We start from the raw sequence: 72,089 nt of genomic DNA on the forward strand, positions 1-72,089 counted from the left end.
CTCTATTTAAGTGGATAATTTATTTTTTCATGATTTTCTGGGTTACACGTAGCACATCTACTTGATATTATGAGTTGCATAATACTGTAAACACCTATACCAGCACATAGTGCCACATAATATAATGCTACAGTTATACAGATCAAGCCGACTCTAGACCGATCAAATCTATTACGTTATTACCAATGACATACCATCGGTCGGTTTGGAGTCGGTTTCTGTTAGAGTCACACCAACGAAACCGACTCCAGACCGATCAAATCTATTACGTTTTATTCCAATGACATACCATTGGTCGGTTTGGAGTCGGTTTCGTTGGTGTTACTGCAGCATTACTACGATTATATCCTGCTTTCCAAGAACAATGAATACAATTACAATGGCGGACAATAGGCAGTCAACCTGTTAAAAACGTCAAGTCTTCTCTCCTGCTACTGCTCCCTGCCGACTACTCAAGCTTTCCACTCATTCAAAGCCCCATCTTACAAAGAGCTGCGATTGATCTGATCAGTCGTAACTATGGAAAGCCAGCAATGTCAACATCTAAAATGCATGTTCAAAAAAATTTCTAGATATGTATATTACATAAATTCATTGTTTTCTTGACAATTTGGTATGTTTGCCTTTGTTTACGAAGGACATTTTGCAAATTTCCTGTCGAAAAAAATATGATACTGATGGATTTCCATAGAGTTTCGATGATTGGATCAATCGTAATTCTTTGTAAGACCGGGCCCAGTTTTACAGTTCTTTTAAGGACCGAAAAGAATACCGTATTCTACTTCCTAACCTCCACTTTCTTGCATTTCCATTTCACTTCTATAGAATCTATCTCTATCCACTTGTATCTTGGTCCTTCAAGGACTTTACACATCATGTACCCCTGTAAACCTTCAAACATTATCTACAATTAATACAATGATTAAATTTTAAAGATACAAAAGTAAAATAAAATTAGTATAAATTCTCATCTAGAGACTAGCACCAATGCAAGGTCACTCTACATACATGTACTCTGAGTAATATCCATTTAATAATAAAATAATACTGTGAATATAAACCACTTAGCATCTAAAATCTATATCACTTTTCTAAAATTTTGAAATTATAACAATGATCATAGAAAGTAATATAGTAATAGACATACAGTTTCAACTAAAATGCTAGCACCAATGTTAGTCATTTCTAAATCTCGGTTATTAAAGAGTACTGATACTAAAATGGTCAAAAACTGGAAATAACTGTGATACATATATTTTCAAATAGAGGAAGATAAATACATATATGCATATTAAAGTACATGGGCAATGCAAATAAAATGTAGTAGCAGTATTTTCTGTATATAATAGATCAAGCTTTATATTAAAGGAGCATTCTGCATAATGTTAGGTGAGGAAAATCAACTAGCACCAGTTATTAGACTACTGAATAAGTATCCTGAAATTAAGTCCTTAAAATTTAGCGACTACAAAATATCTTCGAATTTGAACAATGATGTGATAAATAACCTTGTTTAAAAAAAGTAGCCTTGATTTTGAGAATATGTTGAATAAATCCTTGTTTTCTGAAAAAACAACACATTTTGTACAATCTTAAAAATTCCAATAACAAATAGCATTTGCTCTCAATATGGTAAACTGTGTGGTTTACAATACTTAACTTTTAAAGTAAGCTTTGAAAATAAAAAAAAGTTTATTGTCACGTGTACAAGAATCATACTTTAAAAGAATCCCCTGATCAAAATTTGATTGAAATTCATACAATGACACTCTCACAATCTATAACTCATGAAGAATGCTAACTCACTATAAGCAATAAAATAACTACCCCTTTAAAATAATCCATCTCATCACTTTAAGATTACCAAATCCCAATCTCCAAATTGGTATTTATGAATAGTAAATATAAATATGAGGCTCTAATTAACAATTATGCATAAAACATCGTGGGGGAAGACTTTTGAAAAACTGGTACACATTAAATCTTAACATTGCATTCTAAGAATGATAAATATAAATGATAAATACATAGTTACATCAAAGCCAATTTCTATAAAAAGATAAGATCCAATAATTAGGTTTGTCCTTGTTCCAAGTAGTTCCCATCTTGCTCATGTTACTTGTAGATGTTGATTTTTGCTGGTGCAGATTTCTAATAGAAAATATGAATAAATTAAAAAGAATTGATAAAAAATGAAGAGTGATAGAGCAAAGAGTAAAACAAAAATATGATACATCACACATATGTAAAACATTGATATGTTCAGGATCCCATATCACGAAGGTTAGCAATTAACTGTACGCGTGATTTTCACGATTGATTGTACATTGTAGTCAATGCAGTACACATAAACATATCAATGTTTCAGTACACAAGGCATGAGTAGGCTGCACATTCAGACCCTGAAGTGTTTGCATAGCAGATTAGTTGGTCCAACATAATATCTGATTGCTACACCTCTGTACAACTGTCATGGTTTTGACAGAATGGCGGTTTGCCAACTAAGTGGGATCAACATCGCTATCTCATTAAAATATAATACACATCACTTCGCCCAGGCATTAGAATAATTACCCACACTTTGCTTTCTGTGAAACAGCCTAGATGCCAGAGGCATAGCTGGAAGCATTCTAAAGGTTGACCGTGCGCATAATACTTACCAATGCCCTTGCTGTGCAATATTTTACACTGGAATATTAGCTTAGCTAGAACTCACTGGCAGATCCACTTTTGAAAGTGGAGACCTTTTTCTTTTTGCTCGTCAAAATTTTTTGTGAACAAAATACCTAATTTTTGTTTAAAACTCTATCTTTTTTTGTTTGCTTGTCAAATTATGCCTATGGAAAATGTGCCCCCCTTTCAAAAAATCCTGGATCTGCCCCTGCTAGAACTGTTCATAAGGTACACTGTGTGTATAATCCTTACTAATGCCCTTGCAGTGCATTATTTGTACACTGGATAATTGGCTTACCTTAGGGGGTGAGTCTGTGGTGTCTCCTCCCCCAGAGAACATGGCCAAGCGCCCTCGTACCCCGCCCTCAGAGGCGATGCCACCAAGCTCCTTGGGTTTGAATGGTTTCCCCGTCTCATTCTGAAAGAAACAACAAGAGGAGACATTAACTCTTAACCCTATATAGGCTGGGGTATTGTGGGAGTTCATATGGCCGGGGGGGGACGTTCGCATTCGACTGCCGAGATATCCAGGATGGGTTCCTTAGAATTTAAAATATGTGGGAGACTTAAAAGAAAAACGTAAAAAAACATCACGTCAAGAGCTTTTTGTATTCTGAAAATATAGCATGAAACTGCGGGTGGGGGGGGGGGCTTTGAGCCCTTCCCCCTCCCCCAACCTAGATAGGGTTAAAATTATATGGGTGTCAGCTTTCATGGGGAGTGGATTACATTTTGCTGACCCTAGAATTTGTGAAGTGCTATAACCTGTAATATAGATTTCTTTAGTGAAGCAAACTCGTAACAGCCAAAAACTCTTTGGGCAAGCCTGTCAGGGGAATGATTTTACCACCAGGCAATGGGTGGATTTTCCAGTGGATTTTGTACATGAATTTTACTGGTCATAAATCTTGTTCTACTCTGGGATTTTGACATTAGCTGTTACAGGGTGAGGATAAAACTGGTGTTAAATTGCTCAGGGAAAATTGACAAGAATGCTCCTTTGAAGGGAAACCAAACTCAGAACACAGTTACAGGCCTACATATACACTTTTGCACAAAATAAAGAATATATTGTAAATTATGGTTTTAAAAATTTGATCTCTATTAAAAAAAGAACTGAAGGCCTACTGAAAACTGTTTTTTCTTGGCAAACATATGTTTAATGACTGTTGTAAAGATTGTAATTAATTATTTATCATGGCATATGTGAATATACGAAGAATACATATCAAAATGTAGCATCATACATGTAGGATGCAGGGATGTCGTAAGGGAGTTTAGGTCTTGAGATAACACTATAAAAAATGTTGTGACAGACCAAATAATAATTTCAGGGACTACTTTTCACAACAAATTGCCTAAATTTAATGTGCAAAAGTGGATAAGCTTTAACATTGCAATGAATGGAGATTTTCCAGGGTTCCTTTCTTTAGTTTCCAGAGTTGTTTTTGAGCATTTCCGCCGTGGAATCGTCCTGAGTCCCTGTTTAATTTTACCCTGGATTGTGGTACAGTGGGATTAACTCACCTGTTTCTTTGGGGACCACGCTCCTCCATCTTTAAATTTACTCACACTGGGGAGAAAAACACAGTGACACACAGCATAAAATGAAATTACAGATTATTGAAAATAGTTGCAGCAAAGACGTATTTCACAAGAAAGTCTGTAAAACCAAGACTAACTGTCATTGTATCATCATGGATCTTGATCTGGGGCCCGTAATACAAAGCATAGTACTGATCGAACAATTTTCTATGATCGATTCCATTGACTACAATACACAATCAATCGTGAAAATCAAGCGTACGGTCAATCGCTAACATTTGTGTTATGGCGCCCCGGTACGGTAACATGCACTGAAATTTGTGAAACCATGAAATCAAAGCTGAAAACGATCACACTGTAGATCGCCAACAAAGATAAGCACATGTGGGCTAGTGAATTGTTATTGCTTGGAAAAAGACCAACAGTTCACCTGAATCCCATACAATTCCTTCCTGAATTCTTTGGCCCATGTTATGCAAACAAACACTTGGGTGATCGCTATATATGATTCTGTATGAACTAAATTTTGAAATTGTTACCACAACTGGTATTTGTCTGTTTTATGAATTCTGAGAGCACTCTCCAATAAAATATTGAGCATTTTACAGAGCAAGTCACTCAACATATATATATTTTTTTTTTAACATATTTGAATTGAGTAATGGTAGCACAAATAGATGTATGGCATTAGCACTCAGAAATTTGTATGGTTAAGCAAATTTTTGGCACTCAAAGAGTAGGGAAAATATGCAAATTACTGAGCTAATGCAATTCTATTCATTCTATTTCACTTCCAAACAACTAAAATCTAGTAGATTCAGCAACAAAATATGCAATGAGAAACCATAACAAGAGTATAACTAGTCCCAATTATAATATGTAATATTGTGAAAAAAAAAAATCCATTCAAGTTAATTTCATATCTCATATGTCCGTAAAGTAGGAATACTTACATTCCAGTGCTCACAACAGGTGAAGACCTGAAAAAATAAAAAGTTTTAATGATTTAAACCTAGAACTTTGCATTGTAATGTACATGTACATATCTAGTATTTCGCATGCAAGACGATGTGTAGGTTCTTCGTACACGATACCAGTGGCCTGTAACACACAGCTTAGCAATCATCGAGAATATTTTTTACAATTGATTTTATCATCATCAGGGGCCTGTAATACACACCTTAGCAATCATCTTGGAGCACTTTTTCAAAAGTGCTCTTTAAAACTTTTTGTTTAAATTATTTTGTCCTACCCTCTTTGTTATAAATGTAATTATATTCACCATTATCAATATCACAGTCATCATAATCCCACCATTAGCACCAATCCACCATCATCATCATCACCATCATTATCATCACCATCATCATCATCATCATCATCACCTTCATCATCATCATCACCATCATCACCATCATCATCACCATCACCATCATCATCATCACCATCATCATCATCACCATCACCATCATCATCATCATCATCACCATCATCATCACCATCATCATCATCACCATCATCATCATCATCACCACCATCACCATCATCACCATCACCATCATCATCATCATCATCATCATCACCACCATCACCATCATCACCATCACCATCATCATCATCACCATCATCATCATCATCACCACCATCATCATCATCACCATCACCATCATCATCATCATCATCATCACCACCACTACACACAACGATCATGGTCACTTACTTGGGAGTCTTGATGACATCAACCCTCTCATTCAGTTCATTCAGCTGTAAAAAGAAAACAAAGGAAGAGATGAAAAAGCTTTGAAATTAATTAATTCTACATACATTCGCAGGCATATACAAACGAAAGCAGATGATATTGGTCTTCACTCAAATAAACAATATGATGTTAAAGAGGATACATGTAACTCTTCCAAATAATTAGTTTGAAATAATTGAAGCTGGAATCTCACTGGTGGCACTTCATTGGGAGAAATTGTTACTGCAGAACCGGACAGGTTACACCATCTGAAGTTCAAAATAACTTTCTCCCCCTAGAAGGGAGTCGCCCCCCCCCTCCAGATTCAGGTCAATTACATCTTCCAACTTACATAGTACTCATTCTTTTTCTTCTGTTCATTCAGATCAAAGACATCCCCCAAGGTTGTCTTGAGTCTGTTGTAGAGGTCGTTGGCAAAGTTCCGCAGCTCGACCTCCGTGGTTGTGCTCGAGATGGTCATCGTCGGGACCCGGTCGGCAATGGTTTCCTCACGGTTCTTGGCCTTGGTCTGGGATACTACTTTCTACAAGGCAAAAAATACATTTCGATTGGAAAATTAAACAGGAAAATGTCCTCCCCATTTTACTGTATTTACAAAAGAGAATAATTCTATACACAGATCCTCCAGGCTGAAAGTAGTAATATGTCAAATAAATAGATGCTGAAAATGTGATAAAAATCTGATAAAAAATAACAAAGGTATTGAAAAGAGATACATATATACATGCCATCAAAACTATGCAATAGGATAAGAGGGAAAAGGAGGGGGAAGGGAAAGGGAGAAAAGAGGGCAGGGGAAAGGAGGGGGACGGGATAGGAGAGGGTACGAGATAGGAGGGGGAATGAAAGGGGGAAAGGAGGGGAGGGGAATGGAAGGGAGGGAGGGGAAGAGGGGAGGGGATAGGAGGGTGTACAGGAAACATGTAGGAGAAGGAATGGAAGGGGAGAGGGGAGGGGAAACAAGTGGAATGCCTCTGGCCGTCTCACCTGCACCACGCGGTTCAATATAGCAGCAGTGCTGACTTTGAATACTACTCTAACTCGCACAAAGATGTTCAGTGATACATGGTTACTCTTATGTCCACTTTTTATGAACTAGACCAATAAACTTACAGAGATATGATGGTTATTCAACAAAAAAACCCAACATGGCCAAAGTTCATTGACCTTACATGACCTGTGACCTTGATCATGTGACCTGAAACTCGCACAGGATGTTCAGTGATACTTGATTACTCTTATGTACAAGTTTCATGAATCAGATCCATAAAACTTTCAAAGTTATGATGATAATTCAACAGATACACCCAGTTCGGCCAAAGTTCATTGACCTTTGACCTTGGTCATGTGACCTGAAATGCGCACAGGATGTTCAGAGATACTTGATTACTATAATATCCAAGTTTAATGAACTAGACCAATAAACTTTCAAAGTTATGATGGTAATTCAACAGATACCCCCAATTCGGCCAAAGTTCATTGACCCTAAATGACCTTTGACCTTAATCATGAGACCTGAAACTTGCACAAAATGTTCAGTGATGCTTGATTACTATTATGTCCAAGTTTCATGAGTCAGATCCATAAACTTTCAAAGTTATGATGGGAATTCAACAGATATCCGCAATTCGACCAAAGTTCATTGACCCTAAATGACCTTTGACCTTGGTCATGTGACGTGAAACTCGTGCAGGATGTTCAGTGATACTTGATTAACCTTATGTCCAAGTTTCATGAACTAGGTCCATATATTTTCTAAGTTATGATGACATTTCAAAAACTTAACCTCAGGTTAAGATTTCGATGTTGATCCCTCCAACATGGTCTAAGTTCATTGACCCTAAATGACCTTTGACCTTGGTCATGTGACATGAAACTCTAATAGGATGTTCAGTAATACTTGATTAACCTTATGGCCAAGTTTTATTAACTAGGTCCATATACTTTCTAAGTTATGACGTCATTTCAAAAACTTAACCTCAGGTTAAGATTTGATGTTGACGCCGCCGCCGTCGGAAAAGCGGCGCCTATAGTCTCACTCTGCTTCGCAGGTGAGACAAAAATGGGGAGGGGAAAAGAGGGGAGGGGATAGGAGGGGGTACAGGAAACTTGTAGGAGGGGGAATGGAAGGGGAAAGGAGGGGAGGGAAAGAATGGGGAGGGGAATGGAAGGGGAAAGGAGGGGGAGGGGAAAGAAGGGGGAGAGAGAGGGGAGGGGTACTCACAGATATGTTGATAGGGGCTCCAGAGGGGCTCATCATATTCCTCTTAGCCCTCTCCTTCTCTTCCTTCTCCTTCTTCAGTCGTTCTCTTTCCTCCATCTGCTTCTTACGTTCCTCTTCAGCTTTCTTGATTCGTTCTTCATGCTGCTCCTCCATCTTACGAATCTCCGCCTCCCTCTGCTTACGATTCTCCTCCTAAAACATGAACAAATATATGCCTCTAGGTTTATCAAAATGGGAATGACAAAACATGATCAAGGCCAAGGACTTAAAATCTTGCAAGGCCAAGGACAAGGCTAGGCCTAAGGCCACACTATAGTCTTCCAGGCCGGCCTTGAGGCCACGGCCAGTCTTGAGAAGCAGAACTCCAATAATGATAACACTCTATATTTCCACTCAAGGCCAAAGACTAGACGTCTGAGGCCAAGAACAAGACCATAGACCTCGAGGCCAAAGCCAGACTAGAGAAGCATGACACTGATAACAATAAGAATACTTAATATTTCCAAAGTGCTTTTTCCACTGGAACAAAGTGCTTTGAGATGCCATCCCTGTTTTCATTTCAATAAAATACATGGAGCTCAAATATAAATATTAATATTTTCTCCTCAGTGGTAACATCTAAAACAAGCTCTGAGGCTCACTTCTTCATGAGTTACAACTATGGTAACCCTTCCCTTATGGCATCTGCAAGGTAACAAGGCTCAGTGGCCAATCAGAATCGAGGATTCCATGGATTTACAATAATGCAAAGTTATAACAGCAATAACAGCAATGCTTTGTGAAACAGGTCCCTGGTGTCAAGCCATATTATACAGTGGTGAAAGTGAACCCCTCCACAAAACGCACTCCTTCATACTGAGTTTTGAATGCAGACAACAGCACTACAATGTCTGGCGAGCCCAGAGAAACAAACTTTATTGCAAGTTACATTTCATCACTTGGTTTTTCGTGCCCAATTTGTGTGTTGTCACCCACATCCACATATGTGGATGTCATGTGACTTATCTAGCCAATCAGACACGTACCCTGCGAGATACCTTGCATACGGCACTTCGACAGAGTATATAAGGCATGCTTTTACAAACCTTTGCTCATTCTCCTGAGGATGACAAGAACACACTTGTTCAAACGTCGAGATTGGATGGTCCTTTTCAGGACCAACACTTGCCCAAGAAAGATACATGGTGTACCGTGAAACCTACTACACTATTCTTCTTCGCCATAGAAACCTTCAGAAGTTATTTCATCATCTAACTTCACAATTAAATATCTATAACATCTATAACAACTGGGCGTTGTGGCGTGCGCCTGTAATCCAAGCTACGTGGGGAAGTTACAAATTGATGCAGAAGTTCGAGGTTCGAACCCTGGTCACATCTTTCGGATGGTGACGTTAAAGGTCGGTCCCAGACGTAAATAATCATATCTGATTGATAAACGTCTGACAAAACTCAAATATACATACACACACACATATGGCAGATCTTGAAAACTTTTAAATATGTTCATTTCCTGGTGGGGTTTACTTAAACTTTTCAGCACCACTTTAAATTCTCATTCCATCGTCAGAGCCCGATATTCACACTCTACTTTTGTTTATGAATGAAAACTAACCCTCTGAATTCTGTACTTCTCCGCCTCTCTCTTGCTTTCTTCCAAATCCTCTTTCAGCTGTTCTGCGGAACTGTAGGTCAGCTTGATCGGCTCTTTCTTAACAGTCTTATCAGCATTCTCCTGAAAAAGCGTGAAAAAAATAAGATTCATTTCAAAAAACAACATCCCAGCTTTTTCTAAGCTGTTCTGCCAAACTGTATGTCAACTAGGTAGGCATTTCGTTGGCATTCTTATCTGGATTCTCTTTAAAAAAATTTAGAAAAAATCTAAAGATAATTCGTTGCTAAAACCTAGATCTCAGCTTTTCTCTCAGCGGCTCTGTGGAACTCTATGCCATCTTAATCGGCCCTTTCTTTCCTACCTTCAATATCAGGTTTTTCCTGAAAAAGATCGAAATAAAAAATAAAAAGATAATTCATTGCAAAAACCTACATTCCAGCTTTTTTCTCAGATGTTATGAAGAACTGTACATCATCTTTTTGGCTCTTTCTTCAGTTTTTAAAGATAAAACAATAAAAAGATAATTGAAAAAAGAAATGGATTCAAACTCCTCAAAGCTGTTCAGGGCCCTGTAACAAAAAGGTTTGCAGGGTCATTCCATCTGGATTCACCCAGTGGTTGCACCCGACCGTCTCGTATTCGTTGTAATTTGGTATACATAAAATTCACCATGGCCCAAGCACAAAACAAAAAAAATTAGTCCGATCGGTCCGTCGGTTCTCGCGCTACGGCCCGCCCTTTTCTCCTTGTTTTGACAAAAATGGGCGTGACCTTCAACTTTCAATGGCCACTGCGTCGTAACGTGTTGACCAATTTTCATGAAACTGGTACCATTTGATAGGAAATTCAGAGAGGAATCCAAAACATGCATCGAATAATGTATTGGAGCAATTTATAAGGTCATGACCTTTGACCTAACTTTGACCTTGAGTTTGACCCCCGGACAAATGTAACTGGTGAACACTTTACTAACATGAATATCAGTGTGTGGGACTAGAGTGAAATTTCATGGTATCTTTGGAAGAGTTTTTAAAGGTGAAGAAATACAATATCATCATTAATTTTAACATATTTTGTCAATATTATACCAATAATTAACATACACGAAAATCAAGTTAAAAAATTATTTGTCCGGGGGTCAAACTCAAGGTCAAAGTTAAGGTCAAAGGTCATGACCTTATAAATTGCTCCAATACATTATTCGATGCATGTTTTGGATTCCTCTCTGAATTTCCTATCAAATGGTACCAGTTTCAGGAAAATTGGTCAACACGTAACAACGCAGTGGCCATTGAAAGTTGAAGGTCATGCCCATTTTTGTCAAAACAAGGAGAAAAGGACGGGCTGTAGCGCGAGAACCGACGGACGATTGGACTAATTTTTTTTGTTTTGTGCTTGGGCCATGGTGAATTTTATGTATACCAAATTACAACGAATTCTGAGACGGTTGGGTGCAAAATTGCCCATTCAGTGGGTGAATTGGCATGGAATGACCCTGCACTGAATTGCAAAACATGACAGAACCACTCTGATTGGTCCCTGGTCATTATTTTGAACAAAGGGCGCATGCACCGATGATTTTAATTGGTCATTGGCAATTAGTGTTTGATTGCAAAGCAAGTAAGTAATGCGAGTCATCTTGGTCGCTCTTTCTCCAGAATCATATCGATATTATCCTGAGAAAAAAATCTAAAATAATTTCATTGCAAAACGGAGGCATCATGATATAGTGGTTCTGACACCCATCTCCTTCTGTTTCATCAGCAAGAAATTTAAATTCATCTGTGTCGCTGAATATTCTATGCATCGCTGAGCAAAAAGTTTAAACAAACAATGATTTCATGGGGATGTCTGTTAAATGTCATCTGTCACATGTCATCATATCATCAAAGATCAAAATCAGGTTTATTTAAAAATCTAACTCTGTGAAATCATGAAATCTACAAAGTGACTGCACTGAGAATCACCAACACATATAAGCACATGTGGGACTGTGCATAATTATTGCTTGGAAAACTAAACATCTGACTTGAATACCATGCTTCTTTTGTCAAATTCTCAGCAATTAAAAATTTTCTATCATAATAATTTGGCACACATTTGCTTTTATTCATACACAACCACTTCAGTATTCATTTCATTGGATTTGGTTCAAACTCAACATCGCTACTACAATTGGAATTTGTTTATAAGTGGAATGAGAACAAGAGTTTGTGTCTTTACCGCATCCTTCTTGAGATTGTCTTGCAGCTTCTGTAGCCTGTCAGCTATGTGACCACTAGAGGGCAGGCTTGCCTTGAGATCAATGTTCTGTTTCTGCTTCGTAGCCTGCCACACAGAATAATAATATCACAAGGAATTATGATTAAAGGCATCGGTTACTAATGATTTGACTTTTAAAAAGTATAAGCAGCTTCCTACATGTACATGTATTTGTTCGGTCACAAATTTAGACAAATGATATTTCAATTATATTCCATACACTAAGAGTATTGCTTTGGGAATGGTCAATATCACATGATGTAGTTAAGTTTTGTGTTTCACTGATCACTACAGCCTATAATATCGATTCATAACGCTTTATAAAAATCAATCATTTTGAACTTAACTTCTGAAGGTTTCTAGAAGAATAGTGTAGGTTTCACGGTACACCATGTACCTTTCTTGGGAAAGTGTTGGTCCTGAAAAGGACCACCCAATCTTGACGTTTCGAAAAGTGTTCTTGTCGTCCTCGTCCTCCTGAGGACGACAAGAACACACTTGTCGAAACGTCAAGATTGGGTGGTCCTTTTCAGGACCAACACTTGCCTAAGAAAGGAAAATGGTGTACCCTGAAACCTACCGTACCAAAATTACCTTGCTCGGGCAAAGTAAGGCAGTAATTTGACTCACAATGTACATGTAGGAGTACAATTAATTGGGCAAACTGCTACTAAATATTTGTATGATATTCTTTGTAATATTTTGTATGATATTCTACGTAATATTATGTAATTAAATTGATATTGACATCGTTTCTACAAATTCAATGTGTTGAAAAGATTGTTGCATCAGGACCATGTCTCACAAAACTTGCTATGATTACAATTTTCAATAACAGTTTAAAGTTACCGAAATCATTCAATGTGATTGGCTAATAGTAAACTTGTTCTAGAGGATGCGCATTTCTTATTGTAACAAGTTTTCATGAAATAGGACCAATATCTTAGCTAGATTTAAGATACATGTAGTAGAAGCTGGTGTACTATATTCATATCTAAGGTAGATTGATCTAAAAGAGAAAAGCTTTTGAGATAAAGTAAAATAAAATGCACTGTATATTCACCTTGAATGTTATCATTATTAATGTATCTGATTCCTGAGTATGTTCCTGGGATGCCATCTTGTATGTGATGATTCTCATTTTGTAATATGTATTTATATGTTACACAGGACTACATGTAAAATGTAAAACATTATGAAAATAAAATAAAGCGGATGGGTGGGTGGATGGATGGATGGGTGGGTGGATGGATGAATGAATGAATGGATGAATGAATGGATGAATGAATGGATGAATGAATGAATGGATGAATGAATGGATCGATGGAGGAAGGAAGGATGGATGAATTAATGAATGTATGAATGAAAGAATAAATGAATGAATTGATGGATTGATGGATGGATGAATGAAAGAAATAAAGAATGAATGAATGGATGAAGGAATAGATGAATGGATGATTGAATGGATGAATGAATGAATGAATGAATGGATGAATGAATGAATGAATGGATGAATGAACAGATGATTGAATGAATGAATAAATGAATGAATAGAAGGATGGATGAATTAATGAGAGAATGGATGAAAGGATAAATAAATAAACAAACAAAATAAACAAATATACTTTTGCCCTGCATTATCTTTATACTATTTTGTATGTTTATGTACTTTATAAATTTCTTTCCTTTATTGTGTTGTCAATTAAGTGATATCATATCAGTCATGCTTTATGCTTGTCAATATCAGATGAAAACCAAATACTAATGCTAAATACCTTGTCATCAAAAGAGAATCCCTTTTCCTTCAGCATGCTGACTCGGCTAGAGTTAGTGGTTAGATGAACAATGCAAATCAAATCATATCAAATCAAAACAAATCATAACAAATTATCACAAATCATAATAAATCATATCATAACAAAATATATCAAATTATGACCAGACAAAAAAAACTCATAACATAACCTAAATCGTAGCAATATACATCAAGCAATAACAAATAATATCAAAGCACAATAAGGATGACAAATACAGTCCAACCTCACTCCTTTTCTAGCCGCATCGGGAACAACCCTCGTCAATAAGGAACCATATAAATCTTACACATATGATGTCATAATCCCATAGCGCCCTCCCTCAAATATATAGGAATATGCGTAAACGGAGTTGTCAAAAATTCGCCAGCTGCAGATTATCAACGCATGCAAGGAAATGGCTTTACGAAGATGGCAACGCGATGATGTGAGTGCATAACAAGAGGCCTAGCCACGTTTCTGCAGCAATTTGCAGGGATAGCCAAATATAGAGGGGGGGTTGGACTATAATGTCATATCTGAAAGATGCCAAATAATATAAAAACACAGATGAAATGTAAATGTAATGATATGTCATTCAAGCATAGAATGATGATTAATGATCTATGAAAATCATACAAATCAAAACAAAGCATGACAAATTATTTTAAGTGAAGTGAAATTACCCCCCCCCCTCACAATAAGAAGCTTTCGTCATGAGACGGTAGAATGTTTTTCCTCTTGTACTTTTAAACAACATTGATATTTTTCACTCTGTTGTACATTTTGAACTTTTCGGAGCTACAGAGGAAGGTTGTTTAGTCATTACATCCATAAGAATAAACCAAAATCATTCCCTTTTCAAATTGGGCAAAACACAGATCATAATTAGAATACTCAGTCTCATTGTTATCTATTATCTTTTCAACTAGCAAGTTTTTCACTATCTTTCAAGTCATACATACATGCTCATTTTAAACATTTTATATTTTACCATTTATCTATATCATTATAAGTGCAATATATCTTAATTGTATATGACTGCGCAGTCTTCTTTTATTTTTCTAGAACGTGTACTTGATTTACATCTTGACATTTTCAGCTGATATATATTAATATTATTAGAATGTGTGACCAAGTCAAATTTACATAGTGGACAGATAGAGAATTTTAATTGAATTGAATAAGAGTTTACATACGATGAACAGTTAGTAGTCAGCAATACAACTCATAAAATTCATTTCCAAATCATTCCACAGGCAAATTAAGAAACCAGTGACATGTTTAAGTGCAAACAAAGGAGAGATTATTACATCCTCTAATAGCGTGCAAACAAGTGTATTAATCCTATTTAGTCTCCATTGTGTGGTTGTGTATAATAAGCTCAATGTACATGTACAGTTTCAATGCACAGGTAATAGCTATGTTTTATCCAAGAGTTTCCTAAGTTTATCTCTAATTCAAGATTTGGGTTTAATTTTACTTTCATGTGCATTAATGGTCATATCAACCATGGGGATAATGATTATGCATGTTGGCTTGGCAAAATAAAACCATCTCAAACATTCAAGCTCATAACGCATTGAGATAAATAAATATGAATGTATATTTTAATGAATGGTTATTCTTTGCTTGACTGAGCTTGAGTCCATTAATGCATTATGCTTCTTTGACTTAAAAAGGTGTGTTTAAAATTTGAATTTCAACTTCTGTATCAAATCTTCTTAGTTATTGAGACAATTAAATATGCCGATGGTCATACCGTAAGGGCGTAGTGTTCAACCCGTTTGGAGAGTTTCCTCAAATATATAGAAATATAAAATTTAACTGAATTTCAGACCCGTCTTATTTCCAAGAGCAAATTTTTTCCTTCAACCCGCCGACTGTGTGCGCAGGCGATCGAATTATACGTTGATGGTTTTTGGCACTAGTAATCTACCTAGCAATTAAAGATGGCCGTCTCTCAATCTGCCCTTGTCCCATCCGACTATGGACTAGACCATTTGAGATGAGACCAAACAGGGAATTAATCAAAGCCAGAGACTTACATAGATCTAGATCTAGTTTAGCAATCTAAACCATTTTGAGATTCACTATATCATCACTAGGTTGAATACTAGTGCAATTCAGTGCAAAGGGTCATCGCCGCATAATTTGATCATCTGCGCATACAGTCGACAGATTGATAAAGAAAATACCGACAACAGATTACCCTGGAAATCACAAATATATGAAATTAAGATAAATTTCCCAATTCTAAATATTCGGGGAATTTGTCCAAATCTTTGAATGATGCCAGGTTGAATACCAGTGCCCATACAGTACTGTGAACTTTAAAAAACTGGTAAGTTTGTTTAATCCCATCTTATTTCCATTGGTCTTTCTTTTGCCATTTCCTGACATTGGATTCCGGAACCAAATGATTGAGCGTCTACAGCCTCTTTGTTATTAAACAAATCACTTAATTATTGATAGTAAAGATTATTGAAGCTAGCCTGTGTCAAAATCATGTTCATTTCAACTGAGTGGAATTTGTGTAGTGCGATTGAGAAGTTTGATAAGTTTCTTTTGGAACCCAGTTTAGTTGACCCTTTAAACAAACTTAATGTCGGTTCTACCTGAAAGGTAACATGAAGTATGCAGATAATGTTGAGGAGAGAAACATGCATGCATATTAAAACAAACTTACCCTTGATCAACTGTTGGAATAACATTCACAGTCCTATTGAGAACAAAAACAAAGGATTCAATGTTTTTTTTTTAAACAAGCAATTTTTCAAAGTATTCCACCCCCCAAAACAACAATAACTAATTAATCAAATGAAAGCTAAATTTCTGGAGCTCCTATTTTTCTTTGAAGTAATAATGTTACATGTACATGAAAATGTAATTGAGAACAATATCCAAACAACTACAACAATCAAATTAGGTAAAACTCATTCTCTGTTTAACAAATAAATTTGTGAGCAATAATAAGAACTCAACAAACCTGAATTCAGGATTTGTGTCAAATTATCATCCCAGCATGCACATTATTGGAAGAAACCTAGAAGATCAGGGACCCATAACACAAAGCTTAGCATTGATCTTAGAACAATTTTCTATGATTGATTCCACTGACTACAATGTACAATCAATTGTGAAAATCAAGTGTACGATTAATCACTACCCTTTGTGTTAAGGGACCCAGGGGATGTTTAATATGGATGTTTGCAAGTTACGAGTGACCTTATGAACGACTGATGACCCTTTCTCAGGTACTACCATCAACACCGATGAAAATCATGTGTATACCATTTACCACAAGGAAGGATCATCAGTCCTTAAAATCGCTCTTACCTTAAGAACAGCTCTATGAAACGGTCCCCAGCTATTATCTCTGATGCTTGTAAGATATTTCATTTAGTCATGTTATCTTAGTTTACATTTTATTAAATAAAAAACTGAAGTCTTGTCTTTCTTCCCCCCCCCACCTCTCTCTCCCTCTTCCCCATTTCGTGAATAATGAAAATACTTACTTATGCTTAACTAGATCTTTGATGCGAGCATTCATCTCGTTGAGCTGTCAATGAGAGAAGAGCAGTACAATTCAATTTCATCCAACACTGTCCCTCTCTCAAATGAGGGATATATCATATTTTCAGGAAGAAAATCTATTTGACAAAGCTAGTCATAAACTTATGAGTGACATTACAAGTGCTTGGATTTTCTGAACAAAATTTTTAAAAAGCTACAGATTTTTATGTTTTCCAGTCATTTTCCAGCAACTTTCTATCCAGCTCTTAGACCCCCCTCACACGCCCACTGCTGCTGCTACTAATATACTACTACTTGTTCTTCTTCTGTTTCTTGTCCTCCCTCTTTCTCCTGTAATATTCTTACCGTTCTTCTCCTCTTCCACCTACTACTACTAGTACAACTACTACCATCATAACTGCCACTACTACTAATACCACTACTATTACTACTACTATTAAAACAAAGACAACAACAACTTCTACTACTACTACTACTACTACCACCTCTATTACTACTATTACTTCTACTACTACTACTACTTCTACTACAACTACTAATACCACCATCAGCACCACCACTACTATTATTACTACTACTATTACAACAAAGACAACAACAACTACTACTACTACATGTACTACTACTACTGCTATTACTACTACTATCATTACGACTACTACTACTACTTCTACTACTACTACTACTACTACTACTACTACTACTACTACTACTACTACTACTACTACTACTACTACTACTACTACTACTACTACTACTAATACTATTACTACTACTCCTACTATTACAACAAAGACAACAACAACTTCTACTACTACATCTACTACTACTACTATTACTACTACTATCATTATGACTACTACTACTACTACTATTACTACTACTACTACTTCTATCACTACTACTATGATGACAACTACTACCATCACCACCACTACTATTACAACGAAGAACAACAACAACTACCACTACTACTACTACCATTACTACTTCTACTATTACTACTACTACTACTACTACTACTACTACTACTACTTCTTCTACTACAACTACTATGACGACTTCTACTACTACGACAACGACTACTACTACTACTACCACCACCACCATCACCACCACTATAACTACTACTCCTATTACAATGAAGGCAACAACTACTACTTCTACTACTATTACCACTACCATTACTGCTACTACTACCACGATGACAACTAGTAATACTACCACCACTTACATGTATATTGATCAATCAAAAGTGATAATCATACTTACATCATATTCCTGTCTCTCCTTCCTCTGTTCAAGGTCATAGATATCACCATAGACCTCCACCAGCTTGGCGTGAAGGATCTCCGCAATCTCACGGAGGCGCTCTTCAGAGTCGCGGGCGCTAATGCGTATCTGAGGGAAGTTCTCCTCGATCCTCTTCTCTCTCTCTGCCATTATCTCGGCGGAGGTCTGCATCTTCTCCTGCTTGGCTCTGGCAATGCTTTCCTGGAAAGAAGAAAGAAAATAATAAAATAATCACTTTTTCCAATATGATTTTTCCATAAATATACCATGCTTATACTTTTTTTCTCTCTTTCCAAGTAAATCCACAGTTTGCACTTGTTTCTTACTATCCATCATAGTTTCAAATGTGCCACAATATTTCCTCTGAATTTGAAACACATGTTACAGTGTACTGGCAAGAAATTTCCCATTCCTTGATGGGTTTGTAAAATCCTAATTCTTTAATTCTGAAATGGTTACATATGCTATGGTACACGTAGATCTGGATGAACATTTTTAAAAAAGATTTAATATCAACCTGTTCAAATCTACAGTAAATTCTGATTTTAAATGCCAAAACAACAAAACGATAATAGTGATAATAATCATTAGGATGATGATGATAATAATGATACTGATGATGATAATACTAATGATAGTGAAAAAAAGTAGTAATAATAGAGAAGATAACAATTACAATAATGATAATAATAGTGATAATAACAATAATATAAATAATAACAATGAAAATAGAGAAGATGATGAAGAAGAGGAAGATAAAAATACTGTTCAACATTAACCGCATGTGATCTCGAAGTCTAAAAGATTTATTTATTGCAAACATCACTACAACTTGGAACTAAGCCATAGTAACAATTTTCCAAGTTTTTCAGAAGAAAGTCAAAAGCTTTTTTTCAATTTGTAATTGGCCCTATGAGAACCAGGGTAGTGATATATTTATGCTCTACTTGAAAGTACTCACAGCAATGTTGTATTTTGGAATGGAGTAGATTGACTGATTCTCTGACTCCGCCTTCTTGCGTTTGGCCTCGGCTTCCTGCCTTCGACGTTGAATGTCTTCCCTCATCTTACGAGTTTCCTCCTGAAAAGACAAAAAGAAAAAAAAGGGGGAAATGGTTATTAACCGTATCATATACCCAACATCCACTATTTAACCTTTAAGAAAATTAATTCATCTATCTCTTATGTGATCAATATCAGCATAAAAAACACAGGAAGAATATAAAATTCAGTAATTTTACAGAGGCGTGACATGGATGACATCCTCTTGAATGAAAAAAACAAACAACAAACATGTAATAAATAGTCCCTACAGTACAACTGATCCCTTTACCACATAGTAATATTCAAGATTTTGTCATTGGTTATGACTCATGTTTTAGAGAGCAAAACGAATACAACCATGCTGAGATTAAGGTTTTTAGAGGTCTATGTAGGATTTATATTCTTTGACTACAACTTATAGTCTTAAACCACTTTTGGTCTACCTTTAATTTGGTCTACACTACACTTGGTCCAATAACCACTTAGTCTAATTGTCATATATATTCCAAAGCCCAGTTGGTCTAATTGTGACTTTGTAGAATTGTCATTTACTTTGTCAAATGAAAATTTGGTCCAAAACGGTTCACTTTAACAACCTGATTGGATAATACACAAATTTCACAAAATGGTATAAAATGGGCTAGATCCCCCACAGAAATTTTCAAGCTTGCGGCAAGCGTGCCACTAGCTTGCGGCATGCTAGTAACTAGCATGCGGCTAGCTTAATAAGCGTATAATATGCATGCAGAGCAATAGTTAAGCGATCTTTTAACGAGCAGGGACTGTTTGCTAGCATGCACTCGCTTATTAAGCGAGCGCCCTGCTAGTCGCATGCTAGTTACTAGCAAGCGACACGCTTAAATTTCTGTAGGGGATGCCACTTGGAAACCAAATGGAAATCAGACGAGGCGGGTGTAGAATAATTGGCAATTTATCTCTTGAGGCAAAGTAGAAATTAAATGAAGTGTAGCATTGTCTCAATATAAAGAGATATTGATGAGGATTGGGCTTTTGGAAATATCATGCAGGAGGTCATTATAAATGGCATTGATTTAGTCATGTGGTGTAAGTTCTAAAAAAAAATTGTTTAGTATGATATGACGTACGGGGTAATGTTTGAAAACAAAAAAAGAAATTCTCTGAAGTATGAAGTCTATGAACCCCGTAGAACTCCCATCCGAGTGGAGCCAAACAATAGTGTGCAGATGGGTGCAACAGCGTCTATGCTCTTGCCTGACGAAGTCCAGCAGACGAAACGTCACTGTACTATGTTTGAACGATCATGATACAAGTTCTGCTGAAACTTTTTAACTTCATCCAGATCATCAACCCCAAAAGTGTCAGATATCATATTTTTTTAACTTCAAAAAAAGAGAGAAAGGGGGATAAGAGAGAGTAACAAAGAGAGAGAGAGCTCCAAAGATTTCCCATCCCTGGACCCAAAACTGATTTCCCTTGTTTCGTGCAAATATTTGAAGTTATAGCCTTTCAATGATTGAACATAAAAAAAATGAAAAAAAACCTGTGCTGAATCTTTTTATTTTTATACACATGACCTCAGGCCGTGTAAATAGCTGTGCTTATTGAACCAAAGAGTTATCACCATTGGTTCCATACAGATGTGAATAAAGGCATATTTGCATGAAAGCAGACAGCTATATGACTTTGCTGTACCAGTCTACGCACACCGCACAAAGAACTGCGCAGCGGAACGAATTGAACACAACGGTAATGGCCAATCAAAATCGTTGTACCTTGAGCATTTTGTCCGAAGCAACGATCAGGAACAAATCACAATGATCGTTCTTTCATACCAGCACGCGAGCGGAATATAATTTCTGTACTTAACACGTGGCTGTGTGCTTTGTGCGGTATTTTGTTATAAATTGTGGACTGCAGTCCTGCTCAGAATCATAGTAAGTTTTCAATGTTATATTTATGTGAAGCATAGAATATCAAATGTATTAATAATTACATGTACCATGCTAACAATAGTGCTTTGTACGTGCAATGATTTGAACTCGACGGACATTGAGTCAACGAAGTAGAGTAAAAAAAAAAATGGCGATCACCATGGGCTTTCTTTTATGCTTTGTGCTCATGAATATTTACAATTTTTAAAGCCTTTTGATGACATGTATGTCCATTGCTATTGGCATCTAAAGAATACAAGAATCATGATTGGTGCTACAATATGTCATCATTCAATCTTGAAAATTTGTCAAACTACCATAAAATTTGAATAACTGATTGGCAAAACAAGCTTATCCATTTTTATATTTTTATAATAATTTTTTATTTCTTTTTGCTTTGCAGCATACAAAATGACAATGTATATTCAGAGGTGGGTAGCAATACACGTAAGTGTGATTGTCTTATTCTGCTGTCAAGCTGGATGTGTTGGCACAGAACAGAAAATATACGCAAATGAAGGAGAACGTGTTGATATGGATTTTCTGTATCCCTGTAACAACACCAGATTAACTCTCCAAATTGGTAATGGCTTGCCGTTTTTCAACTCGCCAAATTCCTCGCAAGTTTACCCGAGAAATTACTATCTAACAAATAAGAATGAAACAAGCAACTGTTCTCTGCACCTTGCCATCTCACCGGTTACAAGAGACGACATAGGTGGCTACATCATGACACCGTACAACAATGGGAATCGGCAACCGGATGCCAGGATATACTTGAATGTGAGCATTTCTCATGGAAAAGCATGGTGTTCCTCAAGCACCATCTCCATCGGAGGAGAATGGATCAAACTGAGCTGTACAGCTTCAGCTGATGCAATTCCACGGCAGATCTCATGTTGGCAAGATGGCATGAGGCTACCCAAACTGGAGCCAACAGATGAGAACAAAGGAGGACAGTTATTACAACATCAAGACATATTTGCCAGAGTATCTGGTCCTGTACACTGCTGTTCCCACGGCATTGACCGGAACCAGACACGATGCGAGTGCAAGGACTGTGCATGGGATCCTCTTCAAAATGGGCCAATGTATGACATACCTGAACCTTGTCCCCAGTCCACACAACCTCTACCCTCTACACCGGACGTAATGAATCCTCGAACCACTGAGGCACACAGCAACTCTACTAGCAATTTAGATTGTAAAACAGGCCATCTGTGGTACACCACCAGTACAATTTTTCTTATAATTTCATTATTTATTAACATCGCTCAGTGGAAGCAACGCTCTGTGCTTAAGGCACAACTGAAGACAATTCTGCAGAGACAGCCCTCGCCTGAGAAAGAATCTGAGACACCTTTGCAGGATATTGAAAACACAACATAAACGTGTGTGTGGGGGGGGCGGGGTTCAACTTTATTGTGTACAGTATACAAATACCGAATAGGCATGAGTGCGATGGTGCGAGATTTTGCATGAGGTGAAAGAAAGATGATCTATTCAACGAGGCGTTAGCCGAGTTGAATAGAGCGTTTTTATTTCACCGAATGCGAATTCTCGCACCATTGCATGAATAAAAATATTCGCCATTTGTGTTGTCCAACGCCTCAAAATTTAGCGAAAATATGAAAAAACAAAGAGTTTATCCCTATAGTAATCTATGAAAAAAGGGAACAAAAATACTGAAAGCGGAAAGCAAAATCCCACAAGCGCACATGACCTTGGGCAGCATTGCGCATTTACAGCAGGCTCCTATGTGCACTGCACCTTCATTTTTACTGAGCGCAATTAAGTCGTATTGTGACGTCACCTCCTAAAGCCGTGCAACGGTACATTTTGGATGGTACGGCTTTAATGCAACGGTACAAATGTTTGACATTCAGCCTTCCATTTGCTCGCGTACAACAAGCTAAGTAGACATTGTACAATACATACACACTCATTTTCCACAGCATATTATCTGTACACTCATCAGTCAAATATACATGTACTTCGTAATGAAACGCTAAGGAAGAGCGCCCTACAGCGTTGAGTAAGTACCAACCTTTTTTTACCTTTGCATATCGCGAGATAGTTGTTTGAAATGGTAAAGGGATGAAGGAATAGACAATTTTTACATTAAACATTTTTTTCTTCATTTTTTTTCTTAAATCAAAGATGAATATATTTCAGAGGTCTCTGGGTAATGAAAGGATGAATTATTCCCATGCACCACCCTTGAGCCCTCTCCAAAGTCCCCTCTCTCAATTCCCCCACATGTTTTATACACAGCTGCTTACCTATGTGTGATGGTTTACTTACTCAACGCTGTTGAGCACCCTTCCACATAAGCATTTTTCAGGCATTTGGGAGTGTTTCAAAAAATCGCCAAAGTGTCGGATCTTCCCCTTGTAGTATCTTTGAGTGTATGTAGACTATTGTAGGAAATTGTGTGTTTTTTTTTTAAGTTTAATTGGATGTAATTCAGCCTTCTAGCTGATTTTTTTTTCAATCACTCAATCTGTACTGTAAGTGCAGTGAGACCAAGGCTTAAGATATATATATATATCTTAAGCCTTGGTCTCACTGCACTTACAGTACAGATGCAGAGAGGATGTTAAACAGAAAAAAATCTTGCCATCCGTTGGAAAACGTTATGTATCCATTGTGTACTCTTTACATACGGGTTATCCATCGAGCATCCGTCCACTGTGATTTCACGGTTCGCCCAGTTTGGAGCGAATGAAAGCAGATGGAGCTAACCCGAAATTTTGCTTGTCCACTGTATACGTTCTGATAAATATTGTGTTCATCGGCCAGTGGGATCAGGCCTTTATCTTCATTTTTGGTCTATGCTTTTAAGCCACCGATTGCCAGACATTACTTTATGTTGCCTTTATCAGCTAGATAAGCAACTTTGTGTGTGTTATTATTTTATGCAAATGGACCGGGGGGGGGGGCACTTCCATTCACGATTGGATACCATGCACCCCAAACACGTAATTTCCATATTCTAAAAATGCAATGTGAAACCCTACCCTTAACAAGTATTGGAAACAAAACGATACTCTTTGCAAATCTTCCCTGAAATGATCCCCTAAACAAGTACAGGAATGTTTTATTGTTACGGGTCCTTCGGTCGTCGGCTTTATCTTATTTGGTTTAGTACGACCCCACCTTTTGCACCTCGCGCAAATCGGACTCTAAACACGAAGTGTTGAGGCAAAACGGACATCCTTTATAAAACATTTTAATTTTGTTTTATCATCCCCGCAAATTCGACCCTAAACACGTAATTTTCCTAGCGAAATAGATACCCTTTTTTCAGTATTTTTGTGTTTTTGACACCCTTATCACACTACGTACGTAACGTGCCCTATCATGAAAAAGACATCCTTTTTACGTGTTTTTTGGTCGCGCATGGTATCCACTCCTCAATGGACAATGTAAACTTTGACTGTGCTAAAAAGATGTAGTTTAATGTATATTTATATGTATATATACTTTATATTGCAAAACTGTTTATAGTTTATACAGTAGATATTTAGGGAGTACTATCTAAGAGTTATAGAAGTCTGATTGAGATAACATTTTATATTTCTAGCTGTACAGTAGATAAAAAGGTACCTATAAACATCAAATAAGTCTTCTATAACTGTATATTTTTAGCTGCACAGTAGATTTAGGGAATATGTACACAAGATTGAAGAAGTCTTCTACAACTGTATATTTTTAGCTGTTCAGTAGATTTAGATAATATGTACACAAGATTGAAGAAGTCTTCTACAACTGTATATTTTTAGCTGCAAAGTAGATTTAGGGAATGTGTACACAAGATTGAAGAAGTCTTCTACAACTGTATATTTTTAGCTGCAAAGTAGATTTAGGGAATATGTACACAAGATTGAAGAAGTCTTCTACAACTGTATATTTTTAGCTGCAAAGTAGATTTAGGGAATATATACACAAGATTGGAAAAGTCTTCTACAACTGTATATTTTTAGCTGCAAAGTAGATTTAGTGAATATGCACACAATATTGAAGAAGTCTTCTATAACTGTATATTTTTAGCTGTTCAGTAGATTTAGATAATATGTACACAAGATTGAAGAAGTCTTCTACAACTGTATATTTTTAGCTGCAAAGCAGATTTAGGAAATGTGTACACAAGATTGAAGAAGTCTTCTACAACTGTATATTTTTAGCTGCAAAGTAGATTTAGGGAATATGTACACAAGATTGAAGAAGTCTTCTACAACTGTATATTTTTAGCTGCAAAGTAGATTTAGGGAATATATACACAAGATTGAAGAAGTCTTCTACAACTGTATATTTTTAGCTGCAAAGTAGATTTAGGGAATATGTACACAAGATTGAAGAAGTCTTCTATAACTGTATATTTTTAGCTGTTCAGTAGATTTAGATAATATGTACACAAGATTGAAGAAGTCTTCTATAACTGTATATTTTTAGCTGTTCAGTAGATTTAGGAAATGTGTACACAAGATTGAAGAAGTCTTCTACAACTGTATATTTTTAGCTGCAAAGTAGATTTAGTGAATATGCACACAATATTGAAGAAGTCTTCTATAACTGTATATTTTTAGCTGTTCAGTAGATTTAGATAATATGTACACAAGATTGAAGAAGTCTTCTACAACTGTATATTTTTAGCTGCAAAGCAGATTTAGGAAATGTGTACACAAGATTGAAGAAGTCTTCTACAACTGTATATTTTTAGCTGCAAAGTAGATTTAGGGAATATGTACACAAGATTGAAGAAGTCTTCTACAACTGTATATTTTTAGCTGCAAAGTAGATTTAGGGAATATATACACAAGATTGAAGAAGTCTTCTACAACTGTATATTTTTAGCTGCAAAGTAGATTTAGGGAATATGTACACAAGATTGAAGAAGTCTTCTATAACTGTATATTTTTAGCTGTTCAGTAGATTTAGATAATATGTACACAAGATTGAAGAAGTCTTCTATAACTGTATATTTTTAGCTGTTCAGTAGATTTAGATAATATGTACACAAGATTGAAGAAGTCTTCTACAACTGTATATTTTTAGCTGCAAAGTAGATTTAGGGAATATGTACACAAGATTGAAGAAGTCTTCTACAACTGTATATTTTTAGCTGCAAAGTAGATTTAGATAATATGCACACAATATTGAAGAAGTCTTCTATAACTGTATATTTTTAGCTGTTCAGTAGATTTAGATAATATGTACACAAGATTGAAGAAGTCTTCTATAACTGTATGTTTTTAGCTGCAAAGTAAATTTAGTGAATATGCACACAATATTGAAGAAGTCTTCTATAACTGTATATTTTTAGTTGTTCATTAGATTTAGATAATATGTACACAAGATTGAAGAAGTCTTCTACAACTGTATATTTTTAGCTGCAAAGTAGATTCAGGGAATATGAACACAAGATTGAAGAAGTCTTCTATTACAGTGTATATTTTTAGCTGTTCAGTAGATATTTAGGAAACTTCTCTTATAACATTTTTTTATAAAATCTGTGCTTTCATATCTTATTCTTCTATAAATACAAGTGTCCTTTTTACTATCACCATTATTAGTGTCTTTTTAACTATCACCATTATTAGTGTCTTTTTAACTATCACCATTATTAGTGTCCTTTTTACTATCACCATTATTAGTGTCCTTTTTACTATCACCATTATTAGTGTCCTTTTTACTATGACCATTATTAGTGTCCTTTTTACTATCACCATTATTAGTGTCCTTTTTACTATCACCATTATTAGTGTCCTTTTTACTATCACCATTATTAGTGTCCTTTTTAACTATCACCATTATTAGTGTCCTTTTTACTATCACCATTATTAGTGTCCTTTTTACTATCACCATTATTAGTGTCCTTTTTACTATCACCATTATTAGTGTCTTTTTAACTATCACCATTATTAGTGTCCTTTTTACTATCACCATTATTAGTGTCCTTTTTACTATCACCATTATTAGTGTCCTTTTTACTATCACCATTATTAGTGTCTTTTTAACTATCACCATTATTAGTGTCCTTTTTACTATCACCATTATTAGTGTCCTTATTACTATCACCTTTATTATTGTTTCAATGGTGAAAATGTATGTCTCATTACTAGGAAAAATAATCATACTATGTTCATTCAATAAAAGAAGTCCAAGTGCCTGTTTAAAAAAAAAAACTTTTTATCATGGTTTTCCTTCAGCAAGAAATATACCTGCATTGTGCTGCATTCAACCACAGTGGGTGTTTCATAAAGCTGTTCGTAAGATATGAATGACTTTACGCACGACTGGTGATCATTTCTTGCACTGTGCGATATCCCTATGTAACTGATTTATGACCTAAGAACATGTTCCAATCCTGTGTAACTTTACAAACAGCCTCATGAAACACCCATCTGGGCCCCATCAACATGGTGAATACAATATTTTTCTCGTATAAAGTTCAATGATATATATCCACCACATTGATAAAATACATGTAGCTTCTTTTTTTGATAATTCAAAAGAAATCATATCACACAACATATGGAAGGGCTGATTCCCTGTGATGTTACAAAGCCAAAATTTGTTTATCAAAAAAATCTGAACTCTGATAATAACAAATTTTCATCAAAACTTCATGAATACTATAATTCAGCTGCTTTAAATAAAAAAGTTATTGTCAGGGTGAACATTCCCTTTATTACATTAATTGATGATGTCACTGAATGAAGATTTTGAATTGAGAAAAAGTCACGGAATAATGATATCACTACACCTCTCATTAGAGCCGTGTGTACCAGCCAAAATTTTCAAATAATCGTTATATTTCTGATCCAGCAAATAATCCCGATCTGAACAATCTCCAGATTATTTGTAATGAAAAAGCAATCGCAATAGTTCACTGGATTAATCTCGAGATTGCAATCCTAAATTAACTAAGGATTAGTTGCCAAATAGCGCGCTATTTATAAATTATTCCACCAATTCGCAGGTGCAGACGCACTTGGGATTATTCATTCACAACATAAGACCATGTATCGATGCCTCACTCGAGCATGAATTGCTCTTCTTCTGCTTGAGGAGATGGGGTTTCTTGAATCTCGAGATTAATCACGAAGAGGGCTGATCGGACTAAATTCTCAAGATTGAGCAAACTCGGGCTGGTGCAGCACCGTCTATTAGCCCTGGATATCCTGTGTGTTCTTTTTTATTATTGGCCATGGCTATTTGTAATGTAATTATGTAACCAAAAGAACAGTGGCCTGCCCTATACATGTAATAAATGAAGGTTAAGGCTTGTATGTCTTCCGTTTAAAAAAAGACTGTATTTTGTAATTGTATTTTGTGGTGCTGTTATACTGGATTTTAGTCTGTGCAGCAAAGGACACAAAATTTCTGCTTGGACAAAAGCACAACTGTGCCTATTAAGGAACAAAGTGCTATAAACTGATGGGACTCATCATTGTTGGAAATTCAGAACTACAGAGTGTTTGGGAACGGTATTCCATAGAAGTGTGTGTGATTGTGTGTGCGTGTGAGTGTGTAGGTACGACATAGAGAGATAAAAAAAGAGAGGAAGGGGGTAGGCACAGGCCCTGACTGAAACTTTGATCAACAAATGTGTCTCCACTTAAAGGGAAAGTTCACCCTGAAGAAAACTTTGTTGCAAAAATAGCAGAAAAAATAATAGAAAATATTGGTGATGGTTTGAGGAAAATCCGTTAAAGAGTAAGAAAGTTATTAGAGTTCAAAATGTTGGATTTGTGACGTCATAAACGAGCAGCTGCCCCATGTGTTATGTAATATAAAATGTATGAATTTCAAATTTTTTATGGTTCCTGATGACTTAATTTTGTTTTCTTTTCATGATCTGGTGTGAAATGAATTGTCTATTGATATACAAAATTTACAGTGAAAACCATTTTCAATTTTCTGAGAAAATGACATTTCATTGATTTTTTTACCATTCTGTAGGAATGCTGCTCGCATATGACGTCACAAATCAAATAATTGAAATTCTAATAACTTTTTAATTATTTGATGAATTTTTCTCAAACCTTCGGCAATATTTTTTATTGTTTTTTCTGCTATTTTTACAATAAACATTTTGTCAGGGTAAACTTCCCCTTTAAAGACTAGAGAAAATACAGAGCTTGCTGGCCTGAGCAAGAGGGCCTTTAAGCTCCAGTCACATATAGACCCCGGATCTGATCTGGGGTGGTCCGGGGAGAGATCCGTGTTGGCGCCTTGGGCTTCCTTGGAGGTCCGTGGTGGTCCTTGAACGTCCGGGATGCCAACACGGCAGTTTTTGACTGTCAAAAACAACCGGCGTCATCCTTGGACTGCCGGGTAGACAAGCAATCCGGGATGGTCTGTGTAGCTAACATGTTGGTACGTGAAGCTGACGTGTTGCTGACGTGGAGGTCTGTGTAGCTGCCTGGAGTATATTTAGCAGTCCGTGTTTTTTTCCCCCATCAATGTTATACAACACTGTTTACTTTATGAACTTTTCAGTAGTTGCTAAACAGTTGACATTAACATATGCTTAATTTATTTAAGATTGAATATTTAAAATTGAATTTGTTGTTTAAGATTTCAAGAACTTGACAACTAGTACTGTAAAAAACAGTAAACTGTGTTGTTTAAAAACTAAAAAGCGTTTTAATACTGGTTAAGGAAATATAATTTCTTTTCTGTAATTCACTCAGAAAACAATTACGATGTTATGACAAGGATGAGAAAATGAATGAAATAAATAAAACAACAAGTGGAATGCCTCTGGCCGTATCACCTGCATCACGCGGTTCAATATAGCAGCAGTGCTGACTTTGAATACTACTCTAACTCGCACAAGATGTTCAGTGATACATGGTTACTCTTATGTCCACTTTTATGAACTAGACCAATAAACTTACAGAGATATGATGGTTATTCAACAAAAAACCCCAACATGGCCAAAGTTCATTGACCTTACATGACCTTTGACCTTGATCATGTGACCTGAAACTCGAACAGGATGTTCAGTGATACTTGATTACTCTTATATACAAGTTTCATGAATCAGATCCATAAACTTTCAAAGTTAGGATGGTAATTCAACAGATACACCCAATTCGGCCAAAGTTCATTGACCTTTGACCTTGGTATGTGACCTGAAACGAGCACAGGATGTTCAGTGATACTTGATTACTCTAATGTCCAAGTTTAATGAACTAGACCAATAAACTTTCAAAAGTTATGATGGTAATTCAACAGATACCCCCGATTTGGCCAAAGTTCATTGACCCTAAATGACCTTTGACCTTAATCATGAGACCTGAAACTTGCACAAAATGTTAAGTGATGCTTGATTACTATTATGTCCAAGTTTCATGAATCAGATCCATAAACTTTCAAAGTTATGATGGGAATTCAACAGATATCCCCAATTCGGCCAAAGTTCATTGACCCTAAATGACCTTTGACCTTGGTCATGTGACGTGAAACTCATGCAGTATGTTCAGTGATACTTGATTAATCTTATGTCCAAGTTTCATGAACTAGGTCCATATATTTTCTAAGTTATGATGACATTTCAAAAACTTAACCTCAGGTTAAGATTTTGATGTTGATTCCTCCAACATGGTCTAAGTTCATTGACCCTAAATGACCTTTGACCTTGGTCATGTGACATGAAACTCTAATAGGATGTTCAGTAATACTTGATTAACCTTATGGCCAAGTTTTATTAACTAGGTCCATATACTTTCTAAGTTATGACATCATTTCAAAAACTTAACCTCAGGTTAAGATTTGATGTTGACGCCGCCGCCGTCGGAAAAGCGGCGCCTAAAGCGGCGCCTATAGTCTCACTTTGCTTCGCAGGTGAGACAAAAATCAGCTCATTTTTATGAGCAGAATTTCATTTGCCGTGCTGGTCAATGACGTGTTGATCAGTGTAGCTGACGTGAGGGTCGGTGTTGCTGACGTGTTGGTCCGGGTAGCTGACGTGTTGGTCCGTGTAGCTGACGTGATGGTCCGTATTGCTGACGTGATGGTCCGTGTAGATCCTTGTGAAGATGCCGTGTGTGCTATCATCAACGCTGGTCGACACTTAATCCGGGGCATAACGATCCCGGACCTCCCCGGATCATGCCGGCATTACCGTGTTGATCCGTGACGATCCGTGTCTATATGTGACTGGGGCTTTAGTACATAAGGCATGAGTAGACTGCAAATTCAGACCATTAACTCGAGTGAAGGGTTTGCACAGCAGACTAGGGGAAGGGCAGGTACTAGAAGCTCAGAAAGGATACATGGATGGAGAATGCCAAGTATACAGAAGGATGAAATAGTAATGAAGAGAGAGAGAGAGAATAAGGGGACAATAAACCAGAGAGTGCTGCACTAATTAAAAGAAAATATAAAACACCCTCACTGAAAATGATAAGAAGGAAAGAGTCAGCTAGTAATGTGCAACTATGATTTTAGTCAAATTTGATTATTTTCTAGTTAAACTTGACTAGAGATCACATTCATGTCTGACTAGAAATTAGTAAAAAATGAAGAGACACCAGTTACTCCCGACTGACTACTAATCAAGTAACTTTTAACTAGTTTAGTTTTAGAGCTTAAAAGAGATAGAGTCACATTTGCAAACAGTACTACAAAGAATTAGTATCAATTGTCTAATTTTAAAGAGATAACAGGGATGAAAGCTTTCAAATCAATAGGATATAGTTATAATCAAACTTTGTGAACTATACCACCCTACAGGGTAAATGCATGACGGTTTCATTTTATCTATTGTTTCCTTTTCTTCTTATTATTATTTTCATATTTTAACCCATCTTTTTCTTTCATATATTCTTTTCACAGAGAATAACAATTATGGAACTTAACGCAATATCTATTTTCAGATGCAGAAAAATACCAGGAATATTTTCAATAATTATTTTGAGGGAATGACAAGTACTCGTTCTAAATTGTTGACAAGGTGTGGGGTTTTTTTTTGCTCAACTCTTTTGGGATTTAATAATATCAGATAAAAATTCCAAACTCTTACCAAAAAATAATTGCCATCATTGTGCATAAGACCAAGTTGTGAGGAATAACCCACCTGAAGTGTAGTGATAGAATCTGAAGAAAATGTGATTTCAAACATTCGTAATTTCATATTCCTTGTCTTTTTGATGTTGCTGTTGTCAAATTATCACTAAGAAATGCTTCTCAGAATGTCTGCTTCTCATAAAGGGAATGAAAGGGTTGAAATTAATTCTCCTTCAAACAATCCATGAAAAAAATATTGAGTGATTTTCACCATCCATCGTTACAAGCTACTGAAATCATTGCATCAGAGTAAGGGGCTCAGAGAAAATTTGTTAGTTAAAGTGTACTCTGGGCTGAAAATATTTATATATGTAAATAAATTCAGTAAAATTCACTTAAAAAATGCTGAACATTTCATCAAAATCTGATAACAAATAACGAAGGTGAATTTGAATTTCAAAGTTTGGCAGTATTTTGTGAAAAATAGTTATATGCACGTTGTCATGAATATTCATTAGGTGGGCTGATGATCTCACATCTCCACTTTCCCCTCTCTTAATGTTATGACACAAAATCATAATTATTTAATTAGTTTATATAAGTGTAAATGATATGACTCCCCATGATAAAAGAAGTTGAAGCAATGAATATATGATGCATTAAATCAGTTTTCAATCCAACTTTCTTAGTTCTTGGGGGAAAACTTTGAATAAACATTATTTCATATAATACATCATCAGTTTGCTAATTGAATATTCATAAAAAACTGTTTCACCCACATAATGCAATTCTTTGAAATCCTTGTCTGACTTTGTTTGACATTTTCAGTGCTTTGTCAGTCTGATTTTAAATCAGTCTGACATAGCACTAAATTTGAACAGATATAGACAAATCATTTGTCTTTATCTCTTCAAATCATATTATTTTCAGCCTGGAGTACCCCTTTAATGAATTTCTTCCTGTCTATTACTACAAAGGAAGATGGGAACTCTCCACTCTCCTCCTCTGTTAATATTTAACAATTCATGTTAGCAACCAGCTCATGCATCTAGACATTTATATCATCCATCAGCCACATCTGTATTAAAGACAATGTTCATCCTCCAGATGCCTGATAAATAGTAAGTTCATTTTAAAATAATCATGATTAGTTGATACACAAATGGTCATTTTCAAACAAAAGTGGACATGAGGGTGAAAATTAAATCTTGCCAGAAATCAGTAGGCTTCAATGTTTTTTTTTATACTAGACATCTTGAAATATATTTTTTCCATTTCAATCACATAAAATGATTCATTTTGTGTTGAAATACAGTGAAATGATTAGAGCAAGGGGAATTTCATGTTACAAAATGTTGGTTTTTGCATTAAAATTCACATATTGCCTGTTATGATATAAAATTTGTAAGAGACAAGTATTTGTTGGCAAGTTACAAGCTCAGTTTTGTAACTAACTCCTAACTAGCAAAAAAAGATTCTGAAAAAATAGGGCTTTGAAGTTTTTAAAAATGGTTGCTGTGTCACTAACATTTTAAATACAAAAAATGTAAAAGACATTATTATTACAAAAAAAAAACCTGTAAACTTTGGCTCCCTAAAAAGAGCTTGAGGAGCCTGGCTGGCCTAAAAATAAAGTAAATGTCAGGCCCTGAGACACTACAAGGGTCCCGATGAATGGGGATGATTTTTTCAGAGTACTAGTATTTCAAAGTTGCAATCGACTGTGGGTCATGATGAAGACAAACAGAAATCACACTATTAAATTGAGCTCCTTTAAAATCACAGGAGAGCAATTCTGAGGAGCTCTATTGAGGGGAGGGATTTATTGAAGTCAATGAAATTATAATTTTGACGGACTGATGTAATGGGAGCTGGGAACGTTCTCCTCTCATTCTCTCTCAATAGCTAATATTTAACCAAGTTGGGTGGGGTAAAAAATACCATGCATTAGCGAAGCTGTATAAAGATAGCACTCATTCTATGATGCATGTAGATGGTAAGTCATTTTTATTTACCTTTAAATAATCATGTTCAGTTGATACACAGTATGCACTTTGAGTTGAATATCTGCACAAAGAAAATAGACTTTTTATGAATGAAATTGAATATATTTTCTTTTTTATTAATTTGAATTTCATTTAAGAAAAAAAGAGATTGCCACCTCACTTTGCATTACTGCCTTCAAGAAATTTATCTTGGCATTATGTTACCCGACTATCTAAGAATCAGTTTTGTCATATATCATCAAAATTGTGCACAAGTGCCAGTTTGCTCTCCTCTTAATAGTCAGCTCACATGTATTTTTATAATCATTATCATTTTATGATGAAATATTCATAATCATATATTGGATCAACAATTTTGAACATGAAAATAAGGCTGTTTTTTTCATGTATAATATTGTATGATCATGGAACTATTCCTACTGTGAAGTCGGTCCATGGTATAATCATCCATAAATACCATTTTTCAATTGTATTGAATCGAAGTGGAAAAGTCTGCCTTTCATTATAATGAATATTGGTGGCGCACAGCTGTGAAACTCTCAAATTCATCCAGCATATTTAGGTTGATCACGCTGAATATAAGCTTGTTTGAAGCTCAGAACTTCATTTTTCATCTCTACATTAATTAATTCATTATGAACTTTTATCTAAATTTCAGATTTTTTTCTAGTAGAACAGTCACTGGAGGAAGATGAAGAACTAAAGAAAATAGAAGACAGAAATTGGGGTGGCTTTCGTGTAGCATATGGTGCGCGAGCATTCTCTACCTCAGCGCCTTCTCTCTGGAATATTTTGCCGTTTAAAATTTGAGGATTTTTTCACTGGAGACCTTCAAATCTAAACTTAAGTCTTATCTTTTCTAACAGTATTAGTTGTTGGCACTTTGACACTCATCCAAACTTTCTCATTCTTTCTTTTCTTGTGCGCCTTGGAATAGAATATTTCTAGATAGATGGCGCTATATAAATGACTATTATTATTATCATTATTTCTTGACTGCTTGGTCCTGCAGGTAACTGCGAGTTGAAAACTATATCCTTGACAATCTGCTAAACTGCATCATAAAGGTTTCAAAGTTGCTGCATTGATGTAATCAACAATTGGAAGGTTCATTGGAAGCAATTCAATACAAGACTGAACAAGCATTTACTCTTCATTGCCGCTCAACAAAACTCAGAAAGCTAAAGTTGCCTGATTGAAAGAAAAAAAAAATCATCCACAGAATATTTCTTTGAAGTGCCAGAAATTTTCAAGTCACATCCACAATGTGTTCTTTAACGCTTATCATGTGCATACATGTAACAATCAGCAATCATTTTTTTGTGATGCTACAATATTACATGTAATTGAGGGAGAAGATGCACAGCTGGACTTCCAATATCCATGTGAATCAACAAAAGTAACCTTGCGACATGGATACAAAATACCGTTCTATGATTCAACAGATTTGGAATCTACAAAAATACCTGCAAGATATTTTGTAACCAACCAAAATGATAGTACAAGAAATGTATGCTCGGTACAACTTGCCATCAAGCCAATATCAAGAGATGATGAAGGGACATTCATTCTTACAGCTTACAAGAATGGCTTTATGCTACCTGATTACCCAAGGATCGGTTTGCGAGTGGCTTATCCTCCAGGCAAAGCATCATGCCAATTAAGCAATGATTATAATGACGGGGAGTGGGTATCACTGCGCTGCACAGCTCCACAAGGAACCATGCCAGGAGAGATCATTTGCTACGACAACGAAATGAAAATGCCATCAAAAACTTTGCCAACATCAAATGGAGGAACATTTAGTCAGGTCATACTTGTAAGACAACACATAGCAGATTCTGTGTATTGCTGCTCCTCTGCTATTGATCAGGTGAAAGACAGATGTGAGTGCAAAGACTATCTCTGGCGCCCTCTTAAAAATGGACCAATCTACAATATCACTGGACCTTGTTCTCCTAATGTGCACTCCAAACTTACAATTGACTCAACAGCACTCCTGGAATCTGCATCAGAAAATATAACCTCCTCTCCCATCTCCACTGGTACACTAGATTTTGTTAATGCAAGATGTCACAGGTATATACATGTAGTCATTGGCATATTAATACTAATCATTCTATTTTCCATTATCATGTATATTGTTCAATGGAGAAAGCATTCCATGTAAAAAAAAGTATGATAAAAAATCAAAGACGCAAGTTTCTTGTGATGAGAATGAACCATATTCACAGGTTCCCTGTTAGCCTTGTACACATTAGAAACATGTTTCTACTGCATAATGTTGATCAAGGTTGTGTTTTATAAAGCTATTTGTCAAGCAAGAAAAGTGGAAGACGGGGACTTCATCTTTGGCCTTCTGACCTCAAAATCATCTATGCTAGTATCATACACACCAAATTATATGAGCCTAGGTTAAGTTCAACTGAAGTTATTGCTTTTACAAGGACTGCAGAAGGGTAAAATTAAAAAAATGTCAGTGTGACCTTGATCTTTAGCCCTCTCAATCAATAGGCTTCCTAAAGGATGTCTTTTTCAAGATCGGATACGTTACGTATCGTAATAAGGGTGTAAAAAACACTAAAATAATGAAAAAAGGTATCTATTTTTGCTAGGAAAGCTACGTGTTTAGGGTCAAATTTGCGAGGGTATGAAAAATTAAGACTAAAGTGTTTTATAAAGGATGTACTTTTTGCCCCAAGAGTCAACACTACGTGTTTAGAGTACGATTTGCGCAGTGTGGGAGGTGGGCATGGTGGGGCTGTATTAAACCCAATGATGTAGGAAAAGGTAAAACCGACGTTCGCGACACAACGTTGAAATATAGCTGTACTTATTCAGGGGTTCAATTCTTGGAATACTTACCAATAGTATCGTTTTGTTTCCAGTACTTATTAAGGGTAGAGTTTCACTTGCAATTACTTGTTAAGTTCGTTAACCTTATGTCTAATTTTAATGAACTAGGTCCATATATTTTCTAAGTTATGATGACATTTCTAAAACTTAACCTCACGTTAAGATTTTGATGTTGATTCCCCCAACATGGTCTAAGTTCATTGACCCTAAATTACCTTTGACCTTGGTCATGTGACATGAAACTCTAATAGGATGTTCAGTAATACTTGATTAACCTTATGGCCAAGTTTCATGAACTAGGTCCATATACTTTCTAAGTTATGTCATTTCAAAAACTTAACCTTAGGTTAAGATTTGATGTTGACGCCACAGCCGCCGCCGTCGGAAAAGCGGCACCTATAGTCTCACTCTGCTATGCAGGTGAGACAAAAAACTGTATTTTGTATTATGTGGTGCTGTTATAATGGATTTTAGTCTGTGCAACAAAGGACACTGAATTTTTGCTTGGACAAAAGTACAACTGTGCCTATTTGATGGGACTCATGGAAATTCAGAACTACCGAGTGTTTGGGAATGGTATTCATTAGAAGTGTGTGAGGGTGTGTGTGTATGGGTTTGTGTTTGAGGGTGTGTGGGTGACAGAGAGAGACAGTTGAAAAAAAAGGCAAAAGGGATTTTGTGTCATGCCCACTCATGAAAATAACCATAAATATCGTGATTTGCGAGGGCACGCAACATAATTATATCAAAGCTTCATTGTGAAATGACTGGGATGAAATAACACTTGTCATAAGAGCCTTGTACGTAAACTTTAATATTGACCTGAAAAAGACCTTTGACCTTACAATGTGACCTCTGACTGCAGCCTAACATTCAGGTCTCCCAAGTCCATCTACCATCCAAGTTTGGTTAAAAAGTGACTTATGGTTGTGGAGTTATGTGTCATAAGGTTTGTGACGGACGGACGACAGATGACGGACAACCTCTGGTGGGCGAGACAAAAAAGAGAGGAAGGGAGTAGGGCAGGTAGAAGCTAAAGAATGATAAATGGATAAAGAATGTCAAGTACAAAGGATAAAATAGTAATTAAGAGGGAAAGAAAGAAAGAGGGAATAAACCGGAGAGTGTTGTTCTAATTAATAGAAAACAAAAAAAACCCTCATTGAAAATTATGACTAGAAGGAAAGAGTCAGCTAAGGGTGTTTTATTCTACTTTTCAAGCGAGAATCAGCATTTTCTTACGTGATTAGTCCAAAACCCGGATGCGTCCATGCTTGTTTTCATACAGAGTGTGGTACAGTATGTCACTGACACAGCTCCCATAGGACTAGCGTACCAAAATTGATTTTTTGTTGTTTTGGCTTCAATAGGGTCCCCTTAGACCAAAAATGATGGGGGTCAAATTTTCACACCCCTCCTTCCCTTTGTGGGGGTCCTTTTTGGCGCAATATTGGCCTGTACAAAGCCCAATAGGATAATCCATTGTTTTCAACCTTATTTCTCACTTTTCTTTAAAAATTATATTTTAAAGTTGTCTGAGGTGTATGAGAATGAATATTTGATGATGTTATGATGTCAATGTTTTTTAACTTTTACCCTACGGGAGCGGACTTTACGAAAAATGCCCCAAAATTGTAAAATATTGCCCCAAAGTATTATTTTTCCCTTTTTTGGCACTACAAAAGGATTACAAAATGAAATGAATATGTCTTGTTATACAATCCAACAACAGAGGAATATATCACATGTAATGTATATCATTATTTTTGGTCAATTGATGTAAAAATCATCCCCATTTCAGGATTTTATGCAGTGAAAACCTTCGCAAAATCCGCCCCCCGTATGGCAAAAGTGAAAAAATATTGACTTCACAACATCTTCAAATATTCATTCTTGTACACCTCAGACAACTTAAAAATAAAATTGGCGAAGAAAAGTGAGAAATAAGGTTGAAAACAATGAATTATGAAAATACTTACCATGATTTTCTTATTTACGAGATAACTGGATATACCCATTTGATTTGCTAGTTCATTACAATAAACTTGCGTGCCGAATACAGAGTACACAACTTTTCCTGCGCGCGCGCTGCATCTCCCTATCAACGCACTATCCCAAGATCATCGCGCAATTTGGCGTCCATATCCTCTCATGAGCCTGCGAGCAAGACATGTTGTCACACAAGGCGAGGGGCAGGAGGGAGGGTTCAAATGGGTATATCCAGTTATCTCGTAAATAAGAAAATCATGGTAAGTTTTTGTCTCACCTGCGAAGCAGAGTGAGACTATAGGCGCCGCTTTTCCGACGGCGACGGCGGCGGCGTCAACATCAAATCTTAACCTGAGGTTAAGTTTTTGAAATGACATCATAACTTAGAAAGTATATGGACCTAGTTCATGAAACTTGGCCATAAGGTTAATCAAGTATTACTGAATATCCTGCATGAGTTTCACGTCACATGACCAAGGTCAAAGGTCATTTAGGGTCAATGAACTTAGACCATGTTGGAGGAATCAACATCGAAATCTTAACCTGAGGTTAAGTTTTTGAAATGTCATCATAACTTAGAAAATATATGGACCTAGTTCATGAAACTTGGACATAAGGTTAATCATGTATCACTGAATATCCTGCATGAGTTTCACGTCACATGACCAAGGTCAAAGGTCATTTAGGGTCAATGAACTTTGGCCGAATTGGGGATATCTGTTGAATTCCCATCATAACTTTGAAAGTTTATGGATATGATTCATGAAACTTGGACATAATAGTAATCAAGCATCACTGAATATTTTGTGCAAGTTTCAGGTCTCATGATTAAGGTCAAAGGTCATTTAGGGTCAATGAACTTTGGCTGAATCGGGGTATCTGTTGAATTACCATCATAACTTTGAAAGTTTATTAGTCTAGTTCATTAAACTTGGACATATGAGTAATCAAATATCACTGAACATCCTGTGCGCGTTTCAGGTCACATGACCAAGGTCAAAGGTCAATGAACTTTGGCCGAATTGGGTTTATCTGTTGAATTACCATCAAAACTTTGAAAGTTTATGGATTTGATTCATGAAACTTGTACATAAGAGTAATCAAGTATCACTGAACATCCTGTGCGAGTTTCAGCTCACATTATGAAGCTCAAAGGTCATGTATGGTCAATGAACTTTGGCCATGTTGGGGTTTTTTGTTGAATAACCATCATATCTCTGTAAGTTTATTGGTCTCGTTCATAAAAAGTGGACATAAGAGTAACCATGTATCACTGAACATCTTGTGCGAGTTAGAGTAGTATTCAAAGTCAGCACTGCTGCTATATTGAACCGCGTGATGCAGGTGAGACGGCCAGAGGCATTCCACTTGTTTCATAATTTACTATCAATAACTGGGATATACCCATTTGATTTGCTAGACCAACACGGATTCGACGTGAAGGGAGGCATGTCTAGACTAAGAAGTGCGTAAAAATAGGGAGATGAAGACACGAAGGCCGTTGCCTTAAGGACAGGGGAGGCAAATAAAGCCTCATGTGAAGAAGTCCTTAAGAACAAGGAAGTGAAGGAAAGAGGAGCGTCAATAGGCGGTCCTCAAGAAGTAGTTAACGACGATTCCATAGAAAGAGCCCAAGAAGAATGATACTAAGTATCATGGGCCCTCGGCCTAGTGTCAGGAGAACAACCTCACCAGCTGACTAGATCGTAAGATTCGGATTTTGTTGAAAATTTCAACAAGAATCGTGATCGGAAAACTGAAGCTTTAAGGCTCAGTAAGTGATCAATCGATCAATCTGAGAAGGCGAGATATCTCAGAAGCCTCCGCGTGGGAGAAAGCGCCCAGAATTCGATATCTGTCTCAAATGCGTGAGGGCAGAACATCTGCAGAATTCTGATAGAGGGCTGTGGCAGAACGTTTCTAGCGGTCCGAAAGGGACCTGGAACGACGGAGAGTAAGGTTTAAGAAAACCACTCGTAAGGCAGTCAAGTGTCGAGAAAGCGACTGAGTGCCATCCTGTTAATAAGAAAATGCCGTGGACCTGCTGCCTATGTAGAATAGAGCAGTCTGGTCAAAACAGCTCAACCGGGCGTGTCAGAGAAACAGCGCGGTACACATCACGACAAAATAAGTGTGATAGACCGAGAGAGAACTCAGGATCCCCTTTCTCCCGTACTGATTAAAGCACCCGTCTGAGGGTGCAGCGCCCGCGGTGGAAGAGGTGGCTTGGCTCAAGCCACCATCGCCGAGAGAGCCCGTAAGGCTAGGCTGCGATGGATGTCCGCTGGGCGGGGGAATCCCTAGCAGCAGCAAGCGTACGCCAGAGGGAGCTGGCGAAAAGTCTCTGTCATGATCTTACGTGTAAACGACAATCAAGAGATGCTCTAAACCAACAGACATCGCCAGATATGATACCTCAACAGTTACGTTCCCAACGGAATTGAATGAGGTAACAACGGCCCTGTCCTATCAAGCTAGGGACGGAAACTGGCTAAGAGTGTCGATGTCCTCGCTTGAAGAAACAAGCGAAGGAGTAAGGAGACTTGAGGAAAGTAATCACAAAAATTTCCTTCAGTCTGCGGTGAGAACCAGTTGTTTATGAAAACAGCCACAAGGCCTGGTTTCTCTGGTGATCGTAAGAGCAAGCACCGCCGGCGCCGGTTGCGGCAGCGTGGAACAGTCCGATATCGGTAAGATAAGGAGTTCCGAAAAGCTGCGGGGGGCGGCAAAAATGACGCCCTAAGCAGCGGGGGATGAGAATCTAAGTTTCTAAAAGAAGAACTCCAGTGAAGTAAATCACTTACATGGAGAGGCTCATCCACAGTCGGCCCGAGAGAAAGCGGGTCGTAGTGATCGTGGTTAGGCAGGTATAAGCATACATCCATCCACGGTTACATCATCCTCGGTCGCGCGGTGACCATGGCCACATGCATTGCATGGAAGGAGGATGAAAGCAGCATGCGAGGCGACTCGAGTGTGCTGAGTGAAAAAGCTTCTAAATAAGAAGACGATTCGACAAACGGGCACGGTAAAAACATCGACCGTAGACCACTCCACACAAGGAGGAAACGGCGGAGACGCCCGCAAGCTTGACCCACATAGAGGGCAGTCTATAAGATAGACTGTTAGAGCTCGACCGATGGTCTGGCGGCGTACAGTTTGGTGTAAACTCGCCTACCCGGCACGGTGGGTGTGCCCAGAAAGTAGGCATAGAATGCCGACAGAGAATCCTGGGGCTTTAAACAAGCTTGAACGCACGTACATAGCCAACAATCTCATGAGATGTACGGCGGTTTCTTTCCTCCGAGATGATGCTTACCCGACCGGGAAAGACTCGGGGAACAGCTGTGAATGTCAACAGGAGGGATATCTAGCATATGAAAAGCTGATTCCCTCCAGGTATTCGGTGCGGGTGCTGCCGGCGGTGTCCGGGGGGACGGTGATTGGCAGCTCGGGCAGGGCTCGTACGAGCCGCCCGAATACGAGACAAATAGGTTAAAATAACCATAATGCACCGGGTGGTGAAGGCATAGCGATTACTAAGCACAGGAGAACTTTTAATCGCCGTGACATTCAGATCCGATATACATACTCATAAGCTCGGGGAGCTACGAGATAGTGAGACATACCGCTGAGCCGTGATGGTGCTCATATCGGAGTCGCCCTCTCTACAGCGGCAATCGCTGGAGGACGGGTGTCTGTACTAGCCCTGACTCTAACCTTACAAGGGTAGGAGCTAAGTAAGACAGGGCACCCTTACTTTCGAATAGAAAGTGAGGTTCAGGCCAGAAACCGACGGTCCCGTCGCCTGGGCGGACGGTCCGTGGGTGTGATAGGTTGGCCTCTCAAAAGCAGCCAAACATTCTCACGAGAGAAGTGCGGCACGCGGTATGTAAGAGATTCTTACCTCCAATCTACAGGCCCGCTTAGGGGGTAGAATGGAGAGAGTTACCGCTGAAAGAGTCGTCGCCGTACGTGAGCTTGACGTAGAGGGCGAATTCGGGAGTACCTGCATAATAAGGGGGAATACCCATGCAGGTAAAACTCGCCGATGGCTCCCCGGAGTGCGGGTTGGCGAGAGAAATCTCAATCCGCTCAATACCCGACACCGGCAATAAGACCGCGGCGGTCTTATAATGACGGAGAACACGAGGGTAAGAACCCGTAATGCTCGGGGACGCATAGATGCAACCTGAACGGATGCAACGTCCAGCCGTCGGTCACCGAGAGCTTGCCGACATATTGATGCTTGAAAGCCGTATGTCGGAAGCACCTGCATAGAAACGGGGGTCACCGTGTAGGTGAACAGCGTTTCAATAAATGCCCGGTGTGAGAGGACAGGTGATTGCTTGAACCGCACAGTGCTTAGCAAGGCGGCTGAAGCTGATATGAAGCGTGGGTGAATTACCCGCACTGCTCATGGGAGTATGAAACAGCATGAGAGTTGCGACGCCTGACCCACAATTATCGGGAGTCTGGTGACATAATGGTGGGCGATGCCCGTATGTCGATAACACCTGTGTATTAGCGGGGATTTCCCTTGCAGGTGCGTGAGCCGGCGAATCATGATATTGCCGGTGACTCTCCGAGGTGCGAGACGGCGACTGTCTGCTTGACCTGCCTGGTGCTCGACACGGCGGTTTTAGCTGACAGAGAGCATTAGGATGAAGATCCGTGGTGCTCGAGGGCGTTCTGTTGTAACATGAAGTTACGACGCCTGGCCGTCGGCACAAGAATCAGAAAGAAAGGTCTGCCCGCACAGCGGGGTTAGCGACCTAGAATTTCTTCTTCTTCTTCCTCTTCTATGCGGCCCCCGCCGGGGGGCAGAAGAGGGTACAATGATCGGGAGTCTGGTGACATAATGGCGGGCGACGCCCGTATGTCGATAGCACCTGTGTATTAGCGGGAATTTCCCTTGCAGGTGCGTGAGCCGGCGAATCATGATATTGACTCTCCAAGGTGTGAGATGGCGACTGTCTGCTTGACCTGCCCGGTGCTGGACACGGCGATTTTAGCTGACAGGGAGTATGAAGATAAAGATCCGTGATACTCGAGGGCATTTTGTTGTAACAGGAGGTTACGACGCCTGGCCATTTTGTTCGAGGGCCGGCGAACATTTTTGTTCGAACCGCCGGCCCTCGAACAAAATGGCCAGCGGTTCGTGAGAATCGCTAGAGGCACCTCGGTGTGTTGGATGGCCGGTGTCTGCTTGATCCGCTCGGTTGGTAGTACCGTCGGCTGAAGCAGGCAAGCCTGGGGGTAAAAACCCGCAGTGCTGAAGGGCACTCTGGAGTAGCTTGAGAAGCTGAGAGGCCTGGCCATCAAAAGAATCAGAGGACAGACCGCCCGACGGAGCGGGGCTTACGTCTGTGGTTCTCCTCTTCTTCTTTTCTTCTTCTTCGGTTGCTCCGGCGCCGGAGCGGAAGAAGGGACAAGAGGCTGGGCTGCACCTGTCTTCCTCTCCTTAGCTCTCCCACGGGGAGAGCTAGCCGAGCGAGAGGAGGCGTCGGCCGAATCTGACGGCGTCAGATTGAATTGGTAGCCCTTTGCCGACGCTCCCTAGAGGGGTCTTACACGGCATCGAGCCTAGTCTTTGCCGGGTGGAGAGACCCGTGCTCTCCCCCCGGACTTTAGGTGACCCGATGGCCGGTGGGTCTGACAGCCCTAGAGGAGTCGCCGTTTTCTGTACTAGTGCGACGCTCCCCGATAAGGTTCAGGTTCCGGGACGGAAGCCTTGGCCATCACCGTGCGGGCACGTGGTCGCAAATCCACGGTTCCACCCTTATTAAGCGGGGCACGTGAACGCGCGTCCACGGTTCCACCCCTTTGAGAGCCCACGGGGCTCTGACTCTGTTCTCGCTATCTATACTACCTGTGGTGGGGGATAAGACCCCGGTGTCGGGCCCCGAAACAGCAGTCGCCTGAGGCTCTTCAGGAAGAGAGTCCGAAAGGCTCATTATTGCCGTAGGGTGATCTAGTAGTAAGATAAAAAAACAGAGAAGAAGCAAGGGGGTAGGGGGGTAATAAACCCCAACCCAGAAGTCAAGGACCTCAAAAAGCGGACTTTTGAGAGTCAAAAACAAATCTCACAAGGATGATACAAAGTAAAATCCCAGAACAAAGGAAACAGTAATAATTAAAGAATTATTATGAGACACTGTCCCTGAAGTCCGTTAGAAAAATTAATTAATTAATTAATGAATTATTTGATTACCACAACAAGAAGCTGCTTCCGCCAAAATTCTGAAAAGAAGGAAGGGGGGAAGCATCTAAAAAGAAGAAAACACTAAGTTTTTTTTTTTTTTTGTGTCCACCTGTTCAAAAGAAAAAATAATTTTTCTTGAGGTGAGGATCAGCTAAGGAAAAAGGGAAACAAGATTCCCTTTCTATATATTTTTTTTTTTATAAACAAGAAGTTTAAGAAAAAAAATTATAAGTCCGGAGACCGGCAGCTGACCTGAAAAGGAAGGGGGGAAAAACAAAAATAGCTTTCCCGAGAAGGAAGGCCGAGCCAAAGGCGACGAACGCTGACAGGAGACAGCTTCCTAAAAAAATTTCTAAGTATTCTTGTGAAGGAAAAGAAAAGAAAAAAATTTTAAGACAAGGTCAGAAAAAAAAATTTTTTTTTTTTTTTTTTAATTAATCGAATAATTAATCAATTAACTAATTAATTCAATTAATAACACAAGAACAAAGGATTGATTGAAACAAAAGATCAACTAACTCGAAACAAGAGACAAAGAACTTGAAACGAGGCTGAAATACGACGCTCCTGACGTCCTACAGAACCTATCTGTGGAGAAATAAATCAATTAAATTCACGACGAGTCGTATAAACGAAGAAGTCAGTGAATAAAAAGAATTAAAGGAATTAAAAAGGAGCGAAGACAACGCCCGCGACACGTAGGAAGGCGCGGAGCTATGGGGCGGAGAAGTGAAGACAACCCGCCTGTTGAGAAACGTATCTTAAAAAAACAAACTCACGAAGAGGAACAAGAAACGTGAAATAAATATCACGGAAGCTCCGCGCGACGGGATAATCTTACAACAATCTTAGATGAGAGAAATAAGATTGAAATAAGGGAAGAATTGCACAATAAAGTATCCAAACGGAAAACAGAATTGCAATTTTGAGAGTGTACTTAGCTTGCGACTGAACTCGACCGCAGGCGAAAGTAAAAGAGGAAATGGACGCCAAATTGCGCGATGATCTTGGGATAGTGCGTTGATAGGGAGATGCAGCGCGCGCGCAGGAAAAGTTGTGTACTCTATATTCGGCACGCAAGTTTATTGTAATGAACTAGCAAATCAAATGGGTATATCCCAGTTATTGATAGTAAATTATCCTATTGGGCTTTGTACAGGCCAATATGGCGCCAAAAAGGACCCCACAAAGGGAAGGAGGGGTCTGAAAATTTGACCCCCATCGTTTTTGGTCAAAGGGGACCCTATTGAAGCCAAAACAACCCAAAAATCAATTTTGGCAGGCTAGTCCTACGGGATGACACACCATAACGCACTATACAACGTTTCAGAAACCCGATCATAAACTTACAAAAAGTTACGTTTCAAAACGTTGTTTGACCGCAATCAGAGTTTCTGGGGAAGTATAAACAGGACCAGATCGTATAAATGGTGTCATTTGGTTTATGCTTGAGATGAAAATCCACGGGCAAAAACAGTCGCATGGTTCTATTCAGGAAGTTACCTTCATGGAATTATCTCTCAACTCCCTGGTTCTAACAGTGACCAATGTACATTCGCACGTGTGATTAGTACTATTCCTCTTTATAAGTTGAGGGATTAAAAAAAATGGAACATGAGTTTATTATGATAAGGAGATATTACTGAGTCAGAATCCCTAGTAGCATAAACAAAAACCATAACTGATGTCTTATTATTTTCTTTATTTTGTCTTACTATTATCCTCACCATGGTGAAAATGCTATGGCGATGTCAAGATCGGAAATTGTTTGAAGTTAAAGAAAGTCCACCATAACAACACTCAGGAAAAAAAATTGAAAAAGGTTGCGCCCAATTTGACCCCGCTTTCCTGCTCAACAAAAATTATGATGTGAATCCAGCTGCAGATGGCTACTTCGCCTATGAAAAGAACAAACAGAACAATGTTTGCGAGCCTAAAACACCAAAGTGCAACTATGATTTTAATCATATTTGACTATTTTCTAGTCAATTTTGACTAGATCACATTCATGACTGACTACAAATTATAAGAAATAATGAGATATAAGTTGCTCCCAGCTGACTTAAATAACAAACCCGAGGGGGGGGGGCCACTTACATTGGCGAGTGGATACCATGTGCGACCAAAAAAACACGTAAAAAGGACGTCTTTTTCACGATAGGGCACGTTACGTACGTAACGTGATAAGGGTGTCAAAAACACAAAAATAATGAAAAAAGGGTATCTATTTCGCTAGGAAAATTATGTGTGTAGGGTCGAATATGCGGGGATGATAAAACAAAATTAAAAATAAAATGTTTTATAAAGGATGTCCTTTTTGCCCCAAAACTTCGTGTTTAGAAGTTGTTTTTGTGCGAGGTGTAGAAGGTGGGGTCGTACTAAACCAAATAAGGTAAAGCCGACGGCCGAATTAAGGACCCGTAACAATAAAACATTCCTGTACTTGTTTAGGGGTTCATTTCAGGGAATATTTGCCAAGAGTATCGTTTTGTTTCCAATACTTGTTAAGGGTAGGGTTTCACACGCTAATACTTGTTAAGGGGTGCATTTTCAGAAAATGGAAATTACTTGTTTAGGGTGCTTTTCGAGACCCCATGGTCGCGTATGGTATCCACTCGTGAATGGAAGTTCCCCCCCCCCGGATAACAAATAAGTTTCAACTAGTTTTAGTTTTTAGAGCACGAAAGAGATAGAGGCCGTTCTCATTATACGCTTTCTAAAACTAGTTTACTGGAAACCGATTCAGGAAAACCGCTTTGGAAGATCACTTTGCTAGCGTTCCCACTTGATTGCACGAAAGTGATTTTCAAAATCACTCCACGTAAAGCGCTCTTGTTGCTATGGAAACGCTCTCAGTGGGGTGGCACGTTTTGCGCGAAATTTCAAACCACAGCATAAACATTCACCACCTGTCGTGTGGAGTAGCGCGCTCAAAAATAAAAAAATGTGCGAAGATTGCTTCGCTAAAACTAGTTTAACGATGCAAAGCGATCTTGAAAACTACATTGCAAGCTGGTTTTCCAAACTGGTTTGGAAGATCGCTTCCAAGACCGCTTTGACTGTTCTCACTACGCGTTAAACTAGTTTCCACTAAAATACTTTCCAGTAAACTAGTTTTAGGAACGTATCGAGAACAGCCTCTATAGAGTCATATTTGAAAAGCAGTATTAAAACAAAGAAGTAGAATGGATAAACATTTTAGGAGATAATGAGGATGAAAGCTTCCAAATTAATGGGATAGATATCTATAACTGAATTATGTAAACTATACTACCCTATAACAGTTAAATGCACGAGAGTGCCAAATTTATCTACTATTTCCTTTTCTAATACTAATTGTTTTCATATATTCACCCATCTTCTTTCTTTCATATTTTCTTTTCACAGAGTTATAATAAAACTTATGGAAATTATCTTCAGATGCAAATTAATTACTAGCAATATATATTTTCTTTGGGGGGGCAATAATTATGTTATTAATCATTGACAAGATTATATTTTCTTTCTTAAGGTAGAAAAACCTATCATAATTGGTAACATGACTTATTTCCAGTAGAGTATGAGATTTTTTGGGGGGATTAATATCTTTGGGGATTAATATCAGAAAAATTATAAACTCTTATTTAGAAATAATTGCCATCATTGTGCAAAACCAAGTTGTGAGGAACAACCCATCTGATGAAAATGGGATTTCCAACATGAATTAATTTCATATTTCTTGTGTTTTTTGTACATTGCCAAGAAATGCTTCGCATAAATTGTATAGAAGGGTAATTGAAATTCTCATTTAACCAATTCATGAAAACAAAACATAGTCGGTGATTTTCACTCACTAATGCTATAAGCTACTGAAATCATTGCATTTAGACATGGGTCTGAGAATATTTCATGAATACAAAGAGTTTCTTCCTATATTTTTTTACCTGATGGTAAACATGGAATATATGGGTGTATGCAAAGGGAGATAACGTTACCTTCCATCATCTGTTAATATTTAACCAAGCAGCCGATCATGCACAGGGAACATTCATATTTATGAACTTCATATTCCTTATCTTATTGCTGTTGCTGTTGTCAGACTACATGCATCAGTAAGAAATGATTCTCAGACTTTCTGCTTCGCATATTAACGTAGAAGGGTCAAAATCATTTCTCTTTCAACCAACTGTGGTGGTACATGTATGTAAATATGGAGGACATTGCACTGGCTGAGATCGTAAATATGTCCCCTCTATTCATATTTACATTAATACTTACTAGCGAAAACGACATGTCATAAATTAGCTACAGCTGTAAGATAACATTCATTCTTCAGATGCCTGATATAATGGTAAGTACATTTTCATGACCAGTTGATATACAAGATGCACTGTGTGCATGTTTTCAAGTTTTAATTTTGTGAATAAAATTGAATATCTTATGTTAATTAGAATTACCAAGAAAGAGAGATGCCAACACAAATTGCAATACTATACAATGATCAGTTTTGTCATCATCAATATTGTGCACAAGTGCAAATCTCCTCTCCTCTTTAGCTGTTTTTACTATTATCATATAATTTTATATTCATTAATTTTCCCACATGCATTTCAATTGTAACATGGACATTAATGTATAACTTTTTATAATGTATTTATTACAATATTCATAATCATACTTATCAACAATCTTGTAAACATGAGAATAGTAGCTGCCGCTTTTTATTTTTTCATGCATGATCATCAATAAACACCATGAGCATTGGTGGCACACAATGTGAAACTCTCAAATTCATCTGGCATGATTAGATTAATCACACTGAATACATGCTTGTCTAAATCTCAGAAAAGCTTCAATGATGCAAATAATATTGGTCCATCATCTACCTGTAGCCCCCCCCCCAAAAAAAAAAAATATATATATATATATATATATGCATAAAGTTTGTAAATCTGACTTTGATCGATAATCCCTTCTCGGTTTTAGTATGTGTAATAAATATTAATGACTAGGGCATTTAATTCGCTTTAAAATGATACTCTACATGATATGATTATGGTTCACATGGAGGTGCAGTGCCTTGAAATGTGGGGCCAAGGCAAAATTCAAAAGTTGCAAAATGACAGAATATTGAAAGTCACTCTTTTTTTCAGTGGTGATGAGTTTCTCAGCGGTTTCTTTTGACTTTGATCGATAATTCCTCATCAGTTTAGTAAATATCAATTTGTAATTAATATTAATTAAAAGATCATTTAATTTTCTTTAAAATGAGACCTCACATGATGTGATTATCGTTCAAATGGAGATGCACTGCCTTGAAATGTGGGGCAAGGTCAAACTTCAAAAGTTGCAAAATGACACAATATTGAAAGTCACTGTTCTTTTTTCAGTGGTGATGAGTGGGTTTCTCCGGGGGGGGGGGGGGGGGGGGGGGGGGGGGGGCACTCGACCAAAAAGTGGTAGGGGTGTGTGGCGGGCAAGACAAAAACGGGGGCCTTGGAGCGGGCTTATTGTAAAAAGGAGGGTCCTCAGAACGGGCTTCGGAACTACAAATGTTCGTGAAAACGGGGGTCCTTGGAAAAGATCGCCAGCCTGTGAGTGCACACGTATGCATCCCTATGGAACGGGCATGCGTGCATGATGCAGCTAGCTCGGCCTCCGCCAGATGCGCTCGTGCAGAGGTGATGGTCGGACAGCTCTCTGCGGCCGCTCATTGTAGCAAATCAATGCGACCGGAACGGTGTAACGAAAAATATGCAAAGCTTTGGACATGTTGGAGCGGATTTCTTTTTTTTTCTAGTTAAGAATAAAATGCTATGCCTTGGAGCAGCTTTCTTTGTTCTTTTTCTCAATAAGACAAAAACGCTATGCCTTGGAACGGAAATTTGAGTGTGAAAATGGTGGTTCCCTCAGCGGCACAAACCCACTATGCATTATATACTGAGTGCCCCCCTCCCCCCCCCCCGGCGGTTTCTCAGCGGTTTCTTTTAATTATTTTCATGCATCTTAACATCAACATTAGCATGGTATCAAATACCGTGTTTACACATTGACTCGGCTCGCGTGTTGAATCCGCGAGCCGGGTTGAAGACTGCGAAGAAGGGATCAGAGATCGCGTTCATACGTACATATGAAAAGGCGAGTTCAACACGGCTCGCGGATCTCGAATGGAAGAATTATGACGTCGCAAATTAAAGGCGGGAAATTCACCGCCGGAATCGAATCTTGTCCGTGCGAACAACAACAATGCCAAAAGTGAAAGCGCGCACAGTGACCTAGGTCAAGAGAGTTCGACACGGCTTTCTGTTTACACACGAAAAAATTGCCGAGTCTGACTCGGGTCGCGGGTTGAAACCTTTGATTTTGTAGGATCGATAAAGCCGTGTTCGACACGGCTCGCGGATCACTCTGATCGCGTTTACACAGCATAAAATTGCCGTGTTGAGCACGGCTCTCGTGTTCAACCCCCGAGCCAAGTCAATGTGTAAACACGGTAAAATACACCTCTGCACAAGCAAACATATAACAAACAAACATGCATCGGTATTTCAAACCACGACTCAAACCATGTTATCTCACAGAACCATCACTACAGAAGCAGGGGCTTGATTTGAATAGATTTTTATCTCAATTGACACAGACAAAGGAATCATGTTCTGTATTGACCCTTCATGACTATTTCTGCTCGTTTTGTAGCTATTCGATTCAGACCTTATCCAACACTTTTGAATCCTGCTCTTTTCATGATGGCATGATCATAACAAGCAGGGTATCATTTTAAAGAAAATTAAATGATCTTTTGAATAATATCAAATATGCATTGTGTAAAATTGGGGGTTGGGAGAAATTAATGGCCAAACTCATATTATCATACTTTTTTGGCTCGTTTTGCAGCTTTTCAATTCAGACCTCATCCAAGACTTCAATCCTGCTCTTTTCATGATGGCATGATCATAACAAGCAGTGTTATCATTTCAAAGAGAATTAAGGATGTTCCACAGTACAGTTATGTTTGTGCGCATGATGATCTGCGCATATTTTACACTCTGCGCATTGACGTCGCAATGGATGAACAGGTGATTAATTAGCTGCGGGTATGAGCTGATTTTTCTTATCTTCTGCACTTTAACTGCAGATCCGATGCATTATTTTATGAAGGTAAAAAACTGGAACTATTCCATGGACCATTTAAAAAATATCTCTACAATTTCAAAATACTTTACACTGCAGTGCTGCCATATATCATGAATATGGCAACGAGTTTGAATAAATGGTAGAGTGGGTTTTTTTTTCTTTACATTTGCATTTGGCGCATTTCTGTGTTTTAAAAAGCACAATCATTTGCTCTAATAAAAATGATGATAGTTTGAAAACAAGCACATGAACTCCTATTTTAATTTGTGTTCCTCTTATGTATACCATCCTCTACAACTTTGTGCAAATTTTGGTGAAAATGACATGGATTTTAAATAAAATGCATTATTTATTGTACTGTTGTAGTTTGTTATTGAAATTTCACATTTATGAGATTGGATTTTTGTTATCTTTTACGTCATTTTTAAGAACTAACGGTGCTGTTAGACTTAAAATTGCAAAGAAATAGCACTATAAATAGATTCTACATTGTAACGATCCACTTATTAACTCTCTTGCGAAATTTGATGACGCTTTCATGTATCTTGACTTAGTATTAGAGGTTTAAACTCATTGTAGTGATCTCGTGAGGTCTAAAAATGCCAAATTCTTTTGAATGCGCAATTCTTAAGAACATCCATTTGGGTGAACTTTGAAGCTCTGTAGCAAAAAATCAAGCACATGGACCTATACTAGTTTTTGCATATTTCGAATATTAAGGTTCTAAAGTATCTATGTGCAAACATGGCAAAGCTTGGTGAAAATGACATGGATTTCACTTTAACTGTGGAACATCCTTAAATGATCTTTTGAATGATGTAAAATATGCTTTGTGTAAAATTGAACATTTTGTTCAATATTCTGAAATACGGGACAAAATGGCGTCCCGGGAAGGGTTTGTCGGGACACAGGAGCAAAGTACGGGACAATCACAGGAAATACGGGACGTCTGGTCACCCTGCCCCCCAACATAACCCAAGTTAATTGACCCCAAATGACCTTTTATCTTGGTCATGAAATATCATGAAAATTGATTAAAAACTGATGAAGTAGTTTGAACTGCAAGATATTTTGCCTGATTTTAGACATATACTATAATGTTACCAATGCAACATGACTTCCGACACATGCAAAAACTATGTCTTGCACATCTTTACCTCGACCACACATCTTTACCTCGACCAATGTATGAGCCAAATTTCATGAGAATTGGTTGAAAACTAATCACGTAGTTTGAACCAAAATTTTTTACCTAATTTGGGGCACATTATTTACCATGGAAATATGATTTCCGATACACACAAAATATGTGTCTCGCACATCTTTACCTTGAAACCAATGTGTGAGCCAAATTTCATGAGGATTGGTTGAAAATTGATGTTTTTTTATTTAAACTGCAAGTTTTTTATCAAATTTTTGCCATATAATATGCAGTTACCATGGCAAAATGATTTCTGACACACCAAAAATATATCTTGGACACATTTACATCAAAACCAATGTGTGTGCCAAATTTCATTAGAATTGGTTAAAAATGAGGGAGAGTTTGAACTGCAAGATGTTTTCATTATTTTTGCAAAAAAATACTGTTACCATGGCAACACAATTTCCAACAAATACGAAAACTGTGTCTTGCACATCTTCACCCCAATACCAACTGGTTTTCCAAGTTTCATGAGAATTGGTTAAAAACTGAGGAAGTACATTTAATTCGATGCGCAAGATTTGTGACAGACCAACTGCACGCATGACCATATGCTGATTCCTATATACCCCTTCAAACATTGTTTGACGGGTATAATAATTCCATGTCCAAATTAATTGAGAATGGGGAGAGCAAAAGCAAATACTAAAACAAAAACACAATATTAAAATAAATGAGACCAAAAACTATAGCTCCTCAAATACATTAAAGTACTCTGTCTAATTTCATTGGTTTTTATTTTGACATCATATTCATAAAATACAACCCCTTGTGAAAGAGATCAAATAAGGCAAAACAAATCATGGAATCCCAATATTTCATTACATTCATTTGATAAAGTTCTCTAAACAATAAAATAAAATAAAATGTGAAAGGAGAGGGGAGAAATCAATGATATACATGCAGTTTGTTTTGTTGCTATTGTTCTTAAAATTTTAAGTTAAAAGCCTCAGATATGCAGATATGACTCAAATACATTATAAGTGTCAAATTCTCAAAAGCATGAGGTTTTTAAATTTCGCATGATTTTAAACAGTAACAATAAGTGATTAATTTGATAAAACTGGGCATAAGATGAATGCGTTGCAGAGACGGTTATCAAAATCATATTAATAAATTGCAATTTGTGTCTAAATAATACTTTGTTCATTTCCTGCATCTGCGCATGCCTCCATACATTCCTAATTCTGACGCTTTGTTTTTCCAAAGGTTCGGATATTCATAAGGTTCGTTATTCTGAAGGTTCATTAACACGAAGGTTCGTTAGTCCAAAAACGAAATAAGGTTCGTTAATCAGAAAAAGAAAAAGGTTCATTTGAAGCTGGCCTACTTATGCCATTCGATTCTAGGACATCTACCCCCTGGACATCTACCCCCCAGACATCCACCCCCCGGACATCTACCCCCTGGACATCCACCCCCTTAGGAAAAGTACCCCCTAGGACAAGTACCCTCTAGGACATCTACCCCCGGACATCTACCCCCTGGACATCTACCCCCGGACATCCACCCCCCGGACATCTACCCCCGGACATCTACCTCCCGGACATCTATCCCCCGGACATCCCCCCCCCCCCCCGGACATCTACCCCCTGGACATCCACCCCCGGACATCTACCCCACAGACATCCACCCCCATAGGACAAGTACCCCCTAAGACAAGTACCCTCTAGGACATCTATCCCCCAGACATCTACCCCGGACATCTACTCCCTGGACATCCACCCCCGGACATCTACCCCCCTGACATCCACCCCTGGACATCCACCCCCTAAGACATCTACCCCCTGAACTCTTTTTGTCAAATTGCTCGTTCTTTATTATCGCTCACAGACGAGCAAAAATATATATATCTTATCACTTCAAAATCAATTTAAAGATGAGGGGGTAGATGTCCAGGTGGTGTACCAGATGTCCAGAGGGTACTTGTCCTAGGGGGTACTTGTCTTATGGGGGTGGACGTCCGGGGGTGGATGTCCGGGGGGTGGATGTCCGGGGGGGTGGATGTCCGGGGGGTAGATGTCCTAGAGGGTACTTGTCCGGGGGTAGATGTCCTAGAGGGTACTTGTCCTATGGGGGTGGATGTCCTATGGGGGTGGATGTCCAGGGGGTAGATGTCGGGGGGTGGATGTCTGGGGGTGGATGTCCGGGGGGTGGATGTCCGGGGGGTGGATGTCCGGGGGGTGGATGTCCGGGGGTGGATGTCCGGGGGGTGGATGTCCGGGGGGTGGATGTCCGGGGGGTGGATGTCCGGGGGTGGATGTCCGGGGGGTGGATGTCCGGGGGGTGGATGTCCGGGGGGTGGATGTCCGGGGGGGTGGATGTCCGGTTGGTGGATGTCCGGGGGGTGGATGTCCGGGGGGTAGATGTCCAGGGGGTAGATGTCCAGATACGGTTGTTCATGTATTCCATCAAGTTTTCAAAATATTCCTTTTCAGGTCTGATCGTTAAAACTTATCAGGTTGCACTGCGTGCTCGCATTTTTATTAGTATGTATAAGCCTACCTCTATATGACTTCTAACAAACTACTCCCTCTTTACGTTAGCTTATCAAAAATTTTAGCTTGCACTTTGTGCTCAAAGTGTTTAGTATGTTCCATACGCGTCTTGTTCATTATTAAAAACATTGCTCAGAATGTTCAATTTTTAGAACAAAATTCCTGACATTTCTATAAAATTTAGCATGGCTTCTCACATTCAGACAATTCAATCAGGGATTGTGAGATAAAGTTATCTTGTTTATAAGAATAAAGCTAAGAAGTCATTGTTGTACTACCTCTTCAAAGGAAAAAAAACAGCGTTGCGCAGCCGATCTGGGAAATGAAATCCCCCTCCCCCCTTATTGGCAAAATCTTGATCCACACTTGTATAATTGTATGCATACACATTTTTTTTTTAGGTTCATAAGTGGTATACATTTATGAAGAATTGATTTTTTAGTAGACATTTTGAACTTTGACAAAACAATTTCAAAATGCATCAACACACCCCTATCAATATTTGATTTGATAACTTATATGATAATAATTCTGCTCTTATACTGGTTTTCGTTAATAGTAGTTTTCTTGTTGAATGCATTTATATTTCATTTGTTGATGTTCAGTAGTCTGGGGTTTTTAAAGTTGTACTTATTATAAACATGTTAAGTTTGGTCTTTGTACTTGTATCATGTGCATTTATTTACGTTTAAACCAGATAAACAAAATGAATAATAAAATAACTATTTGCAGGTCTAGCAATGAGAGAAAAACATTAACAAGCCTCATGAGCCTATGATCATCCCTTTAAGAGAATTCTGCATACGTAAACGCCCCTGGTAACAATAGATCAGCCAATTTCCACAGGGGCTGTAAAAGCAGGGGGGTGATGGGGCAGGGGGCACTTGCATCCAAAAAAAAAAATTCCTGTAGGAACGAAATACTATTTTTTCCAAAATGGGAAATTTCCCTTTTTTCCAAAATGAAATGTGCCGTTTTTCAAAATGAAATACCCTTTTAAAGTATACATTTTAGATTTAAATAGAAAATACTTTTTTTGGGTGGGTTAAATCATTTATTGTTTTGTAAGGTATTTACCGTTTCTGGTAAAAAAAAAAGGCTTAGAATGTCCAGTTTTCGCACTCGCACTATTCGATGCATCCTATTGATGAGTCATTAAACACAGTCCTTTATAGGTTCCTTTTCTGGTCAGTCTATTTCAGCTTGCACTTCGTGCTCGTGTTAATTCTTCAGTTAGATGCACATCTTTTTAATGATTTCAAAAACTGCTCAGAATGTTTTATCTTCATTTCTTATTGAAATGTCCATAGGTTTGAGATTTACACTAGCAACACCTCCCAAGGATGCCCTTTTAACAATAATTGACTAAAAAACGTTTTACAACATCAACATTGAATTTTTCTCCAAACCGCTTGCTCATTACACTCTCTCCCGAAAAATAAAGCCTAAACATACGTCTTACCATAATCAGAAATCACTTCAAAAAGGTATTGCTCTACTTTACTCTACTTTGCTCCAACACCCTTTTTTGCCTCCTCATCCACATTACAATAACAGCAACAGTGTTACTCTCCCTCCACCACGCTTAGCCTTCCGGTTTTCCCGGCTCCGCCGATTATTTCATTTTTCGGATAAACAAACCTTCCGAATAAAGAACTTATTTTGTTTTTGGATTAACTAACCTTTGGAACAACGAACCTTATTTTGTTTTCGAATTAACAAAGCTTCTGAATTACAAATCTTATTTCATTTTCGGACTGACGAACCTTTAGAATAACACCACAAATGTTCGGATTAACTAACCCCTTTTTTGTTTTTGGATTATCAAACATCCATGTATAGGCAATTTACGTGTTTCGGAATTACAAACCTTCGGAATAACAAATCTTCGGAATTATGAAGTGTAACTGTGCCTGCCCCCAGTAACGGTTATTAGACCAAGTAGGAATTAGACCAAATGTGTATTGGTCCACTTGTCAATTTGGACCAAGTGGTTATTTCACAAAATGGCAATTGGAACAACTGGCAATAAAGTTAGACTAACTGGCATTAAGAATATCAAGATCAATAAAAATGACCATCAAAAGCAGTGAACAAAATAATTTTACCCATAACAAAATATATTAAATTAAGTTAAAAGTACTAGTTCACTCACGTACATGTATGTAGACGAAGACCGCTATGTTGAACCAAATTATGTCTGTGCTTGAATGAATAGGATTTAGATGTAGATATAATACTATGAAAAAAAATGTGTTTGTTAACTTGTAATAATTTGAAAAATATATTACCAAAATTACCAAATAATGTTATCCATTTAATTTAACTCACCCCTATCTGATAAATCCATAGACACTGTAAATTTTTACTTCACTCCATCTAACAATTGAATTAATTCCTTGTAATCTTATGTAACTACATTCTTGAAATTTTACTTGACATCCTAACTGTATAAATACCAACGACTCTTGTTTATAATTTTCAGGCTGATGATGAGGTGCGACACCTCAAAACATGTTCTGTTTATTAATATGTTATGTTCTATTCTTTATTTCTGTCTCCAAATTTAGTATCATGTCGTTATTTTGGAAGTATGAATTTTTTTTCCAGATGTCTCCAGATGTCTTCTGATGTCTACTAGCTCATGCAGTAATACCAGATTAAGAAAGATCTCCTTGACTGACAAAGGTTGATTAGAGACAATAACCATCAACACACTTCAACCAAAGTAACTGAAGAAGTTGGAACTTCGATCCTTACAGAATAAATGCTAACACTTTGGCAAATCTGGTTTAATAAGTGTAGTTTGGATTTGGTATTTGAAATTTCCAAAGGACCTCAAAATGAATTACTTTCTGTCTTTCATAGCTGTAATAAGTGTAACTGTAGCTCTTCTCAGAGAAGTTGTGGGTAATGTCCAAGTACATTACATGGATGTAGAAGAGGGAGGAATTGCAGAAATGCATTTTCCATACTCTTGTAACAATACAAGGGTTACTCTTCAGAGAGGCAATGGAGCCCCATTTCACGATTCAACAAGGAATACTAAATTTCCTGGAAACTACCGTCTCACAAATCATAATGATACTATCGGCAACAAGTGCTCAGTCAATGTCACCATCAACCCAACAACAAGAGATGATGAAGGTGGATATATCCTAACTGCATACAGGAATGTAATTCGGCTGCCTGATGACTATAGAATCAGGCTGAATGTTGATTACACATCGGGCAGAGCTTGGTGTTCGTCAAGCGAAGTTTACGTCAAAGGTGAATGGTTGAAACTTCACTGCACAGCTTCAACTGTCAATGTACCAAGACAAATAACCTGCTTTCAAAATGGCATGAGGCTACCCCCTTTCGCATCAACACAGGATGAAGGAATTTTTAAAATGGTCCTATTGGCAAGAGTAGCAGGGTCAGTGTACTGCTGTTCCTCTGCCAATGATCAGGTTATAGATAAATGTGAGTGCAAGGACTGTTTATTTGATCCTCATTATCACAGGCCAATCTATAATATCTCAGAGCCCTGCCCCCCTACCCAGTCCTATGAAACAACACAATTAGTGTCATCTTCAAACACATTGGACATGATTACATCTACTCCTAACTTCCCCCAGTCAAACTCTTCAAACAAGGGCTCCAACACCCTTTTTTGCCTCCTCATCCACATTACAATAACAGCAACAGTGTTACTCTCCCTCCACCACGCTTAGCCTTCCGGTTTTCCCGGCTCCGCCGATTATTTCATTTTTCGGATAAACAAACCTTCCGAATAAAGAACTTATTTTGTTTTTGGATTAACTAACCTTTGGAACAACGAACCTTATTTTGTTTTCGAATTAACAAAGCTTCTGAATTACAAATCTTATTTCATTTTCGGACTGACGAACCTTTAGAATAACACCACAAATGTTCGGATTAACTAACCCCTTTTTTGTTTTTGGATTATCAAACATCCATGTATAGGCAATTTACGTGTTTCGGAATTACAAACCTTCGGAATAACAAATCTTCGGAATTATGAAGTGTAACTGTGCCTGCCCCCAGTAACGGTTATTAGACCAAGTAGGAATTAGACCAAATGTGTATTGGTCCACTTGTCAATTTGGACCAAGTGGTTATTTCACAAAATGGCAATTGGAACAACTGGCAATAAAGTTAGACTAACTGGCATTAAGAATATCAAGATCAATAAAAATGACCATCAAAAGCAGTGAACAAAATAATTTTACCCATAACAAAATATATTAAATTAAGTTAAAAGTACTAGTTCACTCACGTACATGTATGTAGACGAAGACCGCTATGTTGAACCAAATTATGTCTGTGCTTGAATGAATAGGATTTAGATGTAGATATAATACTATGAAAAAAAATGTGTTTGTTAACTTGTAATAATTTGAAAAATATATTACCAAAATTACCAAATAATGTTATCCATTTAATTTAACTCACCCCTATCTGATAAATCCATAGACACTGTAAATTTTTACTTCACTCCATCTAACAATTGAATTAATTCCTTGTAATCTTATGTAACTACATTCTTGAAATTTTACTTGACATCCTAACTGTATAAATACCAACGACTCTTGTTTATAATTTTCAGGCTGATGATGAGGTGCGACACCTCAAAACATGTTCTGTTTATTAATATGTTATGTTCTATTCTTTATTTCTGTCTCCAAATTTAGTATCATGTCGTTATTTTGGAAGTATGAATTTTTTTTTCCAGATGTCTCCAGATGTCTTCTGATGTCTACTAGCTCATGCAGTAATACCAGATTAAGAAAGATCTCCTTGACTGACAAAGGTTGATTAGAGACAATAACCATCAACACACTTCAACCAAAGTAACTGAAGAAGTTGGAACTTCGATCCTTACAGAATAAATGCTAACACTTTGGCAAATCTGGTTTAATAAGTGTAGTTTGGATTTGGTATTTGAAATTTCCAAAGGACCTCAAAATGAATTACTTTCTGTCTTTCATAGCTGTAATAAGTGTAACTGTAGCTCTTCTCAGAGAAGTTGTGGGTAATGTCCAAGTACATTACATGGATGTAGAAGAGGGAGGAATTGCAGAAATGCATTTTCCATACTCTTGTAACAATACAAGGGTTACTCTTCAGAGAGGCAATGGAGCCCCATTTCACGATTCAACAAGGAATACTAAATTTCCTGGAAACTACCGTCTCACAAATCATAATGATACTATCGGCAACAAGTGCTCAGTCAATGTCACCATCAACCCAACAACAAGAGATGATGAAGGTGGATATATCCTAACTGCATACAGGAATGTAATTCGGCTGCCTGATGACTATAGAATCAGGCTGAATGTTGATTACACATCGGGCAGAGCTTGGTGTTCGTCAAGCGAAGTTTACGTCAAAGGTGAATGGTTGAAACTTCACTGCACAGCTTCAACTGTCAATGTACCAAGACAAATAACCTGCTTTCAAAATGGCATGAGGCTACCCCCTTTCGCATCAACACAGGATGAAGGAATTTTTAAATGGTCCTATTGGCAAGAGTAGCAGGGTCAGTGTACTGCTGTTCCTCTGCCAATGATCAGGTTATAGATAAATGTGAGTGCAAGGACTGTTTATTTGATCCTCATTATCACAGGCCAATCTATAATATCTCAGAGCCCTGCCCCCCTACCCAGTCCTATGAAACAACACAATTAGTGTCATCTTCAAACACATTGGACATGATTACATCTACTCCTAACTTCCCCCAGTCAAACTCTTCAAACAAGGGCCAGAGAGCAGCTATACTTGCTTACAGTTGCTTATTACCATTAATAATTATAGCTTCCCTAGCTTGTACTGTCCTCCAGTGCAAGAAACATTCAAAATACAGAAATCGAAGAAGAGATAGATATGGTCCTAATGAAGGAACTGACAAACCCCTCGAAAATGATTCCCTCTTAAACATTTCTATTGGAAATATTGAGACATCTTTTTGTTAAAGGCTATACATACTCCTCTCAGTTTTTCTGAAGTAGATTGTTATCCTATCATCAATGTTAATTCATCCCTTATTATGCTTTTCACACTGCATTTCCTTAACCCCATACTATCCTTAACCCCGGACTATCCTTAACCCCATACTTTCTTTTTTTCGATTCACACTGTCTTTCTTAATTAACCCCATACTATCTTTTTTTCGATTCATACTGTCTTTCTTAACCCCCTACTATCTGCTCAACCGTGGTTAATGCCTAAACCCGGACTATCCCTCAGCTCATGAATACTGATGGTTTTACCAATCAGAGCGTGATTAACATGCGATTCGACATCTGTGATTGGCTAATGCTTAGCCCTGTTTCGTTTTCACACTGCATCTCTTAGCACCGCAATTGTGGTGCCAGCACCACAATAAGCCAGCTAACCCTGCTTTTTTGAAGGGCCAGATAGTACCATACTATTTACGGTGCTAGCCCACTTTGCTAAAACGTAGTGTGAAAATGAGGTGGGCTAAGCTTAACCCTGGGAAATTGGTGGGGCTAAGACCCCCCTTAGCCCCACCAATTAATGACAAAAGGTACAGTGTGAAAAGCATATTAGAATGTCAGTATATATTCGGTTAAATGTAGATGTAATTTTTATTAAAATTCGTCATATCCATCTATCTCATAATTCTGGTGAGATGGACTGTTTATACTTTAAATGTCGTATTTCAAATTATCAAGAAAATCATGATAGAATGTAGAGTACAAGCACTTGCTATTACTTATATGCAGTTGTAACTATACATGAGCAGTAAAAAGTCATTCAAAATAAACCATGAAGGTGGTTTAAAATTCAATGACATATGAGCAAGCATTTGTGATTTGATAATAATTCGTCTTCTTTTTAAAAATTCTTATCATTACATCCATTGAGGAGTAAAAACATGTACATGTACACTACAGTATAATCATTGGGGTCAGACACTAATCCAAATGATAGTTAATGTGCCAAAAGCGGATAATACATCAAACACCATGCCTTTTTTATCATTTGAATGACATATGATGTTATTTCAGGAAAACTAAGGCAACATCATAGTGTTGATGCTCATCCTAATGAAAATATGAAAAGTAATTCAAGAAAAGTTTATCATAAGCTCACTAGGAAATGGCTTGATGTGAGGTGCATGTGTACATGGGTTAAAGATAAATTCCAGTATTGGTAACGATCTCAAAATGACTTTTTACAGAATCTAATATAATGACCACCCAAGTGTCTGTTTGTATGAATAAAAAATATGTGCCAAAGGATTCTGGAAGAAATTGTGTAATTGCTGAGAAATAAGCAAAATAAGCGCGGATTCGGTCACTTCCGTCGGGTCTTTATTCCAGCAATAATAATACACTGTCCCACGTGTGCCTATCTGTGTTGGTGATCTTCATTGTGAACATTTTTTAGCATAGATTTCAAGATTTCACAAAGTTCAGTTTATGTAACTTTACCAGATCTAGATCCTCGATGATATACTGACAATTAAGCCTGGTTTTACAGACTTTCTCATGAAATCAGTGTTTACTGCAAGTCTGCAACTACTGGCATTTCTCTTTAAATAGATATTTAAAAAAAAATAAAAAGTAGCTTACAGAGTATCTATAGTTGTACATGTAGTGGTGCTATGGATCAGTCCTATGAAGCACAAGGTCTAGAGTTTGAATTCCATGTGGGCATCCAATTCATTCGGCAAGCAGCAGAGCAATGTGTAGTTTGTAAATTTGCTATTACTCTTCATTCATTTTTACATGTATGTAGCTTTTATAAGCACTAGTTTATTACTTCTGTAGCTGAGCAGGATAGGAATTTATAATTCATTCCAAAGGGTGATTTCCCCTCTCTGCATTGGGACTATTATATGCTTTTCACATTGCATTTCCTTAACCCCATACTATCCTTAACCCCGGACTATCCTTAACCCCATACTATCTTTTTTTCAATTCACACTGTCTTTCTTAACCCCATACTATCTGCTCAACCCCCGACTATCCCTCAGCTCATGAATATTGATGATTTTACTAATCAGAGCGTGATTAGCATGCAAATCGACTTCTGTGATTGGCTAATGCTTAGCCCCACTTTCCTTATGCCTAGGTCACATAGCCCGGCCGATGAGGTTCCGATGAGCCAGCGATGCGATTTTAGCCGGACACCGGCCGGACTCCCGTGGTCACCGGCCGGCGTTTGGGGCTAAAAACCGCATCGGTGGCAGCTCGGCGAAATTTAACTTCGGAGTTAAAAATTCGACGGGCTCTCACCGAGCGCCCTCATCGCAGCCCCATCCTTACCACATCGGTATACGCATCGGCCGGTGTACGACCGAGTATCGGCCGGTGTCCCGTGCCAGTTTATGTTTATTGCCATATTTATTGTGAATGTGGTAACATCCAAGGTATGAAAACTAAAGTTCTGCCGTTGTCTTTATTGTTTTTATCTTTTTAACATCTTAGAGCAATAAACTGAGAACTCAAAAGGTAAAACAAAGTTAATTTAGAAGGAAAGAAAATGTCATTTAGAAGGTTTTATAGAACACACCATAAAAATTGGTTAATTTTAACAAAGTTGCATAGATCAAAATTTAAACAGTACTCAAGTAAAAATTAATATTTCGTAAGACTTTATCTGATATGTAAACAATGGAGATCCTTCCTCATTATGAAAAAACACATACTTTTTAAAAGGTGAAAACATATTAATGGGCAATCATTTGAAGCCTATTACAAAATTACAAAGCTAATCATATTGGTTGATACAAGTGTTTTTCTTTATGAAAGGTTAGTTTTTAAAGGTGAAAGAAAAGATACAATGACGATTATTCTTTGATTAAAAATAATTCAATCACAATGAATGTGTTGCTGTTGTATTATTTACACACATCTCATCTTATTCATACTGGTGTATTTTAATATTGATTTTATTCTTTCAAACAGGTTTGATTTCTTTTGGCATTTATTACTAGTGTTCAAATTAAAAAGAGCAAAGGCAATGTTTTAAGATTACCCAATAACAGATTTATTTGCAAACAACATACTGAATAATGGAAAGTATAACACATCAAAAATGCGTTAAAGGGGAATCCAACCCAAATAAAAACTTGTTTTTATAAGAAAAAGAAAAATCAGACAAGTTGATAGGTGAAAGTTTGAACAATATTGGACAAACAACAAGAAAGTTATGAATTTTTAAAAGTTGTAAATATTGGTAATCACTATATTCATGGAGACTTCAAATTGGCCGCATATGGGATGTAATTGTGATGTAAGGCAAGGACTACTCTTTCATGTACTCCACTACATATTATGGCTAAAATGTCATTTTTCCCAAAAGTTTCATTTCAAATTATATTTTTCTTTCATGAGGACATTAAACAATATACTACCTGGGTTATATTTACATTACTGCCCCAGGGGAGTGGGTACTTAGGAGAAAACCACAAATCCCTGATAATAAAGTACATGGCCTATGGGAAAGTTGTCCTTGCCCCTTGTCATAATTTACTTACCCAGTTGCCAATTTGGAATCTACATACTATTAGTGATCCCAATTTTTAAGCAGCTATAACTTTCTTATTGCTTGTCTGATTTCTTTCAAATTTTCACCATTCTGTTTCATTTATTTTTCTCCTTCCCCACACAACATTTTATGGCCAAGGCTGGATTCCCCTTTAAGTCCTGAGAAGAATAATGGAATGTCTGTGGCTGCATCCGGTATACTGTAACAATATTAGACACAAGTTACTGCTGGTTTATTGCCACATCTTGCCATGGCACACTCCCGGCAGGACTGCAAAAGTAGTTATTGAGGTATGCGCGCAGTTCTTTGCCTGGTCGGGTCAATCTTGGCCCGTGCCCTGCTGCTTGCACATCTTCGAGCACGGCTTGGCCTCGCCATGCACCCGCGATGATCTGACCCTGCTCATCTTCCCGGTCGAGGTCAGCATTCTGAAGGTTGGGGTAACGAGTCCTCATGAGGTTGTGAAGGGTCATGCAGGCCTTGACGATCTTGGTAACTTTCGACGGTCTCAATCCCAGGGTTGTTAGCAGACATCTGAAGCGATTGGCGAATATACCAAACGCGTTTTCAACCACACGGCATGCCCTGGAACACCGGTAGTTGTAGATCCGCTCGTCCCGTTTCAGGTGCCGATGAGGGTAAGGCTTCATCATGTATGGCCGTAGGGGGAAGGCGTCGTCTCCGACCAAGTAGTAGGGTGTGTCCTGGTCGTCATTTGGTAGGGGATCCGGCTGGGGTAGTCCGATCGTTCCCTCACGCAGACCTGGCTCCAGTCGCGACCGGTTAAAGATGCCGGCGTCGGAATACGACCCTGGTGACCCCACATCCGCCCAGATGAACTTGTAGTCAGAGTTTACCACTGCAAGCATGACGATGGAAAAGAAGCCTTTGTAGTTGTAGTAAAGTGAGCCGCTCTTGGGGGGCTTCTTGATGGCGACATGTTTCCCATCGATCGCGCCACAACAGTGGGGAAAGTTCCATCTGTCTCCGAATCCCTCGGCTACCGGGCGCCACTCATCTTCTGTCTGGGGAGTGGCCCACATCTCGTCCTCGTATTCGTCGTAGATGGCCTGACAGACCTCGGGGACGAACAGAGAGATGGTGTTGTGTGGGACACGAAACGCGAACGCCAGATCATGATAGCTGCTTCCGGTCGCCAAGAACCTCAAGGTGATCGCCAGCTTTAGCCCAGGATCCAAGGGGGTTCGATGCCTGCAACAGAAGAGGGTGAAATATGAATAAAATCAAACTAGAATAAATATGGATGGAAGACATTTCAGCACAATTTGACAGTAGGTTCATAAAGTGTAAACTTACGTTGTGGTCTTGGCAATGCGGGGGCCAACTCGGTCAAGCAACTCATAGAACATCTGTGGCACCATGCGGAGGTAGGATTTGAAGTCGGCAGCGTGCTCGGCCTCGAGTTCCCTCATGAGCGTCTCATACTGGCCGAAACGAGGTCTGCGTAGGATCCACTCGCGCACCCACCAACGTCTTATTCTTCTGCCGGCCCTCTGTCGCTCCCTCTCGGCTTCTTCGAGCAGTGCTGCCAGGACCAAGTTGTACTGGAACCTCGCCTGAGCTAGCTCGTGTTCTAACAACGCCATTCGTAGTCTTCTCGGTGCAGCCATAGTGATGAACTGACCATTCCAGGTAGGGTGGACATATATATACAGGTATGGAATAGCTGACCATCGGCCCCCAAGTCCGAGGTACACCGGCCGAACATCGGCCGGGCAGTGTTCGAAGCCCGTTAACAACCCGGCCGGTGATCGCACGGTGTCCTTTAACCTGCTCGGGTACCGGCCGTATACCCCCCGATGTCCGGCCGACCATCGGCCGGACATCGGCCGGTAGTTGCTGCCACATCGGCCGAAAAAAATCTCCACTTTTGAGACAGACTCCGGACGGTCATCGGCCGGTGTGGCTCGGTAGCGTGTAGATTTCCGGACGGAGCCCGGTCACGTCACCGAGCTATGCCACCGATGAGGGGAGCTCGGCGACACCTCAAAAATCCACCGAGCTCCACCGATGCCGGACACCGGCCGGGCTATGTGACCTAGGCTTAAGCCCTGTTTCGTTTTCACACTGCATCTCTTAGCACCACAATTGTGGTGCTAGCACCACAATAAGCCAGCTAACCCTGCTTTTTGCAGGGCCAGATGGTACCGTACTATTTAACGTGCTAGCCCACTTTGCTAAAACGTAGTGTGAAAACGAAGTGGGCTAAGCTTAACCCCGGGAAATTGGTGGGGCTAAGACCCCCCCCCCCTTAGCCCCACCAATTTAGGACAAAAAGTGCAGTGTGAAAAGCATATTATTGGACATATTGGAGTCATTCTTTTTTCTTTTTATTTCTGCTACTTATCTGGCACAAATCACACAATAATACCAACACGCTTATATAGTGCATATCACTGCCAAATGCGTCCCTATGCGCTTCATTGGATATTATTACCCTGGCTTTAGCCCCGCAGCCTTTTACAGCGCGGTGGCATTTCAAGGAATAAATTCCTGCCAGGTACCCACTTACCTCACCTGGGTCGAGTGCAGCACAACGTGGACAAATTTCTTGCTGAAGGAAATTACGCCATGGCTGGGATTCGAACCCACGACCCTGTTTTAAAGTCCGAAGACTAATCCACTGGGCCACAACGCTCCACGTTGTGGAGCCAGTTCGTAGTTCTTTTCTACGCATGATCAGAGGAAGATCATTGGTACTAAAGTGACATGGTGGTTTAAACTTTAATGAAATATGCACCAACTTGGGTATCTTGATTATTCATATATTCTTTTAAATTGTGTTTTTCATTTATATCCACAAAAAACAATGCGTCCACAAACGACTGGTATTTTACAGTTTGCCAAGTACATTGTGCAACAAATTAGAAATGCAACAAATACCTTCATAAAATGTTCATTTGTGTGCTATTCTAGTCACAAGGTCTATTTAATAAATATATTCTGCTATGTACAATTGTCCATGAAGTACATGTAACTACGACTTGGTCTATCTAATAGGTGATGGTAATAATGAACTTTGTCATGTAGTTCTATAAATAAATCATGGAGTATAGAAATAATTGTGACTGTAAGTACAACAAGTGGAATGCCTCTGGCCGTCTCACCTGCATCAAGCGGTTCAATATAGCAGCAGTGCTGACTTTGAATACTACTCTAACTCGCACAAGATGTTCAGTGATACATGGTTACTCTAATGTCCACTTTTATGAACTAGACCAATAAACTTACAGAGATATGATGGTTATTCAACAAAAACCCCAACATGGCCAAAGTTCATTGACCTTACATGACCTTTGACCTTGATCATGTGACCTGAAACTCGAACAGGATGTTCAGTGATACTTGATTACTCTTATGTACAAGTTTCATGAATCAGATCCACAAACTTTCAAAGTTATGATGGTAATTCAACAGATACACCCAATTCGGCCAAAGTTCATTGACCTTTGACCTTGGTCATGTGACCTGAAATGCGCACAGGATGATCAGTGATACTTGATTACTCTAATGTCCAAGTTTAATGAACTAGACCAATAAACTTTTAAAGTTATGATGGTAATTCAACAGATACCCCGATTCGGCCAAAGTTCATTGACCCTAATTGACCTTAATCATGAGACCTGAAACTTGCACAAAATGTTCAGTGATGCTTGATTACTATTATGTCCAAGTTTCATGAATCAGATCCATAAACTTTCAAAGTTATGATGGGAATTCAACAGATATCCCCAATTCGGCCAAAGTTCATTGACCCTAAATGACCTTTGACCTTGGTCATGTGACATGAAACTCATGCAGGATGTTCAGTGATAATTGATTAACCTTATGTCCAAGTTTCATGAACTGGGTCCATATATTTTCTAAGTTATGATGACATTTCAAAAACTTAACCTCAGGTTAAGATTTCGATGTTGGTTCCTCCAACATGGTCTAAGTTCATTGACCCTAAATGACCTTTGACCTTGGTCATGTGACACAAAACTCTAATAGGATGTTCAGTAATACTTGATTAACCTTATGGCGAAGTTTCATGAACTAGGTCCATATACTTTCTAAGTTATGTCATTTCAAAAACTTAACCTCAGGTTAAGATTTGATGTTGACGCCGCCGCCGCCGCCGCCGTCGGAAAAGCGGCGCCTATAGTCTCACTCTGTTTCGCAGGTGAGACAAAAATCACTAGAAAATTTCAATTATTTTAATAGCTAATTTGATGATTTTTATAAAGTATTTGTATACACATTAATGAAACACCAGTAAAATTTCCAACTTATGAAAATGCATTCCACCATGAGGTGTGGCAAAGGAGTGAGAAATTTTTTTAAAAATTCAATTAGATTGCACTATATGCTAGCACCTCTTTTGAAAATGGCAATACTCTGATCTATTTTTCCCAATATCAATATCGCCTCATTACAAGTATCATTTCAAAGATACTATTCAAGATAAGTCTAATATGAAATAAATCCCCATTTGAGTATGACCCTCAATGATTATACCATTTTCTTTATTTTTTTTCAAACTTTGGAAATAACCCCAAAAATATTGCTAAAATGACCCACATGAAGATAAACTAGAATTTAATGCGGACGAATTAGGTGGTCTGTCATGATTTTTCATTCAGAGTCGGCTAATGTATAAAATGAATAATTTAGATATGATTGATAATCTTGATTCTAGACATCCTAAGAATAAATTTTGACCATTGCTCAATGTGATTATTAATGTTTCCCATAGACTACACGTAAGCAATTTTGAGAATTACAATTCCAATATTGCAAGTGAAAAACGGGCATGATCCCGGCATCTGATCAAAAAGTGGAGGGCACATTACCGAAAGCCCAGAATCTCAGCTATAACATATTAAAAGCTCCGGCAAAACTGACAAGAAGAAATGGAGATATGGCTCACGAAATAGAGGAATGTCGAATCTAGTTTTGAGAAAAAGTCATGTCCCATAGAGATTACACACAAAATACATGTGATATGAAAAAAACAATTATAATCTGTTTTATCTTGCTAAATTTTAACTTTCATACCTTTTAATTATCATAAAGGATCATGTAAGAGGTGGCAAAAAGAAAAAAAAATGAAAAAAAAATCATCTTTTCTACCCCAGGAATCGAACCTCCGCCCTCGAGAAAGCAAGTCAAATGCGTTATCCATTGAGCCACGATATTCCCCATAGAGATTACACGTAAGCAATTTTGAGAATTACAATTCCAATTTTGCAAGTGAAATACGGGCATGATCCCGGCATCTGATCAAAAAATGAAGGGCACACTTCCAATAGCCCAGAATCTCAGCTACAACATGTTAAAGCTCAAGGAAAGCTGACAAGAAAAAATGGAGATATGGCTCACGAAATAGAGGAATGTCGAATCTAGTTTTGGGAAAAAGTCATGTCCCATAGAGATTACACGCAAAATGAGGAAAAATGACATGCCTCTTTTCATCGCTGTTTTACGCAATGATGCGTTTCTCAAAACGAATATTCATGTTAACTGAGGAGAAAGAGTACATTATAAACTACAACATATAGAAATCTGGGCGAAAAATGATCTATATTCGAGAAGTTACAGCCAAATTTGCATAAATTTGATGACGTCATTTTTGAAAAAAATGAAATTTTTAGTTTGGGCGCCTATTTGATGACGTCACGATATAATTTAGGGACAATGGTGACATGAAATCAAATCTACAACTCATACTCTATCGATATATGAAAAAAAAATTGGGGGTCAACGGACTTTTTAAAGAGCTACAGTGAATTTACAATAGGCATGTTTTTGCCCATATATGGCCTATAGTGAGAGCTCGCGCGCACACGTGCTGCAAACTTTAATGGGTGTTAATTTCTATATTAATGGTTGTAGAAGGTTGATCAAGGTATCAAATTGCTCAGAATTTTATTAGCAATGCAATGATATTAAAAGAAACGGTTTTTCTGCGTTGTGTTAAGGTGTAACGCGCGGAAACGCGCGCGCATACG

General features: G+C 38.2%; 2 protein-coding genes across 2 annotated transcripts; both read right to left on the reverse strand.

Annotated features, from left to right (window-relative positions):
* Positions 1–614: 614 nt before the first annotated feature.
* Positions 615–19,801, reverse strand: LOC121421806 (troponin T, skeletal muscle-like). Its single transcript, XM_041616605.1, has 14 exons — positions 19,662–19,801; positions 18,680–18,901; positions 17,389–17,432; positions 16,560–16,592; positions 13,853–13,898; positions 12,039–12,143; positions 9,816–9,935; positions 8,202–8,393; positions 6,309–6,500; positions 5,939–5,982; positions 5,172–5,198; positions 4,201–4,246; positions 2,972–3,091; positions 615–2,151 (listed from the first exon to the last, which is right to left on the reverse strand). The coding sequence occupies exons 1-14, from the start codon at positions 19,764–19,766 to the stop codon at positions 2,116–2,118; spliced, it is 1,332 nt and encodes a 443-aa protein (XP_041472539.1). The 5' UTR covers positions 19,767–19,801; the 3' UTR covers positions 615–2,115.
* Positions 19,802–66,232: 46,431 nt separating this feature from the next.
* LOC121421301 lies at positions 66,233–67,993 on the reverse strand. The gene is made up of 2 exons (XM_041615977.1): positions 67,393–67,993; positions 66,233–67,287 (listed from the first exon to the last, which is right to left on the reverse strand). The coding sequence occupies exons 1-2, from the start codon at positions 67,920–67,922 to the stop codon at positions 66,297–66,299; spliced, it is 1,521 nt and encodes a 506-aa protein (XP_041471911.1). The 5' UTR covers positions 67,923–67,993; the 3' UTR covers positions 66,233–66,296.
* Positions 67,994–72,089: the final 4,096 nt, after the last annotated feature.

This window comes from Lytechinus variegatus, chromosome 9 (genome assembly GCF_018143015.1).
Source record: "Lytechinus variegatus isolate NC3 chromosome 9, Lvar_3.0, whole genome shotgun sequence".
Taxonomy (NCBI): Eukaryota; Metazoa; Echinodermata; class Echinoidea; order Temnopleuroida; family Toxopneustidae; genus Lytechinus; species Lytechinus variegatus.

Excerpts from the sequence above, each read along its gene's own strand:
- LOC121421806 (XM_041616605.1), bottom strand. The coding sequence starts at position 19,766 with ATGAGGGAAGACATTCAACGTCGAAGGCAGGAAGCCGAGGCCAAACGC. Across the intron at positions 8,394-9,815 it reads AGAAGTACAGAATTCAGAGG|GAGGAGAATCGTAAGCAGAG; the intron begins GTTAGTTTTCAT and ends TTCATGTTTTAG. Across the intron at positions 2,152-2,971 it reads CCACAGACTCACCCCCTAAG|AAATCTGCACCAGCAAAAAT; the intron begins GTAAGCCAATTA and ends ATTTTCTATTAG.
- LOC121421301 (XM_041615977.1), bottom strand. The coding sequence starts at position 67,922 with ATGTCCGGCCGATGGTCGGCCGGACATCGGGGGGTATACGGCCGGTAC. Across the intron at positions 67,288-67,392 it reads CGCATTGCCAAGACCACAAC|GCATCGAACCCCCTTGGATC; the intron begins GTAAGTTTACAC and ends CTTCTGTTGCAG.